We start from the raw sequence: 72,089 nt of genomic DNA on the forward strand, positions 1-72,089 counted from the left end.
TATTACAAAGACATAATATTAAATGAATAATTAAATGAATAATTCGTTGAAGATATTAGCATGTGATATCATTTTTATTAACAATTGGATAAATTCGTGATATAATTTCATTTTTTCAATATCTATTCAAGAATGTACAACCAAATATCGAGGCAAACCGTCCACAAAGTTCCTCTGGTAAAACCTCACCTAGGGTACCAGGAGCTCCTTTGATCGGTATCTTTTTTTTCAATATTTAATCACAATTATATACAATAGAAAAAGAAGAGGAAAGATACATATTACATATTATTATTATTGATATTTCATTTTCATATTTAAATAACATTGAAAAACAATTTAGAACTAATTATATACATTTACTTATCAAAGTACTGGTTTAACATATTATATACAGAAGCATGACCCTTGTTGCAGTGGGAATTTGTGTATAAAACGAAAAGGAATTCATCAATCCCACTGTAACTAGTATCGATAGCCAGGTCACCCTCCAATAAGGGTCTTGTTATAGGGCTTAAGAAGATCAAAATTTAGAGTATTTTGAGTATTTAAAGTATTTGTAATAGCTTGCCGTTCTGTTTTTTTTTAACATGGACAGTTTGTTGGAAAGCAAGTTTCTAGATTTATAGTTTTGTCTTCCTCTGGTTCACTGACACTGGGATTACACGGAACAGTTTCACCCCCGAATTCCAAAAAAAATGCCAAACTTTCGAAATATTCAAATAATTTCATTTTATTTAAGTGAAATATCAGCAAAGTTAACAAGAAGAAGTTTTATGGCAAAGGTGACTTTGCCTAAGATAACAGTGAAGATTACTTACAGGTTTGTGTTTGTTTTCACAGTCCTTAAAATCCAGGTTTTTGTAACAGAGACAAGTACATTGTCCAGTCCCACATTGCACAGCACTGGCCATAAAAAATCACCCGCCACCATCCAACTGGGTAAATGTGGTGCTTTTTTGTCCTTTCAAATTAATCCACTGTTTGTGTGCAGTGATGAAAGCTCAGTAAGATGGTCTACCTGTACAGTGCACTAGAAGTGATTTTTTAAATTCTAGCCTCGCATGGGTCATTATTTTTTTAATGCAAAAATCAATTTTTTTGTCAGTTTCATTATAATTTATGTACTAATTTATAAAATTTTGCATTAGATAAATGGTTCAATTGCATCGAAAGCGAAATCAATCTCAATCTTCTATTAACGCATTCCAAAATCAAAACAGAAAATCTTTTTTTCTGTTTTAAGCATTTTGCCCTTAGGTATTGACAAAACTCAACAGATAACACAGTTTACAAGATATTTATTGGTGTGAATATCAAAAGTTTAATGAACGCAAACATCGTTCACATAGCTAGATTTTACGGAGTAAATTTCCTCCCAAAACTATCACTGAAACAGTTTTCACTACCACATTACAATTTGAAAAAGGCAAAAATCTACAGAGTAAATTTCCTCTCAAAAAATGACACTGATACAGTTAACATACAGTAGTCAATTCAAAAGCGACTATCCTTGATATAACAAGATTTTACGGAGTAAATTTCCTCCCAAAGAATATCACTAATACAGTATTCAATACAACAATTACAATTTAGAAATAGCAAAAATCTACAGAGTAAATTTCCTCTCTAAATTCACATTGGTGCATTGTACATTTAGTATTTCAAAGCCAAAGCAATCATGGTTTACATAGCTAGATTTTACGGAGTAAATTTCCTCCCAAAGACTATCACTGAAACAGTTTTCACTACCACATTACAAATTGAAGAAGGCAAAAATCTACAGAGTAAATTTCCTCTCAAAAATGACATTGATACAGTGTAATAGACAGCTACATTTTAGGGGGTAAATTTCCTCCCAAAGAATATCATTGATACATGTACAGTGTTCACTACTAACATTACAGTTTGAAAAAAGCAAAAATCTACAGGGTAAATTTCCTCTCAAAATGACAATGATACAGTGTAATAGACAGCTACATTTTAGGGGGTAAATTTCCTCCCAAAGAATGTCACTGATGCAGTGTTAACTACTAGCATTGAAGTTTGGTAATAACAAAAAATCTACAGAGTAAACTTCCTCTCTAAATTCACATTGGTTCATAGCACATTCAGTATTTTAAACCAAAGCAACCATCGTTTACATAGCTAGATTTTACGGAGTAAATTTCCTCCCAAAGACTATTACTGATATAGTGTTCACAACTACATTACAATTTGCAAATAGCAAAAATCTAGAGAGTAAATTTCCTCTCAAAATGACATTCATACAGTAACATACAGTATTCAATTCAGAAGCGACTATCCTTTATATAACAAGATTTTACAGAGTAAATTTCCTCCCAAAGAATATCACTGATACAGTATTCACTACAACAATTACAATTCAGAAATAGCAAAAATCTACAGAGTAAATTTCCTCTCTAAATTCACATTGATGCATTGTACATTCAGTATTTCAAAGCCAAAGCAACCATCGTTTACATAGCTAGATTTTACGGAGTAAATTTCCTCCCAAAGACTATCACTGATACAGTGTTCACTACTAACATAACAGTTTGGTAATAACAAAAATCTACAGAGTAAATTTCCTCTCTAAATTTACGTCGGTGCATTGTGCATTCAGTATTTCAAAGCCAAAGAAACCATCGTTTACATAGCTAGATTTTACGGAGTAAATTTCCTCCCAAAGAATATCACTGATACATTGTTCACCACTACATTTCAAAATAGGAAAAAACTCTACAGAGTAAATTTCCTCTCAAAATGCACGTCAGTGCATTGTACATTCAGTATTTCAAAGCCAAAGCAACCATCGTTTACACAGCTAGATTTTACGGAGTAAATTTCCTCCCAAAGAGAATCACTGATATAGTGTTCACAACTACATTACAATTTGAAAATAGCAAAAATCTAGAGAGTAAATTTACTCTCAAAATGACATTCATACAGTAAACATACAGTATTCAATTCAGAAGCGACTATTCTTTATATAACAAGATTTTACGGAGTAAATTTCCTCCCAAAGAATATCACAGATACAGTGTTCACTACTAACATTACAGTTTGATAATAAAAATCTACAGAGTAAATTTCCTCTCTAAATTCACATTGGTGCAATAAACATTCACTATTTGAAAGTCAACCAAACCATCGTTTACATATCTTGTAGATTTTACGGAATAAATTTCCTCCCAAAGAATATCACTCATACAGTGTTTACTACTACAATTACAATTTGAAATTAGCAAAAATCTACAGAGTAAGTGTCCTATCAAACATGACATTGATACACTGTATATTGGGTCCTTTCGACAGCTTAACTTTACGGAGTAAATACCACCCCCCTCCCCCTGCAAAGTATAGCACTGATACTCATGTACAGTTTTCAATAAAACTATAAAACGTTAACATTTTCAAGTTAACAAAATCTACAGAGTAAATTTCCTCTCAAAAATGACATTGATGCATTGTACATTCAGTATTTGAAAGCCAAAGCAACCATCGTTTACATAGCTTTTTGATTTGACCATGTTTACGGAGTAAATGTCCTACCAAAGAATATCAGTGATACAGTGCTACCTACTAACATTTACAGTTTGAAAATAGCAAAAGTCTACAGGGTAATTTTTTTCTCTTAATTCATATTGGTTCATTGAACATTCAGTATTTCAAAGCCAGAGCAACCATCTTTAATATACTAGATTTTACAGTCATTATTTGCAGTAAGAAAATAAACATTATATATAGAAAACAGCAGAACGTTAGAGGATTAATTTCCTCTAAAAATAAATTGATACAATATACACTTTTTACAGGAAAAAAATATACAGGTTACATCTTATTGAAAAAAAGACTTTCGAGGGACATTTTCATCTCAACATACTAATGATGTAACACATTATTTTTTAATCTATAAACAAACAACATATAATCCATACAAACGCATACAGTTTTTTTGACTGATTTCAAGCCGTATTCAACGAGCGGAGGGGGTTCAATGTGCATGCAGTAGCATGTTGACGTCACAAACAATATTCAAAGTACGTTGAAAACTGTATTGTCCAGTCTATATCCGAGAAGGAAAAAGGAGAAGGAGGCAAGTCCCTCTCTTGATTATTGTTGAACAATTTGATTTCAAACACATCTATCACATTTACTTTCTTTGACCGAAGCTCCACTTCTATGCTTTCCTTATGGCTTATGCAATTGAACACTTGCTGAATGCATTTCCAACATGTCCAAAAGAAATCTGGCCGCCATATTCTGAACAAATCCATAGTTGACCTATTGATAAAATTTTTAGACTCGTAAATCATCTCATATAATTGTTTTTAAACTTTCAATTTTTCAAAACCCATGGGCATTTATTTCTTGAGGCATGCCGGATTACATGTTGTGCACCACAGTCGAGCAGTGGTGCTTGCACAATTTTTGTAAAATCGAAAAATAGCCTTTCCGTTGTTTTTTCGTATGGAAATTTCATTCATCTAAAGAACACGTACATATACCCCCAGTCTACACACACATTTAGACAAACTAAGACAAGATAGATTTTATTTGAGGATGATGTCAATTTTCTCATATAAAACCAGATCATATACTATTGCATTAATCACGATTCAGATTAGTTCATACAGGACATATGCAATTAAAACACTAATTACTACGCGTTGAATTTTAAAAGGGGAGTTCAGAGAGATAAATGAAAGCAACTACCTTGACCAAGGATCGGAATCCTCATGAACTGTAGTTAAGGGTAGAATACATTAGAAGACACTACCTTAATTACACTTATCGTAACATATACTTAATTATATAATTTTAAATATACCTTTATTGTTCAATGTTTGGTCTTGGTTTCAATATTTCTCCATTCATCAGAAAACAGTCACTTTTATGTCCAGTCGTCACTTAAACCACTCCTGAAATAATTGCGTTCACAGAATGTGGGGCAGTCTAACTTGGTTTTCTTTCCCTAACTTGCTTCGTGTTCTCTGTGACTTTGAAGTAGATGAACCACTGGGCAGAATGCAAATATCCGATGCCGCCAATTTCAAAACTGCCATACACACAAATCATTATGTAGTATATAAATCGGGAAACGGAAAAATAAACTGTTTTAACACAGAACTTAAAAACAAATCCATCGTTTTCAAGATAAATGAATTAGATTGTTGTGAGAGAAAATTGAGATGGTCTGCTTCTCATCATTTCACCATTTTCTTTTCCGCTGTATGAATCCCCGCTGTTACACTTGTTATATATCAACCCTTTGTATTGGATAGAGCTGCGGCCATGTCATAATAATCTGACCTAAATTAAGCTGTAATTTCAACATTTTCTCACCATCAAAATCTAAGCCTGTCAAAAGCACAAGTTGCCATACTAGCTATTATTTACAATTTGTTGATAATTAACATTATACTCTGCTGCAAGTGCATTAACATTATCTACTAAAGTCGTAGTATTTATTATTTTTTGTAAATATGCGGTTTCAAAGATCATGAAGATGTGAAAAAAATCACGGACAATTATTCCTTTTCGATGATATATCTACACTAACACAATGAGATTAAAAAAGAGAAAAATAAGCTTTATAAAAAAATTTTTTTTTGACAATAGAAGTCCAATATTGTAAATGATTTGCTTTCTTTATGCCAGTGTCTTTCGATTCTATTGTAATTTATTATTTACAGATTATTGGATGTCAGACTGCAAAAATTGTGAAGAATGATAGTAAAAATTTGAAATTTATATTATTTTATGTAGCGTAAAACAGTTACACAATCTGTCTATTTCTTCTTTTTTAATTTAAACGTGCCTTTTTTTTTTTTAACTTTTAACACTAATACTGTATAATTTGTATATTTACAAATTTAAAGAATATACATGTATAAGAAAGAATTTAACTACAGGGGAACTTGGATAAGGCCGAGATTGTCTTTTCTTTTACACTGGCTGATATCGAATTTTTTCATTAAGTTGAATTCCCGAGTGTTTTAGCATTACTCTCTTTGAAATATTTAATAATTCAAAAATGCACAGATAGACTAAATTATTTTTGAGAAATTAAAAGATAAAGCTGTTTTTAGCAAAACTTTTCGACAACAGATCTTACATGTCTTGTCGAAAGGGTTCGGGAGAAGTTGCCAAAATAAAAAAAAGACATTCTATCTTAGTTCAAAATATAGTGTCTACAAAGTTACTTTCTTCATTCCATGTTATGCAAAACAATCCCACACAGTTAAGTACATATGGTTATCAGATCTTCCACACATTAATTCTCGATTAGGAGCAATATGTGCTCAGCATGTATTCTTTAGGTCTATGGAGGTATCACAGTGCCCATCCTGCAGAAGTCGATCGCCATTACTTTCAGTCACTCAATTAAATGAAAAAATACACTTTATTGCCTAGATATCAAGAAAATTATGCTTAAATAAAAGAATGCATTTTTTTTTTAAATTTTAAAAATGATGTACATATAAATTTGAATTTTTAAGTCCAGAACAAAATTTGATTAGTATTGCTTTTTCCTTATTAACTATTTCATTTTTGTTATATATTTTTAAAAGTTGTTTTTAGCAATATAGATAGATATCCTTTCTAAGAAAGGAAACATGCAAAGAAAACCTTAGCATTCTATCCGGAGAGCGAACTCAATAAAAGCCGAATTAACGTTAATCTGTGAAACTTCCCCGAGAAAACTTGGCAATTAATGTCTTAAGTTAATTGGGTTTAAAACAAAGTACAAAACTAATTATTAAGAAGCCTTTGCACCCATTCTTTTTTCAGGGGGGGGGGGTCATATTAATCAAATACTGAAAAACGTAAATTAAAGAAAAGGAAAGTTATAATAATTATTAATTGTAGTAAACTAAATCGTTAGTAGAAATAAGCTGTCTTTCATTTTTTTATTTACGTATTTCCATATAATTTTATTTCCCTTAGTATAAATTAACTTCGGGTACGATGAACTTGGTAATTCTGGAAGAACTGCGCGTCGAATTATGGGGAAAAGGGTACGAAATTCCCGGAAGTCGGCATCATTTCCTGATTAAACAAGAGGGAGGAGGAGTACTAAATGGGTAGAGGTATCACACCGGTAATTGACCAATCAAAATGAACTTAGTCAAATATAGGTCCATACATATCAAATTGATTTTCCTTTCTTTTGAGACGTTTTTCTATTCTCTTCCAAGCCATTTTTACAACTTTGGTACCTGTGTCTAGTAAATTTTATGTACTTTATGAACAAATAAAGGTTTTTGAAAGGACCTTTTTTTCCGGGCATGGGAGGCTACTACCTGTGATGCACTCGGAATGTTTATAAACACATTAAAAAACGCGTGGATTTGAGGTAGCCCTGTTTGCAAATGGAAAAAGAAAATGCCGTGTAGGTACCGTTTTGTGTGTGAGGATGTGTCAGCTAGTGTGACAGGTAATGTTTAACATCTCCTGCTAAATATTTTTTTCAAGTAAACAATTACCTGATTCTTTTTTTTTTACGATCTTTTTTGTGAAAACATTTACCGTTGTGATACCTAGACACAACCTGATTGGCTATGTTAATATTTTCATTTTAATGTAAAAATATCACTGATAGAAATAAATGGAGGAATGTATCAAGTTTATTTTTCTTTAATCAAAAAAGCTGAAAACCTAGGATCCACCCTCCTGAAATCGAAATCTGCTGCCGTAAACTGTCTTGCCAGCGTTTGGGGAATTAAGGTGATTTGCATCAATTACACTTTTATTGACTTCATCGGTGCGCGTCAATCGGACAAGATTTCTTTGCATGTGAATGTTAACTGTTCAGATTTTTGTTACATCCTGAAAAATAAACATTTTCAATAATGCATTAATTAATATACTGTCACATGAAATAATTATACATGCATATGCGATACATGTAGCAGTAGAGTATATGTAAAACATGTAAATAGTAAAATGGAATAAACTTCAATGGATTTACATTATTGACAATTTCTCAGAGGTCAGCTTGCGCTTTCAGGTTTGATAGATAATATATCTAGATGCTTACAAAATTTAAGAATAACAGTCTTAGTAATTAAGATCAGATGTATAACACCCAATACACCATTATCGAATACAAGTCGTAAATAATAAATTACAGTTAGGAATAGAAAATACAGGCATATAAAAAGGAAGGCGATATATATTTTTTCTATTTTAAATGATTTACATTATTTGAGTTTTTAAAATTAAAAGTTCAAAACAAGTTTTATCAGTATTGCTTTTGCGTTAGCTTTTTCTAAAGTCTATTTTTCTCTTTTTTGACCTCATGGTGTTAGTGTCGATAGATCAACTAAAAAGAATAACAGTCCATGATTTTAATCACATCTTTGAAACCTCAATCTCGGGTACTGCTGCATGAGAAGATAATGTTTATGCAATTGCAGCAGAGTACTGAGTATATGTTACATATCAACAAAATGTAAATAGGGCGACCTGTGATTTTGTCGGGCTTAGATTTTGATGGTGAAAAAATGTGAACTTACAGCTTGATTTAGGTCAGAATATTATGACATGGCCGCAGCTCTATCCAATACAAGGGGTTGATTACAAATGTAACAGCGGGGATTCACACACCGGAAAAGAAAATGATGAAATGATAAGAAAAAGACCATCTCAATTTTCTCTCACAACAACCTTTGACGCTAATTCATTCATTTATCTTGAAGTTCTTTGTGAAAACAGTTTATTTTTCCCTTTCCCGTTATTTACCCACATGATGATTTGTGTGAAAGGCAGTTTTGAAATTGGCGGCATCGGATATTTGCATTGTGCCCAGTGGCTTATCCACTTCAAAGTCGCAGAGAACACGAAGCAAGTTAGAGAAAGAAAACCAAGTTAGACTGCCCCTCAATAAGTGATCGCATTTATTTCAGGAGTGGTTTAAGTGACGACTGGATATAAAAGTGACTGTTTTCTGATGAATGGAGAAATAACGAAACAAAGACCAAACATTGAATAATAAAGGTAAATTTACAATTATATATGTATATGTTGCGATGAGTGTAATTAAGGTAGTGTCTGGCATATGAGTTCTATCCTTATCTACATTTACATGAGGATTTCGATCCTTGATCAAGGTGGTTGCTCTCTTTATTGTGTGAAATGCTAAACACTTTAGTGATCATTTTATTTGTAGTAAAACTACCTGCATGTACATGTTATCATTTACCTCTCTGAATTCCCCTTTTGGCGTTAGTAATTAGTGTTTTAATTGTAAATGTACTGTCTGAACTAATCTGAATTCAAAATCGTGTTTAATGCAAAAGTATATGATCTGGATTTATATGAGAAAATTGACATCATCCTCAAATAAAATCTATCTTGTCTTAGTTTGTCTAAATGTGTGTGTAGACTGGGGGTATATATACGTGTTCTTTAGATGAATGAAATTTCCATACGAAAAACCAACGGAAAGACTATTTTTCGATTTTACAAAAATTGTGCAAGCACCACTGCTCGACTGTGGTGCGCAACATATAATCCGGCATGCCTAAAGAAATAAATGCCCATGGGTTTTGAAAAATTGAAAGTTTAAAAATAATTATATGAGATGATTTACGAGTCTAAAAATTTTATCAATAGGTCAACTATGGATTTGTTCAAAATATGGCGGCCAGATTTCCTTTGGACATGTTGGAAATGCATTCAGCTAGTGTTCAATAGTATCAGCCATAAGGAAAGCATAGAAGTGGAGCTTCGGTCAAAGAAAGTAAATGTGATGGATTTGTTTTAAATCAAATTGTTCGACAATAATCAAGAGAGGGACTTGCCTCCTTCTCCATTTTTTCCTTCTCGGATATAGACTGGACAATACAGTTTTCAACGTACTTTGAATATTATTTGTGACGTCAACATGCTACTGCATGCGCATTGAACCCCCTCCGCTCGTTGAATACGGCTTGAAATCAGTCAAAAAACTGTATGCGTTTGTATAGATTATATGTTGTTTATTTATAGGTTAAATAATAATGTATTACATCATTAGTATATTGAGATAAAAATGTCCCTCGAAAGTCCTTTTTTCAATGAGATGTAACATGTATGTTTCTTTTCTGTAAGAAGAGTATATTGTATCAATTTATTTTTAGAGGAAATTACCCCTCTGATGTTCTGCTGTTTTCTATATATAATGTTATTTTCTTACTGCGAATAATGACTGTAAAATCTAGTATGTTAATAATGGTTGCTTCGGCTTCGAAATACTGAATGTGCAATGAACCAATGTGAATTTAGAGAGGAAATTTACCCTGTAGATCTTTTTCTATTTTCAAACTGTAAATGTTAGTAGGTAACACTGTATCACTGATATTCTTTGGGAGGAAATTTATTCCGTAAACATGGTAAAATCAAATACGGTTCGGTTTCAAATACTGAATGTACAATGCACCAATGTCATTTTTGAGAGGAAATTTACTCTGTAGATTTTGTTAACTTGAAATTGTTAACGTTTTATAGATATGTTGAAAACTGTACATGTGTATCAGTGCTATACTTTGGGGTAGGGGGGAGTTACTCCGTAAAGTTAAGCTGTCTAAAAGACCCAATATACACTGTATCAATGTCATTTTTGATCGGACACTTACTCTTTTGCTAATTTCAAATTTTAATTGTAGTAGTAAACACTGTATGAGTGATATTCTTTGGGAGGAAATTTACTCCGTAAAATCTACAAGCTATGTAAACTATGGTTGCCTTGGCTTTCAATGAATGTACATTGCACCAATGTGAATTTAGAGAGAAAATTTACTCTGTAGATTTTTTTTACCAAACTGTAATGTTAGTAGTGAACACTGTATCAGTGAAATTCTTTGGGAGGAAATTTACCCCGTGAAGTTTTGTTATATAAAGACTATTTGCTTTTGAATTGACTACTGTATGTTTACTGTATGAATGTCATTTTGAGAGGAAATTTACCCTCTAGATTTTTGCTATTTTCATATTGTAATGTAGTTGTGAACACTATATCAGGGATTCTCTTTGGGAGGAAATTTACTCCGTAAAATCTAGCTGTGTAAACGATGGTCTTTGGCTTTGAAATACTGAATGTACAATGCACTGACGTGCATTTTGAGAGGAAATTGACTCTGTAGAGTTTTTAGCTCACCTGAGCCAAAGGCTCAAGTGAGCTTTTCTGATCACAATCTGTCCGTTGTCTGTCGTCGTCGTCGTTGTTGTCGTTGTTGTCGTTGTTGTTGTCGTCGTCGTCGTAAACTTTTCACATTTTCATCTTCTTCTCAAGAACCACTGGGCCAATTTCAACCAAACTTGCAATAAAGCATCCTTAGGTGAAGGGGATTCAGGTTTGTTCAAATGAGGGGTCATGCTCCCTTTCAAAGGGAGATAATTAGGAATTTGTGAAAAAGTAATGATGTATTTTAAAAATCTTCTTCTCAAGAACCACTGGGCCAGGAAAGATTAGACTCATAGTGAAGTATCCTCAGGTGGTGTAGATTCAAGTTTGTTCAAATCATGACCCCTGGGGTAAGGGTTGGTCCGTAATGGATGAGTAAATTTTAAATAAGAATACATCAGAAAACCTTTAAAATTTAAAAATCTTCTTCTCTAGATCTCATAAGCAACAGAGCCATGATTAGTTACATTAATATGCAAGCAACCTTATTTAGTGCGCATTCAATTTTGTCTAGTTTGTGCCCGTACGAAATGATAACGGATTAGGTTTACCTTTGTTTATTTTTTTTTTCGATCGGGCGCGGTGTACATAATAAATGAAAACGAGGCTCACTCCTTCAGCCATTTTTGATGTGGACGGTGAAGAAGTAACCGAATTTTGATCTGAAACAAAAGTGTTCATTGCTGATTGTTGTTTTCATTCTGTAAGGTTTGAAGAGTAAAGGATTTAGCTGAATAATTACTACCTTGCGTATATTTGTTCATGCAGCATATATGCAGTGTTTAGGCACAGCGATCGTATTGCGCAGTTGAAGTCTCCTTCGGAGAAAGTCACATGGAGAAAAACAAGTCCATTTAGGCACTGCTACATTTTACTAGTGTTAAAAAAGATTGAGAAGATTTTTTTTTTTTAGATTTACTTAGTAGAAGGAAGCGTAATAGACTAATAGTTTGTCATTGCATAATTAATATAAATAGACGATTTTTTTTACATTTCTAAGAATTATGTCCCGTTGTCGGCGTAACGCTCGTTTTCCCACTGTCTTTGTCCTTTTTAAGTTACTTGTTAATATTTTTAATTTTCAAACGTTATCGAACAATTTGGATCTGTACCTGTATTGCCAGAGTATGGGGTAAGGTAAATTATGATCATATTCATGCAGATTTAATTACTAAGAGTAGAAGTAAGATACTGATCTATAAAGTTGGTAAGGTTATAGAGGGAAAACAGTGCCTTACGCTGGTTGACCCCGGATAGTTCCCACAAAGGGGAAAAACTTTTGTAAATGTGAGTCGTCTACAGTGACAACTCTCGCATATAGGTACACCTGTCATCAGGACATATTTATAAAGGATAACTTATTATTAATGAAAGTACTTTAGCAGCAGTACGAAGTGTTTGTCGAAGTTTGCAGAAAGGAAACTCCTACATAAATTGTGATTTTGTGTCAATCGCAGAGATGAAGAATATCGCCTACACAGGTTCCTGACAATTGGCTAAAAAAAAGCATAGACATTATTAGTAGTGTGCGTAAAATGCTTAAAAAAGACAACAGTACAATAAAAAGGCTATAGATCTACTTGCAGTTCATTATTGTTTTTGGGTATTTTTTATTTAAAAAAAAATTAATAGGAGAAAGGTGTCATTTTCATGATTTTACAATTCTGCCTTTTATATTGCACTTGTTCTTTGTTTTATATTGTACTCACTGGCGGATTTAAGGGGGGCGTGGGGGGCGCACGCCCCCCCTAAAATTTTCAAAGTATGATGTGACTAATACTTATAATGCCACATTTTGATACAAAACTAATCAAATAAGTGTTATTCTGCCTGGTTTTATTCTTAAAATACACAAAAATCCAGGAGCTTCCGGGGGCTGCGCCCCTACTACTCAAAGTATGACATGACAAGTATTAAACACGTCGTACTTTGATACATCACTAACCAATACCATTATGAGTAAGTAAATCGTTTATTATATAGTGACATGTGTTACAATACAATGAGAAATGTGAAATATTCAAAACATTTATTTTTCAAACATCTGGACCTACATGCTATTTACTTATACCAAAAATAATTGAAAAATATGCACTATTATTGTGCGGCACAGGTTTTACTCTAAAATACACGAAAACCGAGGAGCTTCAGGGGGCTTCGCCCCCTGGACCCCCACCTATATGCTATATACTTTTAACAAAAATAAATTGAAAAATATGCACTGGTTAATATGTGCCTGGTTTTACTCTAAAATACAATAAAACCCAGGAGCTTCCGGGAGCTGGGCCCCCACCTATATGCTATATACTTTTAACAAAAATAATTGAAAAATATGCACTATTAATGTGCCTGATTTTACTTTAAAATACATGAAAACCCAAGAGCTTCCGGGGGCTTTGCCCCCTGGGCCTCCACCAGGGCTTCGCCCTGGACCTACTAAGGGCCTTAAGGCGGCCCCCAGACCTCTTGCCTCAACAGAATTATCCACGCCCCCCCCCTAACCACAAATCCTGTATCCGCCCCTGGTACTTGTTTTATACATGTAAGGTGCTTCAGGGTAATAACATATTTACATAAGGTGCTATATAAAAGTAGAATAATAATAATGTGGTTTATTTAATTAGCAGTCTGATTCAAGTTCTAGTGATGGGAAATCGGAAATAATTAGAATCAATTATCGGTAATAATTAGCTGGGCATAATTGATAAATAATGAATTATAATTGAAATTTTTAATTCAAATAACATAAACACTGGAAAGTTAAACTTATTCATAATGATAAATGTTTATTAATTTTTCTTTTAATAATTGAAAGTTGGAAAGTCTTATCACAAGAAATACACCTGTGAAATGTGAAAGCCATAGTGGATGAGGAGCCAATCAAAGGTTATAAGCAAGGTTAAAGTTTTTGTGGACAAGAAAACTATATATACTTCCAAAACTTGCAGACTTTATGATGATAAAAATGATGTAATTCAAAGGAATTGATTTTAATCAATCTTTTTCAAAAGAAATTTCAAGGTATTAAATGCTAGCAAATTATAAAACATGTTATAGGAATATTTAGAGGAAATGGCAGAATAAAAGGTTTTGACCAAAATAGGAAATTTTAAGAATCCAGACTGTAATTTTAGATACGAGTTATGAAAAAATAAAGATACATGTAGTGGCATAAGGGAGAAAAAAATGAAATGGCTTAAAGGGTTGCTTTTATAATTTTGACTGCAGGTTAAATACAATACCAATGTACACACAGTTCTCGATAAACACGATAAAAGAAAATTTTTATGGAATACCACAATGGTTAGGTACCATATAGCAAGTTTTTTTGGCGGGTGTAAAATTTGGTGTTATGCATGCTCAAAGGTATGCCAATAAATTGGTGTAATTTATTTTAGCTGACAGAGTTTCAGCGGTTTGCAGATTAACACTAAGATGAGTATTGACTATTTTTAGCGATTAAAATTTTAGCGGACTACCATCAAAATGCCAAAATAAGCTAAAATTAGCACCCCACTAAAATAACCCGCTACACGGTATGTAATTTGGACTTATTGCACAAAAGCTATGCCAGTATATTTTGTTTTTAGCGATTAAAATTTTAGTGGACTACCATCAAAATGCCAAAATAAGCTAAAATTAGCACCCCACTAAAATAACCCGCTACACGGTATGTAATTTGGACTTATTGCACAAAAGCTATGCCAGTATATTTTGTATACATTTATATGGTACATATAATTTCTTAAATGTGTGTCACATGTTCAAGGTAAGTCTTGTGTGAAAATGGTTTACAAATTGCATATAACTTGCGTTTCTCATAAAATGATTGATTGTATGTTATTTAACAACCCTCTGAATTTTTCATTCGTATGAGATGCCACCACTTGCAAGTGGAGATCTACAAATTTTTGTACAATACTTGGCACTCAGGGCAATTTAGCAGTGAGGGATCTTTTTCATTCCAGCACCTACAGAGACACAGGAGCTCTGTTTAAAGGGTCTCGTCCAAGCGATCAGTCTCCACATCCCACAGTGGGATTCGAACCAGCGAACTAAGGATAAACTCCTTAGTGTGTGCCTTTAACCACTGTGCAACACAAGTGACCTCTTTAAATGAATGTTGTCATATGTTTTGCATGTGATTTTGAATTTAACTTTCAGGTTTTAAATTTTTTCAACTTTCTGCTTTCTTTAATTTGATTTGTGCTACAAACTTAAAGTACCCCCGGTAAGTATATATTTTTAAAAGTATCTGCAATGTAGTTTCGAACAACTGCTCTCAAATCTGAAAGTGTCAGTGATGGCAGCATTATGAATTCGAGAATGTGTGTTAGTATCATGTGTAGGCTATGCTGATCCTTATTATATACTATAGATTATAACATTGTTATGTTTTTTGTAGATCACAGAATGCCTAGGAAGAAGAGCTGGAAGAAAGCTGCTGTGAAGAAGACGAAATCTTGTAAGGCAGATGTGGGTGACAAGTACCCCACAGATGTTGGCCACGTCCAACCATCTGTGCCTCTGGGTGTAGGCCACGTCCTAACACCTATGACATCTGTACCGGCAGGGGTGATCTCTACCACCCCTGTGACAGTGGTCTCTGCGGCTCTCCCTGAGACCACTTTGACTGAAACTATGCCTCAAGTGTTGCCTCTGGCTCAAACTATACCTCAAATGTTGCCTCTGGCTCAAACTATGCCTCAAATGTTGCCTCTGGCTCAAATGTTGCCTCAAAAGTTGCCTCAAATGATTACTCTGAATTCCTCTCAGTTGCTTACTCAGAATATATCTCAGATTACAACTCAGAATATTACTCCGTTTACAATGAACAATATACCAAATGAAACAACACATGCACTGCAAGGTAATTGTATGCATCAGAATTCAGATAATCTCGTGTTTGGATCCTTCCATCAGGGAAGCATGAGGTTTTCATCATTTTCAAGAGGTAATCAGTGTACATGCAATTCACTTATGATGTTGTCAAATTCATATGAAAATTTTTCATTTACTAGTTCCTTTTTAGATCAGACTCTGCTCAAGGGAGATAATTTGTACAACACAGCTGTGAAGAATCTCCAGAGTGCTGGAAATTTTAAAAGTAGGTTACTGATGTTTGATGAACTACCACTTCATATTGATTCTGGTGAAAATCATCACATTGTTGACAAGTTTGATACATTGTTTGGTTTATTAGTTACAGATGATAAGAGAAATCAAATTCAAACTCTACATGAATGTCTGCAACAAGCATTGGGGTTATCTAGATATGTATTAATAATGATTGGCTCGATATGTTCAGCACTGTACAAAGCTTCAGACAATGATTTTTATTTTTTTGACTCGCATTCTCATGGGGAAAATGGTTTGTCTGAATGTGATGGAAAGTCTCTGATGAGACACAGTTGCTGCTTAGATGATTTGTTAGGATTTCTGTATGCAATGTATGAAAGTATGCACATTGAATTTGCAACTGAGTTTGAAGTGATGCCTGTTGCCTTTCGCACACTTATTCATAGCTTCCCTAGTAATAATCAAAGTACACATCAATATTGTAGATTAGATCAGTTAACAACAACTGCTCTCACAAACAAACAATCTGCTGGTACCAATACTGGTCACTTAAAAACAACAGCGATAAAGAAAGATAAAAAGGATTACATGAGAGAATATATGAGAAACAAGAGACAGGAATCAGAGTTCAAACAAAAGGAAAGGGACAGTAAAAGAAACAAAAGACAAGATCAAGAGTTTAAAGAAAGGGAAAGGGACAGAAAGAGAAACAAGAGACAGGATCCAGAGTTTAAAGACAATGAAAGAGACCGTAAAAGAAACAAACGACAAGATGCAGAGTTTAAAGGAAAAGAGAGGGACAGTAAGAGAAACAAGAGACAAGATCCAGAGTTTAAAGAGAAGGAAAGGGACAGTATGAGAAACAAAAGACAGGATCCAGAGTTCATAGAAAAGGAAAGGGACAGTATGAGAAACAAGAGACAAGATCCAGAGTTCATAGAAAAGGAAAGGGACAGTATGAGAAACAAGAGACAAGATCCAGAGTTTAAAGACAGGGAAAGGAACAGTAAGAGAAACAAGAGACAGGATCCAGAGTTTAAAGAGAAGGAAAGGGACAGTATGAGAAACAAGAGACAGGAACCAGAGTTCATAGAAAAGGAAAGGGACAGTATGAGAAACAAGAGACAAGATCCAGAGTTTAAAGACAGGGAAAGGAACAGTAAGAGAAACAAGAGACAGGATCCAGAGTTTAAAGAGAAGGAAAGGGACAGTATGAGGAACAAGAGACAGGAACCAGAGTTCAAAGAAAAGGAAAGGGACAGTATGAGGAACAAAAGACAAGATCCAGAGTTTAAAGACTGGGAAAGGGACAGTAAGAAAAACAAGAGAAAAGATCCAGAGTTTAAAGACAGGGAAAGGGACAGTAAGAGAAACAAGAGACAGGATCCAGAGTTTAAAGACAGGGAAAGGGACAGTAAGAAAAACAAGAGAAAAGATCCAGAGTTTAAAGACAGGGAAAGGGACAGTAAAAGAAACAAGAGACAAGATGCAGAGTATAGGCATGATGAGCAAACAAGAGATTTAAAGAAGAAAAAAGAAATGAGACAAAATTCTAACCAGTTAGAAAAAGAAAGATTGAAGATGAAAGAAAAGAGAAAAAATGAAGAGTATAGATCATCAGAAAATATTGCTGCAAAACAATCAAAAGCACACTCACGGGGGAATTCGGACTATATTGAAACTGAAAAACAAAGATACAGAAAAAGTAAATTTGGAGTTGATGCAATTGAGTGTGTTGACAATTTTCACAACAATGTAAGATTGGGTCCTGTGTTTGTATGCACATGTTGCCAACAGACATGGTTTCACGAAAGTGTTTCAAATGTAGATAATGTTTTGTTGCATGCTGAAATCAAAAGGAAGTATTTTACTAATACAAAGTCTGTAAATGGGCAGGAATGGATATGCAACACATGCAATTCAAGTTTAAAAGAAAGTCGAACGCCAAAACTCTCTATTGCAAATGGAATGACATGGCTTCAAAAACCAAGTGAATTAAATCTGTTACCATTGGAAGAAAGACTCGTATCCTTAAGAATTCCCTTCATGCAGATAAGAGAATTACCAAGAGGAGGGCAGTATTCAGTAAAAGGAAATGTTGTAAACGTGCCAGTTGACATTCAACCAACAATCAACAGTCTTCCCAGGAGACTTGATGAAAATATTACAATACCTGTGAAGTTAAAAAGGAAACTATCTTTTCAGCACTCTTATTGTCATGAAAATATCCGACCTACAAAGGTTCTGATTGCTTTACATTGGTTAATGAAAAACAGTGAATATTATCAGAATTCAAACATAAACATAGATGACAACTGGTTCCTTGAGGTCACCAATTCCGCAAGCGAATTAATGAGAGAGTTTATAGAGGGTCACACCAATCAAGATTCAGCAATGCATGACCAATCAGATGAATCAGACTCTGATGAATTCTGTGAAGTTGATAGTGGTAAGGATGGAAATCGTGATACTTTACTAGACAGTGACTCGTATGACATGAATCAGATCTTCACATTTGCTCCAGGAGAGGGACAGCGACCAATTAGTTTGTATCAAGATCAAATGGCTGAGTATTTGTCATTTCCTACAATATTTTGTGGCAAAGGAAGGGTAGAAAACGATCAGCGTCAAATACCTGTTTCATATGCTGATATTGCCAAGTGGGAATTACGAAGTGTTGATAGACGTGCTGCACAGTCGGTACCAAATTTGTTTTTCAAATTGAAAAAGATTCAACTAAAACAGGTAACAGACAAATGCAATTTAGCCCTTAGAAAGTGCAAAACAAAGGGGAAAACCTTTACTGCAAATGAAATAAGAAATCCTGATCAAATCAATGACATTGTTAGACACAATGAGGGATTTTATGTTTTCAAACAGTTGAGAAATTCTCCTCCTTATCTTGAAACAAGAAAGAAAGACGTTTTTGCAATGATACGACAGCTTGGTCTACCAACTTGGTTTATGTCCTTTTCTGCTGCAGATACACGTTGGAATGATCTGATCAGAGCATTAGGAGTTTTAAACGATGACAAACAGTACACAGATTCTGAAATTGAGAGCATGACATGGACTGAAAAGTCAAAGTTAATTCAGAAAGATCCGATTACATGCACAAGGTATTTTGATCATCGTTTTCGGACTTTTTTGAATACTGTGCTTAAGAGTGATCATCATCCTATTGGTAAGATACAGGACTTTTTCTATAGAGTTGAATTTCAACAGAGGGGATCACCACATGTTCACATGATTGTTTGGATTGAAAATGCTCCAAAATACTTAGAAAATGATAACAAGGAAATTGCTGCATTTGTTGACAGCTACTTGAAGTGTGAAAGGAATACAGAAGACAATTTGACAGAATTGCAGGTTCATAAACACTCACAAACATGCAAGAAAAAAGGAAAGGCTGTTTGTAGATTTGGATTTCCACTTCCACCACTCCAAGCTACTATGATATTAGAACCTTTGGACAGTGACATTGATAAATACAAGAAAATGCACAAGACTATGCAAGACAAAGTGAATGACTTTAAAAATGGATGTGACATAAGCTGCACTTTCCAAGACTTTTTGCAGAATGTACTACAACTTTCTGAAGATGATTATATAAAATGCATCAGAAGTTCTTTGAGAACACCCAAGGTATTTTTAAAACGTAAACCCTGTGACTTGAGAGTGAATGCTTACAACAGTACTCTTCTTCATGCTTGGGCAGCAAACATTGATATTCAGTATGTTTTGGATCCATATGCTTGTGCAATGTACATTGTCTCATACATAAGTAAATCCCAAAGAGGAATGAGTGAGCTGCTGAGTAGAGCTGCTAAGGAAGCAAGAGAGGGCAATCTTGACATTAAGAGACAAGTTAGACACATTGGAAATCAATTTCTTAACAGTGTTGAAGTTGGAGCACAAGAAGCTGCATATCTAGTTTTGCAAATGCCCCTTACAAAAGCATCAAGAGATGTAATGTTCATAAACACATCTCCAGTTGATGACCGTGTAATACTTGTCAAACCTGATTCAGAACTTGAAAAGTTGAATGCTAATTCCACAGACATAGAATGCAGTAACATAGTCAAAAGATATGCAAAACATCCAAAACAACTTGAAAACTGGTGTTTAGCTGACTATGTGTCACAGTTAGATGTAGTTTTCCCAAAGGAAAGTATAAGTGAGCTGTCTGAAATGGAAACAAATGATGATGAGAAGCACCAGTCAGAAAATGAAGATAGTGGAAGTGATACTGAGGGTGAATTTAAAGAAGACAGCACATTAGTTGTGTTGAGAAATGGAATTAAAATCAAGCGCAGAAAAACACCAAGAGTTATAAGATATGTGCGTTATAGCTTAAAGACAAACCCAGAAAATTACTATAGAGAAAAACTAATGCTGTTCACTCCATGGCGAAATGAATGTTCTGATCTTCTGTGTGGACAGCAGAGCTTTGAGCAGTCATTTAACCAGAAAAAATTTTTCTTGGCTCAGAAAATCAAACAGTATGAACACAATGCTGATGTGCTTGAGCAGGCAGAACAGATGGCGCAGGATGATTTGACAGAAGCATATGATGAATTAGCTCCTGGTACTCAACAAACTGACGCAGATGATGAATATGAAGGAAATGTTGATTCTGAAACATTCGTTCACTTTAATCCAGAAAGGCCAATTGAACAGAGAGAGTATGATATAGGAAATGAAGTTGGAATTCCATCAACAAGACAATTAAATGAACAGAGTTCTGTTAGATTACCTGATGATGAGTATTTAAAGCTTGTAGCCAGTTTAAATTTGAAGCAACGCGAATTCTTCAATCATGTTATGCAATGGATCAAGTCTAAACAGGAACCTATTCATGCATATCTTTCAGGAGGTGCAGGAGTTGGGAAGTCAGTGTTAATTAAAGCGCTTTATCAAGCTTTACATCGGTATTTATGTGCTAAGGAGGGTGAAAATCCAGACGATATACGAATTCTTCTTTGTGCATACACTGGTAAAGCTGCGTTTAACATTGGTGGTCAGACAATTGCTTCTGCATTTCACCAGAAAATTAACCAAAGGCAGCAAAATATGCATTGTGATGAACTCAACACATTTAGAACTAAATACAGAAATTTGTCAGTTGTCATCATAGATGAAATTTCAATGGTTGGCAATGCAAAGTTGGAATTTATCAATGGCAGACTTCAGCTTCTTACTGGTTTGAAGAGGCCGTTTGGAGGCATCAGTATTATTGCTGTTGGAGATTTCTTTCAACTGAAACCAATTATGGATGGCTGGATTTTTCAAGATTTAAAACAAAATGCCCAAGCACTTGCATGTAATCTTTGGAAAGAAAACTTCACCTTATTCGAGTTAGATGAACTAATGCGACAAAAGGATGATTTAGAATTTGCACAGCTTTTGAACCGTCTTCGTCACAATGAGATGACTTCTGAGGACTTGGATATAATTCACAGGTGCATCATTGCTGAAAATAGTCCAAATTATCCACACAATGCTCCCCATCTTTTCACAATGAATGCAAAAGTAGATGAATATAACAATAAACTTATAGAGCAACTTCCTGGTGAAAAAGTTATTGTAAAAGCTGTTGACAGTGTCCTCCAAGACCACAGTAAGTCTGTGAAAGACCGACTACTCAGATCATTGCAAAATCAAGATGATGTTAGCAAAACTGCAAATCTCATGACAAAACTAACTCTAGCCATTGGAATGATATATGACATTACAGTTAATATTGATGTTACTGATGGCTTGACAAATGGTTCATCATGTACTGTATTTCTTGTTGAAAACAGATTACCTGGTGTATCAAGGCCAAGTATAGTATGGGTGAAGTTTTTGGATTCTGCATTAGGGAGAATTGCTCGACAGAAATACAGACATCTTTTCCATGATGGTGTTATGGATGATTGGACACCGATATTTGACTGTCAGCGATCTTTTGTTTTCAATTCAACTACATATCAAAGAATACAGTTTCCTTTAAGACCAGCTGCAGGTAAGACAATTCATAAGGCTCAGGGCTGCACTGTTGATGAAATTGTAGTAGATTTATCTCAGTCAAGGATAAGGAAAACACCCCACATTCATTATGTAGCTCTTAGTAGAGTTAGATCTGTTGACAAATTGCATATTCTGAATTTCAATGAGCAAGCATTAACTGTTGATGATAAAGTTGTAGAAGAAATGGAAAGAATGAGGAAGGAAGCACCTCTAAAGCTGTGTTATCTTCCATTGTACAAAACAGAGCAGAACAAACTAAAAATTATGTTTAATAATGCAAGATCTCTTCACAAACATTTTGATGAAATTAAAAATGAACCCAATGTTGTAGCATCAGATGTTATTGGTTTTTCAGAAACAAGACTAACCATCAATGATGAACAGAATTTTATGATGGAAGGTTACTTGACTTTGTTTAATCATGAAAAGAGAAGTGACAGCAATCGGCCTCATCATGGAACAGCATTATATGTTAAACAAGACCATTTGATGACATGTATCTCAAAATTCAGTAACACTTTGCTTGAATTCATCATAGCTTTAATAAATTTCAGAGACCTTGGAGAAGTGCAGATAGTTGTTTTATACAAGTTCCCAGCATGTTCTTTTAAAGAATTTGAACGTGAAGTTATGTTGCACTTGAAACCTTTTGTAGACACAGAGAAAAAATTGATAATTCTTGGAGATTTCAATTTTGATTTGTTTACAGGTCACAAAGAATTTCTGAACTTTATGAAGTTGAATTTAAAATGCACACAATTGATCAAAAAGGTAACTCATGATTCAGGTTCACAACTTGATTTGATTTTCACAAACTTCCCTCATTGTGAAACTGATGTGATTGAGGCATATTGGTCGGACCATAAAATGATTTACTGTACATATTCTTTATAAATCTGATATAAGGGACGCAAGAGTATTTATTTGGGGGAGATACGTCATCTTGTCCCCTCTCCCACCTATCGATGTGCCAGTGTCACTTAGTGACATTTGGTACATTGATTGCTGTATACAGGGTTATATTCGCCCTGGCTGTGTTATTTTCAGCCTTTCACACAATTTTTTCAGCGTTTAAATTATCCCCACTCACAGTATTATTGAAGAAATCATACTACGTGTTCTTTTAATTTACCCTGTTTTAAATTTGTCTTACCTCAGATGGATGACAGTGGGAAAAATGAAATGGGGCGAATATTTCCCTGTATACAGTATCTTATAGACACCAATTACTTGATGTAAAATCTTGTTTGTTTTTAGTAACTTTAAACTATTTTTTATATGTATGCATTGAATAGCCTTAAAAATTTGCAAATAACTGTACTAAAATGATTGTACTAAACAGGAATCCTTCATTATGAATTTTTATTGTGGGTTAATTTTTAACAGACAATAAATGTACAAATAATTGAATGTTGCATGTTAAGGGAAATTTATGTACCATCAATAACAATCATTCATGTAAAAAAAAAATGATGATCATTGTATATATTATGTGTTAATTAATATTTAGAAATTATGAATATACTGTATTGATGTTTGTGAGATAATAGTTTTACCCTTACTGTTTAGATTCTTTTCTTTAATGATTATACATATGAATATCATGAACTTGTATTTTGAATACCGGTATACATGAAATATTTTGAGATTACATGAATTGTTTACAAAGTTTACTTTAAAGAAAATAATGAGTTCTGCTTAATAATGATTAGAGTTGCACTTGCATCAAGTAATTGGTATCTTTGATATATGTTCAACACTGTATTCTATAATTTTATGAAGTAAATTCATCGAATATTACCGGCATCTGTTCATATAAAATTTTGCTGTATAGAAATATTGTAAGTTTAAAAATGTTACTATGTCTTGTGTCATTTAGTCCCTGCTGAACAATACTGGAGTACATGAGAGTATAAATTTTTACAGTGTATATGAATTAATATTTTTCCCAGAGCAAATATTTTCTTTTAACATCATTTACATGTATGTTCATTGTATATATGAAACTTTGTGTTGAAATAATTTGTCTTGAATTTTTATCTTTTTGGATTTTTTTTGTCTTAAAATGTTAAGTTTATTGTATTTTTGTATTTCAAGTCATTCAGCTTTAAACATTTACTTTTACTAGCTTTAGCTTATACCTGTGTAGAATAGGAAAGCAACCTGCATAATCAGACAGAAACTGACAACTCATTCTAAGCTACTAGTATATTGCTGATTTCAGTTAACTCCATACTAATTGATATTTAATTTTCTCCAGCATTGAGATATTTAATATGTGACCACCATTATATTATAATTTCATGAGAATCGACTTATACCCAGGTAAGTATGAAAAGAGGGGGTCAATGGCCAGCCCGTAAAGGGAGGTAAACCTACCTCTTTATAACATTACAATTTTTCCTTTAAAAGACAGGGAAAAAAAGGTGGATCACTATAATTTCTCATGACTGGGCTTTAAAATCAAAATTATTGATTGCAAAAATCTTAATCACTCCATTTTGGAATATTACCATCAAGTTTAGGTTATCTGATTCCTGCAGGTACTCCAATTACCGGTAAATGTTACTTATTAAAAATTCTTTAAAAATAATAGTTGATGTTCAAAGTCAGTGTCATATAATTATTCATATAATTATTCACTTTCAGTTGGAATCTTTCCAATTTTCGCTTTCGTTATGTATAGGAAAGATTTACTATTAAGTGAACTTAAAAATAAATACAGTATATTTTGTATCTTTCAAACGATTACCTTGATGTATTTAACTTTCCTCTAAACAAATTTTGAACTGTTTAAAAAGCATCTATGTTTACATGTAATGTTATTGTCAGGAAGTTTTGCATTTCTGTCACAAAATTGTTGCAATATTGCATATTTGATACTGTGATTATATATGTCTGTTGAAATCATATGAAATTTAGATAGTTGATTGTTATTAACGCTTCTTAGTTTTCATTATATTCTCTACTAATTGTCTGATAAATTTTCACCAAATCTGTTGAATTTTGTAAAGAAATAAAAGTAAAATCTTATTCGCATTTTCTGTTTTTATTATACTGTAAAATCACATATTTTCGTGGGGTCAAATTTTCGTGGTTTGAGGAAAATTTCTTGGTTCGTGGGGATTTGATTTCGTGGATCAAGAATCAATAAGTACTTATGTGTGTGAAATTTTACATTTCGTTGTAGACATGAATTCGTGGGTCTTGTCATACCACGAAAACAACGAAAATTAACCCCCCACGAAAATTTGTGATTCCACAGTAACTATCATAGCTAATGTTACACCCCCCAAAAAGGAGAGAAATGTTATTGTTCAATAAAAGCATAGTACACTTCAGAGTTGACAGTACAAGTGCTATATTCCGCAGAAATACTGAGATTGACCTCTTTATGACTAAATTGATAATGAGGTACACTGTAAGCATTAATTAAGCACTGGTTGAAAAGAAAGCCATTCTAAACAATTTTATGCTCAGATCAAGCCCAATTACAGAAAATGAATAAAAAGAAATTCATACTCAACATCTACATGCATAATTCTTGCAAGTAAAGGTCTTACACTCAGGTGAGCGATATGGCCCCTGGGCCTCTTGTTTCTATTTTGAAATGTAGTGGTGAACACCGTATCAGTGATATTCTTTGGAAGGAAATTTACTCCGTAAAATCTAGCTGTGTAAACGATGGTTTCTTTTGCTTTGAAATACTGAATGTGCAATTAACCAATGTGAATTTAGAGAGGAAATTTACCCTGTAGATTTTTGCTATTTTCAAATTGTATTTGTAGTGGTGAACACTTTATCAGTGATATTCTTTGGGAGGAAATTTACTCCGTAAAATCTAGCTATGTAAACGATGGTTACTTTGGCTTTGAAATACTGAATGTACAATGCACTAATGTGAATTTAGGGAGGAAATTTACTCTGTAGAGTTTTTTTCTATTTTGGAATGTAGTGGTGAACACTTTATCAGTGATATTCTTTGGGAGGAAATTTACTCCGTAAAATCTAGCTATGTAAACGATGGTTTCTTTGGCTTTGAAATACTGAATATGCAATGAACCAATGTTAATTTAGAGAGGAAATTTACCCTGTAGATTTTTGCTATTTTCAAAGTGTAATTGTAGTGGTGAACACTGTATCAGTGATATTTTTTGGGAGGAAATTTACTCCGTAAAATCTAGCTATGTAAACGATGGTTACTTTGGCTTTGAAATACTGAATGTACAATGCACCAATGTGAATTTAGAGAGGAAATTTACTCTGTAGATTTTGTGCTATTTTCAAATTGTAATTGTTGTATTGAATACTGTATCAGTGATATTCTTTGGGAGGAAATTTACTCCGTAAAATCTTGTTATATCAAGGATAGTCGCTTTTGAATTGACTACTGTATGTTAACTGTATCAGTGTCATTTTTGAGAGGAAATTTACCCCGTAGATTTTTGCCTTTTTTAAATTGTAATGTGGTATTGAAAACTGTTTCAGTGTTAGTTTTTGGGAGGAAATTTACTCCGTAAAATCTAGCTATGTAAACGATGGTTTGCGTTCTTTAAACTTTTGATATTCACCAATAAATATCTTGTAAACTGTGTTATTTGTTGAGTTTTGTCAATACCTAAGGGCAAAATGCTTAAAACAGAAAAAAAGATTTTCTGTTTTGATTTTGGAATGCGTTCATTCTACTTAAACTTTGGTGTACATGTACACGTATCATCTATGCCTTTCATCTTATAGGTATTTATTTTTTATGTAACATTACTATGTTGTAGTACCTCCTAAAACGGTCATTACCGTTACAATCTGACACGGTATTTCAAAGTACATGAAAAAGTTCTATGGATTTTTTTTAAATCTGACCAGCAATATGTATGGTCAGCCATGCAACCAAAACACGCCAAATACGAGGGCTGTTCAATAAATGTCATTATATAGTATTCGGAAAGAAATAATAAACCCCGCTTTTTAATGTTGATGATTTCACTTAAATACTCTCTTTTAATTAAGATACATGTCCGTAGCATTTTTATTCAATTCCTAATTGTTTTAGAACACATTTTTGAGTATGACCCTTCGTATACTAGAATATGGCAGATCCTATGACTTCCTATACTTGTTTTTTCTTCTGTCTGAAAGGTGTTGTTTTACAAGTTTGGTAAATAAAACAAATCAAATGTTGAAAGGTCTGGTGAGTATTGTTGGTATGACAAAACATTAACTTTCTGTTTATCCCCCCCACCCCTAAACAACTTTGCTCTTCATGGCCTGTCATGAAGAAATTTAATGTAGTGGATTACTGATTCTGGTTCCTTTCTCTCATAGACCTTTCAATTTCCTGCAAAAAAAATGCTTTCCAGAAATTTAACTGCCTCCCGAATAAGAATTTGAACAACAACACCACTAATATTTAAGAAAATTGCATAGAAACCTGTTTTTGTGCACTTGCAATTCTTTGCTCTTCTCAGCCCTTTGCTATTTTGTCAAGTGAATCTTATTAATGTTAATTTAATTTGAGGGTTTTAAGTAATGGATTCAAGTTTCATTATCTGTTTGAATTTCAGACAAACGTGGACAGTTTCTGATTTTTTTTTAAAAATAATTGTTTAGATATTTCTACACGCTGTCGTTTTCACTCATTTTTCAAAACATTGGGTGATCTTTGAGTACAAAGCTTTTTTACTATTAAATGTTTCTTCAAAACACTGTAAACTACCTCCAAATTGATGCCTATCAAATTTGCTACGTGTCTTAAAGTCAATCAAATAATAGGCAAACATAATCAGTGATAATTTGATGAATTTTCGCAAATAATACATTGTTTGTTGCAAGTCCTTGTCGTCAAGGATAATACCGGGTATCCATTTTTGATGCCCATTTTATCATTTCTGTTCTTTGAAATCAACCTGCTTGTGTGTCTATAAAACAGACATTGGTTGATCTAAATTTCAGTAAATATTTCTTTGGGATTCTAAACAAGTTTTACAACAACTTTATAGAAGCATTTAACTTCACTCTAGTTTACTGATTCTTTACCATTCATTTAATGCAGTGTCTCGAATAGCCCTTGTTTTCTAGCTTCCAACAACAAAACTATGTGATGAAAATTGGTCACATGAAGTGTTATCAATTCATTAAAGATTCAATAATGAGAGAAAGTCAAGCTTAATGTCATATGATTTCTATGTTGTATGACATCCAGCTGATGACATTATTTATTGAATAGCCCTCGTACGCCGATCTTCTTTGTGCAATACAAAATTCTATTTTTTTTCATGTAGAATAAGTTATACACATGTAGTTCACAATAAAAATATATATCCAAGGATTTTTTTTCTTACTGTGTACTAGTATTCTATATATTACCCAAAGACTTTAACTTTGAAATGCATGAAACAGAATCGTACAAGAAATTAAACAATAAACAATTGACAAATGAATACTAATTACATTTTCTGTTTCAAACTTAAATAAATTGGTTTTCTTTAGACAATACTGAAATTCTCTTTTCTAAACTTAAAGAAAGTACATGTAAAGAGTTTAATCTGAAACTTGTTATGAAGAGCAAAAGAATGGACAAAGCAAAACTTGTGTCTTAGCTATTCAATGGTATGACAGTTTCAATTTTCATCAAACACACTCCTAACATTAAAAAAAAATTAAATTACTGATTTAAAACAGTATCTCCATGAAAAATACAAGCAAACATAAAAAAAAATTATCTCTTAAAAGAGGTACAAAATATCACACTTGTTCATAAACTCTAGAAAATATGTTTCAATACATAATAACTATAGTCTGCTCTACAATCATAAGAATTATTATTATCAAATTGATGACGAGGTAATGACCCAGAATGATATTAGCTATGATATGTTAAATTTATTTCATTCATTTTTTTATGAATTGTTATCGTACATTGTCTTTAATTTTTCTTCTGCTTTAGCACTAAGTTCCGGAAGCTCAGGTACTGTGACGTAATCAGTGACGTTGCTGTCACACTCGCCAAAGGACAAGTCGACACCGCTGTGGACAGCGTCAAAATATGTGTCATTAGTTTCAGGTCGTCGTTTTCGTACAAAAATGACGATGATGGCGACGACAATGACGATGATAATAACGCCTACTACGGATACAACGGGGGCAACTATTTCCACTGATGACTCACTTTCTTCTGAACCACACTCTGCACCGCAACATTTCGAACTGCAATCTAAAAAAGAAAAGTATATTTATCAAAGGGCACATTTTAAAAAAAATATTTAAAACCCTTTCTTTTTTTAATTTTCTTATCCATTTTAAACTTTAGTAACAGCATTATCTGTATTTGTTAAGCTACATGTGATTATTCACTCTGTTGTTTTTACTGACTTGTTTTTCGATATTTTGAAAATTTCAAAAACGCTTCTTGATATTATTTTCATGACAAAATATAAGTAATGTATTATACTTTTTATATTATAAAAAAGTGTCAAAACAAAATTCTGTATATTTTACCTTCTACTACACATATTTGGTTAGGACATGATTCCTTCAAATTGCAATATCCACCAGTTAAATCGAACACGTTTCCCTCCATGGTACTTGTACACCAAGAACAACCAGAAGTACGGAAACACTCGCTATAATGTATGAAATATTTTAAAAATACACAAACGGTAGACGTTACACGTTATTTGTTTTCATAAGGAATTTACAAATTATTACAAAGACATATCGTTAAATAAATAATTCATTGAAGATATTAGCATGAGTCGCTTTGGTATGCTCATCAAATTATTACTAGTGATTGAATTGACAAAACATTTAAGGAACATTTAATCATAGTTCAGGACTATTTCAAAATAAGGTGATGCTTGAAAGTCCTATTTCAATGGAAAATATCGTCTATCCTTTTTTTCAAGAGCTAGAGTTTGGAATAATTTGCTATTAAGCGCTGGTATTAGAATTATTAATGAATTACTAATATTTACATTTGCAAAAATCTCTTTAGATGAACCTATTGAAGAGAAAATATGTTCAATTCTTTATGAATTTTATTTGGGTGTCAGAGGTCATAGCGCGACCGAATCAAAGAGCGAGGTGATATTTTGTCTATATGGATATTTTTCAATCACGAGATGTACTTTAAATTTTCTTTTGATGTGAATAAGGTTTTAATACTATACATGTATTTAACCTAAAACTGCACTTATCTTTTTAACCCGAAATTCCTTTGGAGTTATGTAAACTAAAACAGGCGATACCACCGCTTTTGACTTCAAATATTTTAAGAACTTATGAAATAGTTAGATTATTCTCAGCAGCGATCATTGTTCTTTCACTATATACTAGGGATGACAACAGTACCCGGTTAACCGAATACACGATCGAACGTCCGAGTATCGAATACTAAAAAAGGTACTCGGTTACTCGGATGTATATTTTTTTTATTTCAGAGTATATACAGATATTTCCTGAACTGGAATGTAAACAATCAAATGTTGGAGCGAGGTGAACTTTCAAGATCAAACAACTTCTATGTCATGGCGCGTCACAGCATAGCAATACGGCGGCCCGTTCGTGTAATAAATGCAGTTTTACTCGAAATGTATTCCTGTCAATCGTAAATATAAGTAATAAACAACAATGTTAAAAAGTTCACTGGGAAATGAACTTTAAGTTGTACGTGATCAAATCTACTGAGAAGCCCTTCAGGCTTCAAAGGATTTGATCACATGACCTACTAAAAGTTCATTTTCCAGAGATCTTTTAAATTTTGTTGATTATTTCTTAACTGAGCAGTGTTTTGTATAAAACAAAGATTTTATGGCCAAATTGCTATTAATATTGATTCAAAATGTAGACAGGAATCTCGAGTTAGCGTGCGTAGCTCGTAATTTAAGAGAATTTTGAGAAAAAAAGAAGATAAAACGAAAACAACAGAAAATTTTCTAAATACAAGAATACTTTTTTCTTCACATACATAGTTTATTTTAATATTATTCAATATCAAAGATATCATTAATCTAATTATTTTAAGAGATCTTTCACAGATTTACTGCGCGCATAAAAAGACGAGATAATTCCTGACATTTTCAAATAATCAATGATATCTTTACTTATTTGAATTTATCTAAATCTGGCCGTTTTGAGCCTTGCACTTCTTTATAATAACTTGCCTTTCTGTTTTTCGACAAGGACAGTTTGTTGGAAAGCACGTATCTAGATTTCTAGTTTTGTCTTCCTCTGGTACACTGACAGAACTAAGAATGGGCAATTTAGGATTACACGGAATATTTTCATCCCTGAATAAAAAAAAAAACCAAACTTTCAAAATGTTCGAACAATTTCATTTTATGTACCGGTAAGTGAAATAAATAATTCTTTCTTTTTATATCTGCTAAGTTAACAAGAAGAAGTTTTATGGCAAAGATTATTTTGATAACTATTTCCTTATACAGTGAAGGTTACTTACAGGTTTGTATATTTGTTTTCACAGTCGTTAAAATCCAGGTTTTTGTAACAGAGACAAGTACATTGTCCAGTCCCGCACTGCACAGCACTGGGAGATTCGGAACTCTGAAAAATCACATACTAATATGATTTTTATCGTATTTATTAAATGTGAAGGTCCATAGACCAATTGTTTGCAACTTCATCTCAAATATACAAAATCCAAGCACTAATTATCATTAACAACAAAAGAGCATAAACATGACGTGGGCTTATTTTTATGAAACAAAAACAGTTTAATGTTTAACCAGACATCAAGAAATTCGACACAATTGTTGAAAAACACATATAAAAAAAAACAAGAAAATAAATAATTCGTGCAATACGTAAAAAGAATTCTTACTTGTATCAAAACAAACTGTAGCAGTGCTATAGATTTGAGTTATTATTTTACATTGATATCCATACTTTGAAAAGAAAAAGAGTGTCCATCAGCAAGAGTTAAGTGTCTTAAAAATTAAACGTTAATCATTAAATGCTTTTAATGATAACTGATAAATTTTGCTTGTTTTTAATTCCATAGGAAAAGATAGAGATATTCTAATTTTTAACATGTTAAATTGAAATATATGGGGATAACGAACAATATTCGATCTCGGAAGTCCATTAAACATTATAAAATAATGACAATGACAATAAATATATTCTCATATACTGACATTAAATACAGTGTAGAGACAGATTTCAAGTATAGTTAAACATATGTGCATGCGTGAAAAAGAAAAAAAGTACAAAGTTACAAAACAATGAGCTGACCAGGAGATACAACTCTCTCAGTTTTGTCAATTTAATTGTATTTTTGTATTAAAAAGTTGATCAAACTTATACTCATTTTGGTATATATAGTGTAATGTTTTGAGATAATTGATAATCTTGATTTTAAAATAAATGAATCATTACAATTCAATAAATAATGAAATTCATCACCATTTTCATTATTGGAACATAATTAATTTTACAATTTTTATTTTCTCTTGGTACAACATGCCATCTTCCTACTTCAATAGGTAATTTAATTTATTATTGCAGGTTCTAAATCTACAAAACATTTTCCAGTACTAAATAGGCAAAAATGCTAAAATACTTTTATAAATAAAAGGAAGTTTAATATATTTTATAATTCAGGCTTTAGACGAAGGTAACATTTCACCGTCCCATGACTGTTTAAACCGATCATACAGAGTGTTAAAAATTACTTCATTCAGCCAAGATACATTTACTGGTTGGCAACTTTGCCAGATAAAAGAAAGTCCGCATTCATTCAGTATAGATTTGAGAAAGTTACAGTTACACCATGGATAAAATATAAATATAGCCCTTTGATGAGGTCGATTCATAGATATATCAACTTCACAGAAAAGAATATCGACCGAGCACGAAGCAATCTCTGGATTGACCGAATTAAAGGGCTATATTTGTTATATTATTTTTTACATAGATTGACAAAATAAATTAAGCTGTTTAATATTAATGTGTTTTCTTTGTATTGATGGAGTAATTTAGAGGATTTACTTATTCAAAATACTTAATTTATTTGATTATGTTTTGTATCAATTTTTAAAGAACATATCCAATATGTTTAATTATAAAGTAGATCCTAATTCAAGGCTTCAAGGCATTGTTACATCTAATCAATTAAGGAACATAAAAAAATTATAATAGAAGTTGTAGTAAATATATTTTTTTCAAGATACAGTTTAATTTATTATTACAGGTTCTAAACCTACAAAACATTTTTGTTTTATAGACAAAAATCTAAATATTTTTTAAGAAACATCAAGTTTTATATATTTATAATTCTATTAATAGTAACATTTCGTACCAGTCTTTATGATCATACAGAGTGTTATAAAATACTTATTCAGTGATACATTTACCAATCAGAAATTTGCCAGATAAAAGAAAGCCCACATTCATTCAGTATAGATTTGAGAAAGTTACAGTTACACCATGGATTAATGTAGTTATTTAAAATACTTAACAGATTCGATGATAATTTATCATCTTGTAAAAAAAAATTAATTGAAATAGGGTCTCTATCTAATTCTTCATAAACCATATACATGTACCATAAAATTTGGTGTTGATGATTTTATATGCTAACACAATTTTAAATGCAATTTTTCAATCAATTAAAACTGACATTTCTCATCCATCTAAAAATACAGGTTTTACAATTTAGTCAAACATATCCAATGTACATTCTGCAGGTTTTTTTCCTACTTTTCTACATTTTCAAATAACACCATACAAAGTCTTTGTTGCTTTTTGAGATAATTCTTTAATATTTGTGTGAAATGAACCATTTTTACAAAACTCACACCTAAATATTTAAAATTATCTGCATTTTCTAATGTGTTTGTAAATGTTTTTTCATTTCTTGGACTGTCTTTTCCAAAGATTGCATCCTTAGTTTTATAAGGGTGTTAACTTTCAGATGCCATTGTTTACAATGATTGTTAAATTCATTCAATTTATGTATAAGGTCTTCTGGTGTTTCTGACTTAAAGAATTGTGTCATCTGCATATAACAAAACAAACAAAATAGGAGCGGAGCAAACACGGATCTCCAAATGAGTGCAAAAATATGAATGATAACATTATTATACATAATATTGACAAAGGATGCTTAATTAGGTCAAGTAATTTTTCTTTCGTATGAAAACAACAAAGAAATATTAATTTTAAGTGAATACTTACCTAAATAAGTGACCTCCTGATGAAGGGCTTTTGCATATTTTTTGAAAAATTATCTCGTTTACCGGAGAGAAAAGACCTATTTTTAAAGATTATTTTCAGCACAAAATTATGAGCAAGTTTGATTAAGAACAAAATGACTAATAATAATAAGATAAATAACCTTTTTGAAACAGCAAGGTGATTCCTCCCCCGGCATCCTTTGTTTTAAAATGAGGAACACATTAGAACCTTGAACAGGGCGCATTTCATACCCCTCCTTGGGGTCCTCTATTCCATTCAGGTGACTCTGGGGCAATCTGACCTGTGCAAAAATATTGCGTAATTTACATCTTTTGAAATTAGGAAGCAGATGAACATATTTCAATTTCAGTCTTTAAGACTTAAAATAACATATATTTTAAAAAAAGTTTCGTATTTAGATCAGTGTTCATACTCATTCTGTAATTTCTTGTTTTGGAGTGTAAATAATACATATACATGAATGTAAATTGTTCTCATTTTTGAAGTGTTCGATTTGTTCTCTATTCATAATTTATATTGGTGGTCACTGGAGAAATAAAATATGTTTAAGTTGATAACAGGTGCTATTTAAGAATTCACTAGTTAGTAGAATGCTGGTACTCCAGGACAGTCTTACGAATGGAGATACAGCAAAGAAATATTTGGAAACATGGAAGCCAGAGTAATATGGTAATCTGTAGGTTAATTATTTTCTTTCCTAAGAGTTCACTGACTCTGTATGTGAATTGCTCTTTTTTCGTCTCTGTATCTCTGCATGGCTCCCTGAACATAACACTGGCTGCAATCAAGGACTTCGATATTCTTCCCTCCTGTAGGCAAAAACAAATCACTGGGGTTGGTATTCAAAATAAAAAATTAAATATATTCTAGCAACGAAAAAGTTAAGGTAACGAACAGATATCATCTAATGAAGCATGTGGAATAACGAACAGCATTGAAGATTAAAAGTCCATAAAACAAAACAAAATGGGAGCAGAGCAAACACGGACCTCGAAAACATCCGCGGTGACATCAGGTGCCATGGAGGAGCTGACCGGTCACACCCGCCGTGTGCTCCATGTCATGATCGGGAAAAAACGGGAAAAATTCGTCGTCAATTCAGTGTATAAATAATGGACTAACAATTAGTATGAGAAACGTCCTAAATATACGTGAATGATAATTGTATTTGCTGAATTTAACGACCATAGAACTTACAAAATGAACTTTAAAATTACTGCCTTTATTTTATGTTTCATCAACTTGTTTGTTAATAAAACCCGTTGATTAAATTGTCCATTTGCTTATTCTTATGCTCTCGCGATTTGCTGATATATAAACTCCGTATGCAGGCGATGAAGGTATATTGCTGCATAAGTAAAGGAAGCTGACGATTGTAAAGTTAAAGTCATCACGTTTCTCATAGAGCTTCGTTGTTAGATTAACATTAACATCTTTTTTGAAAGTAAATATTCCAAATATGAAACAGATATGTCGGACTCTGTGGTATGAAATGAAATGAAAACAACGCAAATCCCTGAACAAGACACACAATTTATCCCGTTTTAAATTTTTAAAGAGCATGCTCTTGCGTATTGAAAGAGCTTACGATATATAAACCAAAAACTTTAGTTACTTCTAAAATTTTATAAAATGAATGATTCTGTTTACAATTGTTGGAATAAAAATATCTTACTGCATTCCGTTTGAAAAGATAAAAACCATTTTCAATATAATTTTGATTAGAAAGGTATATGCAGATTGAAATTTTGGTATTGAAATGAAAACAAGTTCTTTTGAACAAGGCACACAACGGAGTCAGCAGCCAGACAGTTAAGAGGTAGAATCAGGTTCCTTTTAGGAGTAAGCATCCCTGACTGTGGATTTCATCATTAGCCCTATTGAGATCATATTGATCAGGCATATTCCATAGATAAATTTAGAAGAAAACAGGTCAAAGGATTAGTACTAAACAAGTCAGTCAAGTACGATCTGATGATTTTTGTGATATATTGCTAACAATTTCATTATTAGTTACAGCCATGACGCTGATTTCAGTTGAAAACAAGAAACAGTGATCAATCTAAAAAGACACAGCCAATAAAAATCTGTTATCAGGAAATAAACACAGAGATCATGAAATTACAGAGGTGGGATCAGGTGCCCATGTGGAGTAAGCAGTAATTTTAAGGTAATGAAAAGTGAAGACATGTTTTATTTGTAGCCGACCCTTATCAAGCCTTGCTGAACATAGATGGATCAATCACTTCAAAGACCATTAATTTTTATAATACAAAGCTTTTGTTTTGTTAGCATAGAAAGTCAATAAATTATCTGCAGTTTATAACATTCGTACGTTACCTTGTAGGTGATGTGGATAGGGTCCTCTATAGGAGATGTTGTTTCAATGTAATACGGGTGCATGACTAGAAATCCGCTGTTGTCTATTACAATGCAGCTAAAATACGTCAAAAATGTCAAACATAATATGAAAAGCAAAACAAAATTGAGATTATCTATTTTATATTATATCAATCAATACATTTTTTTCTGATTTAAATTACATTACATTTTGCAAATCATGAAGAATAGAAATAAATTTAGAGATACAATGAAAAAAATGCTATGAACTACAAACAAGAATGAATGATGAAGAGATTCCACATGCGATATAACAACAAAAAAGCTAAGAGAGCATAAAGAATCGAAGATTTATAACCTGTAATAAGTAGTGTTTGCACATGCAGGATATTTATCTTTAAGCAGCTGATTGAAGTAGTAAATGGAAAAGTCAGTCCCGAGAACAGCCTCTATCTTGGCATTATTTGTTTTGCTGAAACAAAGAACAATCGAATAAGATAATGTCTTTAGGCTCTCAAAGTTATAAAACTTTCAAAAAAATGCAAAAGTCACCGTTTCACATTTAAAGCAAGAATCCTTGCCATATAAGGTAACTTACTTCAACCAACATCCAACAACATCCAACTCATTTGACAGCTGACTTTTACATTTTAGTGATTGGAGTTTGTCTCTGTCTAAATTGTAATAGTCAGTCGTCGATTGTAAAAGTAAGTCTCTTCATAAAACTCCTTTATGAATCTTCAACTCAAACTAAAGCTTTCAACATGTCAGATCTGTGTATAACGAGGTATGTACCTGTTCAGAATGGCTCTGGTTATTGAGATGACTTTTCCGGATCCCCAGGCGTCTTCATACGGAGCAGACACCACATTCAGAGACTTCTGAGAAACTGTTCGGCGGTACCTGAAGGTCAAAAAAAGTTTTGTCTGAATTTACTCTAATTTGAAAATGATTCATCTCTATTCTTGGTTTTATTATTTTATTTCTTACGCCTAACTTTAAAGGTTCATGATTAGAACATCTATGCATGCATAATTGTATTAAAAATGAATGTCAAGAAATCTTACACTTACCAAGGTCTAAGTTTATGGTCATAATCATTGGTTAACCGAATTCCTGGGTAGATTCTGTTGACGCCATCTTCCGTCATTAGATATCGCCAGACCAGATAAGGAGCATCTAGACTAGAATTTTTTATCCAAAAATCCTCAATGGGATAAGTGGCTCGAATGGAATTAATTGCGGACGTCTTAAATGTTCAAAATATATGATTTCAAAATTTTAAGATAACTAACATAAAAATGTTATATTCAAATATATATTCAAATATATTTAAGGCTCAATATTCCATCAAAGATGAATTAACATAACATCAGAGGTTAGATAAGGTGCCATAGAGGAGTGAGCATCTCCTGCAGAGTGTCTAAGAACAATTCTGAATGCAGGAAAGCAGCTAGGGTTTGGATTTATAATTATGTAATGTCCTTTCCAACAAAGATCAACCTTATTTACTAGATATCATTATCATTTATGGTTTCATACAGATGAGTTATAAGATAGAATTATACAGCTGCATAAAGCTTTTACTGTGTTTTAGAAGATTCAATGCTTAACCATTCTCGATTAGCACCTTACAAGTGTATTAAGGTCTTTCCACCCGCACATTCTGATGGTTCAAATACTAAAACATCATTTATTTTCATTCAATATACCTTAAATTTTTCAATTATTGCAATAAATCTATAGGTCGTCATATAATTTAAGATGGGAGACATAAATAAACAGAAGTATATGTCAACAACAAAAAATTGCAAATTTTTTGTAAACAGTATTATGAAAACATATGTAAAACTGGTTAAAATGCATTATTCTGATGCTAAATGTCCCTAAATACTTCCTACTTATAATATACTTTTGAATTGTGAATATCAGGGAAACTTTTTTACATTAGAAGTACAATAAAGCAAATGCCCGAATGAAGAGACCTGAGAAGAAGTTATTTCCCTTGTCAACATTTTTTAAAGATTATATAATTGATTAAATAAAGAAAAATGCATTTTTAAATTCTTTTACTTTACAATATTTATCAGTATACCTATTGAAAAGCATTCCTCAACATATTGTTCTATCAGGTACTATTTCAGACTAAAAACAGTTTTTGCAAAAACCTATGACATCATAGGAGAGTGGAATTACCTTAATATCACGCTAAATCTTTTTTCCATCACTAGGTAATTTTATGTAAATTATTCAATGCATTTTCATACATGTAACACTTCAGGGAAAAAAAATCATTTAATGTTTATTTCATAAAATCAAAGAAACAAGAAATTAAGTGTATTTGTTTATTCTTTTTGGTTCAAAATACTTGGAAAGATGGGCTACCATTTTCGTTGTTTTGGGAGTGAACTTATATATGATATTTAATTTTATATTTGGAGGGGGTTATGTTAAATTAAATAAAGGGACAGAGAATACTCCACTCACTTTAAGTCCCGGGTTTGTTGTAATTGTTCCAGTGAGGTATTTCACATACTGTTGCACTCTTTGCTCGGTTTCTTCAACCCCCTTGTATTCTAGCGGATCTGTGAACGCGTCTGGTGTTAATTTAACCGTCGTTGATGCTTTAGAAAAATAATCATATATAGTACAATTTCAGAGCAGACATCGACCTTAAGAAAAATTAGAGGCAGGATCAGTTGTCATGCTGAAGTAAACATCCTCTATCGAGCAGTGACTGTACCTTGACTCAAACACTTTGATTTGATGGGGGTAAACATACTCTCCAGCCACGATCCGGAGTCCGCATATAGCTCTCTCCTACCCGTGGTTGCTTGATCACAAAAAGTGTCGTAATGTTAATATTAACCGTTACTCTGACGTTATATTCAGGCAAAAAATCGCAATTGAAATCAATAAATGATGTCAACAGTACACGAGAAATATTTCCTATACTGCGATTGGATATATTGAAAGGTCGCAATAAAGTTCTTCATCCGACTATGCTTTACTCGCATTGGTCAAAAGTATTTTAATGAAATTCGAAGAAAACAAACTTCAACCACGGCCAGAAGGAGATGTGTATTTGACGTGGTTTGCGATGGAATAAACGGACTATTAAATATGAAAATATTGGAATGAAAAAAACCCTTACGTACCTTTTGTAGCATATCTGTTGAAATGTCTACAGTAAGGTTGAGGCCATCTTGTTAAATCCCATCTATGGTAAACAAAATCCCTGGTGCTGATTGGCGGACGCGGAAGGTCATTAAGTGTAGTAATGTTGCTATTTTTCTCCAGTACAAGACACAGAGACAAATTGCTTCCGGATGCTGTAATCTGTCCAAAATATAACATTGTAAGATTTTACTTGGGAATTCTTTTTTTGGTCACACTCGTGTACCTTCACACGACCGAGCAAACGGAGCAATCTGCAGAAATTTCAGTGTGTAAATAATGGTCTAAGAGCATGTTCTTGTGATCGAATGAACTGAGAGACATAAAGCCGATACTGATTTACACCTACCGGAGTCCAGTAGTACACGGCATCTAATTGCCTCTGTGAGTCTCCGTCGTGTAGTCTCTCTCCTCTTGACTCTATCACAGTGGTCAGTAACATTCTCTGTCCCGTCTGACCCCTGTCAAAGTAAAATGTGGAATTTTATTGAAACATTATTGAGATTTTATTATCAAAAGTCCATAAAAAATTGCAATAATTGAACACAGCAAACATTTCCAAAACATCAAATGTGGGATATTTGACCGGTCACACAGACTGTGTGCTTCTTGTCATGATCGGAAAAAATCCGTCATCAGTCAGCATTTGATACAATGATAAATTGTATTTGCTGACAAGGTCATTGTATCGACCATAAAACTTACGAAATTATGACTTTAAACGAGACTGCTGAAATTCTTGTTTCATCAACTTGTTTGTCAATAATTTAGCTTGTTTTATAACTTGTTCATACGTTCAGCATGCTCTTGCGTATCGAATCAACTGAGATATATAAACTCCGTATGCTGGTGATGAAGGTACATGTATATTGCTGCATAAGTAAGGGAAGTTGATGATAGAAAAGGTAAAGTCATTACATTTATAATACAGCTTGGTTGTTAGATGAGCATTAGTGTCTTTTTCAAGTAAAATATCCAAGTATGAAACAGATGTGACAGAATCTGTGGCATCTTTTACTTCAAGCTCACCGGGATATATCATGTCGACAAAAGAATGGAAATCACCATTGTTAATTGACAACACGCCGTCGATATATCTAAATGTCGAACTGAAGGCCACAGCAAGTGTTTTTTATTTTATGTTAAGATTTTGCACAAATTCTGCTTCATATGAATACAAAAATTGGTCTGCTAATAACGGTGAACAATTTCCACCCTTGGGAATTCCAACAGATTGTTGGAAGACCTGGTCTCCAAAAACCACATAGATATTGTCAATCAGAAACTCAAGCATCTTTCTGATGTCAACTTCAGAGTACTTGTGTGTACAATAAGAATTTTTTAACAGAATAATTCTGCCAATGACTAATGACAATGGTAAGTAAATTTACGAGTTTCATTTTTATTGAAAGAGCAGGTGATATCAAAATGCCTGGACTTTAATATATTGTGGGGAATGGTTGTGTATAAAGTTGAAAAGTTGTACGTTTTTAAGCTGTTGATTTTGGTAGAGTTTTGTGATTTCAATCTGTCCAAAAGTTCCTTTAAATTTTCAAACATTTTTTAATAACATTACGATTACAATTTCGGAGAAGTGCCTAAAAGCGTACGTTATTTTATTGTACGTTAAACTTCATGTGTTTAGAATTAAGTAAAATATATTTTCGGAAGACAACAAAACAACTATTTGCGTTTTTTAGACAACGGAATGTTCCATCTCTTGATCAAAACATAGGACACAAGGTGGGTGTGACCGGTAAACAGGGGGTACTTGCACATCCTTAGACACCTGATCAAAAATCTTCATTCAAGGGGGCCCTGTTTTTTTTTTTGGGGGGGGTTGCCCCCTTTTAAGTTTTGTATGTTTTTATAGTTTGTTTGCGATCGATCATTGTTCGTTATTTTCAACTTTTTTTCACATTTATTGACGTATCCAGTTGAAAAAGGAAGCTACCTCTTAAGCTGTTTTATTTAGATGATTATTTAAAATTAATCGAAAGTTTGGGAAATATCATGTTATAAACGCAAATATATGTTTTTATTTATATGCCAACTCACTAAGCTTAAAATAAAGAGAACGAGGTCGTCTTGAACAATTTCTCCAACGTTGCGCAAAAGTTTTGACTTTCTTCTGCGAAGAAAATGAGGATACTTACTCCTCCCAGGTACTTGATCCCATGTTATAAACAAATTCTATTCTAATTTGTGATTAGATCGCAAGTCTTTTCACTCCTATGTATTTTATATGCTCTTGCCAAAGACTCGGGGGTATAAAGCAATACAAGTGTCGGTTCTGACTATGCCAATGGTCACGGCAAAAATCTGAACAATCTGGATAAAAAATATATATATCTAAAAATTCATAATATATGTGCACATTTATCAACTTTATACTTTCTTTTTCATGGAATTTATAACTTCATGAACATCTCCTGCTGTCTCAAAGTTATAAATGTCGTTTACGTCATAATCCTCTGCGGTGACGTCACGCGGATCTGGAAGGAGCGGATGAATCATTGTTCGTTCTTCACCATCGATTATAAAAGCGTAAGAATATTCTCCTTCTTGCAGGTACAAGATTTCCGATACCAGCTCACTTAACAAGACATCGGCACACACCACCCCAACAAAGGCTCCACGATGCCCTATGGGCAGGCATCCCGTCATCACAAATTCTACACGTCAGATAAAATGAAATTTATTTCAGGAAATTTAACACAAAAATATTTTTAAATAATGAAGTGTATGTTCACTGTTATTGTTTTTAAACAAACAACAAACAAAAAAGACCCAGAACGTCCCACCTTTGCTGAACAAGTCTTTGTATGGCCTTGTATACGTAGGAGCTTGGGATATGGGTACACTTGAATAGTCGTAATAAGTACCCAGCACCTCAGACAGTGAAGTCGCCTGGATATCCGCTGTTATGACAGATTTTCCCGACTGCAAATGAACAAATATTTTGTAAAATTTTGTTCCGTTTATTAAAATTACAAAACATTTTGTCTTTTAATCTAAAGGACAATAACAAACGAATTGAAAAAAAAACCTGTTTTTGTCGGAAAATGTTAATCAATTAGAAAAAAGAGATTTTTTAACTGTCTTTTAAATATCTTTAAACTATTTTCGTGCATTTTTTATTGAATGAAATACCGGTAATTGTAAAGCATAGAAAAATACGCAAAATTATCTTAAAGATTTAAAGACATTTAAAATCCACGAATAAATATATATATACATGTATTCTTGATACTACATGGTGTGTTTCGAAGTTGAAATGTGTTTCATGGAACAATTTTAGGACATCAAGGCTTTAGATATAGAAGCGTGCATGTACAACCATCAAAGGTTTTGAATTTAGCAAGTTCTATTCGAGGAAGCTAAATGTCGAACCTAGAGAAGTTGACTAGGCTTTGGAATACAATTTCTGAATGATTGCCCGTAAGAAATGTAACGAATGTTTGAATTAAGATTCATTCAATGTAGTGAATTAATTGTCATGACCTTGTAATAAATACTTGAACACTGCTTTTCTTGCAGCAAGTGATCAATACATTATCATAAAATATTTATATTACATTTGTTTTTGTACATAAAGTAAATGAAAATCTATTGCATTCAAAACACCATAACACGGACAGGGTGCCAAAAGATTAAAACATGCGTTTTAAAGGAATGATCACAATCTTCATTGAAACCATGGCAACAACGTCATAAGCGAAAATCAAAAATCATGCTCACATTTTTGTTATTTTGTTGTTACCATGTAAGTGTATATTTGAAAAGATAAACATAAAGTAGTAGGTTTTTTATAAGGAATTTGCAGTCAAGGCGTAAAATTCCTATTTTTTGTTCCATGGCACACACCGTTGAAGTCAAAAATGATGATTTGCATCTTGTATCTTGTGTGCCAACATATATTGAAATCAGATAAGAACTGTAAATAATTAAAGGAATATCATTGAAATTTCTATTTTTAGTAATTATAGCAACACCGTTCATCGAAATCAAGATCCGATACACAGAATTAAGTATCTTAGTAGTCTACTTGTGTGCCAAGGTATATTGAAATCATACAAAATCTGTAGGAGGAGTAGTGTTTTAAAGGAATAGCACAGAAATTTTGATTTTTGTAACCACGGCAACACCGTTCTTCGAAATCAAAAACCGACGCACTAAATTATGTATTGTAGTGAAGTCTACTTATGTGCCAATTGTATAGAAATTGTATCAGATTCAAATTGTAGGAGGAGTAGCATTTTGAAAAAAATGTTTACTGACAGACAGAGAAGATAGACGGATAAATGTACGATGACACCATTCAGTTAGCATAAGCTCTTCTGGTTTTTGACCAAAAGAGCTAAAAATAAGTATAATAAGTATAATGAGTATAATTATAAATCCTTGAGAAATATGCCAAAATATTTTAAAAAGTATCTAATAAAGTCTGACTTATAATCCATAATAGAATACTGCAGTTTCTTCTTTAAACTACATGGAGATAATGTCTTTCCAAATTAGTCACTTTGTACGAAACAAGCTTTGAAATGAATGCAGAGAGTTTTAGAAATGTGTTTCATGGAAAAGTTGTGAAGGCCATGGAAATGCAATATCTGAATGATCGATTATCAGTAATGCCTTAGTCACATTTCCCGGCCGGTGGCCGTAGACCGGTGGTAATCCTTGGTGTGAGCGATGCCCAAATATCGGTCCCACATCGGCCTAGTAGTCCTTAAAGTATCGATCACATTATCCTGCGATGGGGTGTGAGATGGGCAACCAATGCGTTTTTTGATCAAAAAATGGTTGTATTTGCCTTACAAAGGCCCATTGCATTGCTTATCATAAAACTTAGGTAATCGACCGATGCATAATTATATCGCTCATACATTGGTGAAATCGTTGTAGGTCGGTCATATAACCAATGATTGGTCGATGTAATTTACCTCTTTTATGACCTTGATTCAACGGATACTTGACGATGCTCGGCCATACATCGAATCAATCCTTGAAAGATGTGTTAATATGGGTTCCCAATGAGAAGCGATATGGGGCATCGGTGGAGACATCGCTGATTTTTAACTACAACTAATTTTCTACCAATGACCTCCACCCGATTAGCCAAATGGCCTCAGTCACCGTCCGATTACTATAGGGATCCGGCCGGCAACCACGCCATTTTTATCAAAAAAAAACGTGTCGGTTTCTCATCGTAATTCCCATCGCTGGATAATGTGACTGATGTATATAAGAATTTGAAATTCATTTAAAAAATTGTTAATACGTCGTTGATATATAATGAATGTCGAGTTCCGGGCAAATTATATATTTTAGTAAATAATTAACATGGTATCATTGAATTTGCTTTGCTGCATAAATACATACATGTAATAAAAGACTATTTTTTCCATTAAAAAGGTTCTTAACTTACTATAACATAACCATATGAATTGCTGTTCAACGTTTGTTCAGACATATTTTTCAGCAGCTCTTTGTCTTGGCTGCTCAGACCTATGGAAATCCAAAGATAACTCAGTATATTATAATTTTTTAAAACTTTAACTATCGCAACAAAGCAATGAATCTTTGTAAAATACAGTGATTTGATTATGACTTTTATTTTTTTAAATGGTCCATGGCAAAAAGATTTGAATATACTCTTTAAAATGGATTGTAACAACACTGCAGTAATTGCCGATTCCTTCTTAACCCTTTAATACATGCATATGTGTGAACAATCCAGTAAGTTGTAGCATTTATCATCATTGTGGTATCTGCCCCTAACCTGTTTTGTTGACAATTCTTTGATTCCCTTCGTGTGATGCTTGTTTCTGTTAGCACACTTACTTACTTGCTCCTATACCGTAGGTATTAATGATAACTCTATTTCCTAGCTGTTGATTCTCGTCTCTGATGACTTCTAATGGATTGCCTCCTGTGTTTTCCCCGTCAGTCAAAAACAAAATAATCTGCTCTACAAGATATCCATTTCATATAGATCATAACTGTACAAAAATGTATTTTGCATATTTCAATAATTTTTTTCCGTAAGTAGTGCAACTTATACATATTACAGTACTTAATAATCAACTGGTGTATACTAATACAGCGTGATTTGATTTCTTTCTTTACAAATGTAGTACATACGAGATACATTTAGAATTAAAACTTTTAAAATTTATTGAGCAAAATATGACATGTTTATTGGTAGCTTCCTTGCTCATGAGTCTATAAGCGCTATCATAATTGTTTTAAGTTCCCAAGAGTTTAGCAACATCGAGTTATTTGCATGGAGATATGGATCTTACCTCTTTGCAATGACCCTTTGCTTGAGTTCGTCTTAAGGTAGCTGAATGCTTTACGGAGGCCTTTAGCATAGTCAGATCCGCCACTCGCCCCTTTTGAGCTCAGGAAACCTTTCAGGTGTTCTTGAGTCTTGTTTGTGACTGGAACTAACATATCACTGTAACAACCACCGGGACTTTCCGCCTCGTCGTTATATACGACAATGGCAATCTATTGTGGATTTTAAACATCAACAATGTTTGCTTGTAGAATGATATACTTTTACCGAATATTTTTAGTTGTTTATCTGTAAAATAATACTCGTGAATCAGACCGAAATGTTGATTGTAAAAAATATTGGTTTGGTTATTCCAGTGATGAATTTTTCTAGGATTTTAATTGTAATATATGGAAATAACAAACTGTATTCAAAGTCCCTTATACAAAGCAAACCAGGAGCATAGCAAACACGACCTCCAAAACAGGTGGGAAGATGTAGGGTGGGGACCGGTTTCCCATGGAGGAGTGATCAAAATAACAAAAAACTGTCCACAATTCAATGCGTAAATAATGACCTAACAATTTGTATGAAAAACAGTCAGTATATGGCAATGGTGAATTTCATTTAACTGATAAGGTCATTGTATCGACCACAGAATAGAAATATCATTCTACTATTTTTATATTCCAATCAATCCTAAAAAATCTAGCGGTTGAATGTTGCTCTGCAGAAATATAGCATTAATTATTTTAATATATACCTTGTCCTTGCCACTAAGTGTTTTTATGACGGTGTTAAAAGCATGCCTGGTTTCAATCAACTTAAACCCTCTCATGGAGGCTGATATATCTATAACCATCACTATGTCCCTCGGAGTTGTAGTTGTACTGGCCACAAAGAAAGGTCTACAAAGAAAACGATAGGATATAAACGTGAATTTATATAGGAGAACTATAGAAAGCAAACATGTGAGAGAAATTATTAAAAAGAATTCCATCATAATGCCTTGCTGATAGAACATTTACTAGACCTTCTTTTGTAAAACAATTATCACAACACATTTAAAAATTTAATCCGGCAAATTTGTAAAAGTGTTTTTAGGATTTCTTCTTATTCTAACACGACAGAATTTCATATATATCATACTATGGTGTCATATTTCTTACCTATATGGAAGATAAATTATGTCAACATTTGAGAAAAGTATGTTGACATTCAGGATAATGTCATACATACGCATAATAGTTATTTTAACACTCAAACAAACTTTTTTCGCAAAAAGTACTTCTTGCTATGAAAATGTTAAGAATTAGATTACAAGATCAATGCTACTGGTCTCGGCTGACAAACCAAATAACAACATTGTCTTCGTTTGTAAGCCTCATTATACAAAATGAATTTAAGAGGAACTTGGATTTTAATTCTACAAGTACTTTTTCTCCAACTTATATTCATTGCTCTCTTTCAATGGAAGAAATGTTTCATTATCATATGTCAGTTTTGAATATTTGTAATATTCCAATTTATCAAAATGAATTTGCATTACTATATCTATACCAAGACTTAATAAAAATCCTTACAAAGATACGTAACTAGTCTACCAAGCCTCTTTTTATACTCCTCACTAAGAAATTAACAGTACTGAAGGGGAAACTTCAAGAGCAATATTCAACAATATATTCGAGAAGTGGTGTGTAAATCAGATGTGGATACTAAAAATTCCAAGGAACTTTTGGAACACATGAAATCATAAAACTTTACCACAATTAACAATATACAAATTAACGGCTTTTCAACTTTATAGACAACCATTCCCCACGAAAAACTAAAGTAAAGGCTCTCCGACTTCATTGACAGCTGTTTGGTTTTTTTTTTAATAATAATAAAAAAAAACTCGTAAATTTAATTACATCTTCGTTGACCATTTGCAAAATTACGTTGTTAAAAATTGTGATTGTACACACAAGTACCCTGAATGAAAAACTGTATATGGAGAATTAAAGCAACATTCAAGCTCCAAAGTCCAGTATGCAATACAAAGTAGAAGCAGAACCAAATGGAGACTCCAAAACATCATCAGGTGGGATCAGGTGACATGGATAAGAGATTTCCCGGTAAACCCGCCGTGATATCCTTGTAATGATTGGGGGAAAAGGGAAAATCGCACAATTCAGTGTATAAATAATGGACTAACAATGAATATGAAAAACTTCAGTCAGTATTTGACTTAATAATAATTTGTATTCGCTGACAAGGTAATTGTATCAACGATTGACTAAAAAAATGATGAATTCAAACGAGACTGCTGATAATCTTGTTTCAGCAACTTGTTTGTCAATAATTTACCTCGTTTTAAAACTGTAATAATAACAATAAGAACGTTTTTAAACAAAATAATTTAAAAAATGACTAACGACAAGGTAAGTAAGTTAATGAGTTCAATTTTCATTGAAAAAGCAGCTGTCAAAGATATCAAAAAGCCGGCCTTGACTTTAACTTATCATGCCAAATGGTTGTCTATAGAATTAAAAAGTTTTGAATACTGTTGATTTTGGTAAAATTTTGTTACTTGAAATTTTCCAAGAGTTCCGTGGAATTTTAAAATACACACATCTGATTTACACCACTTCTCAAATATGTTGTTGCACAGTACTCTTACTGAGGAGAAAAGAAAGTAGAATATTTGCATTGATGTTGATATTAAAAAGAGTCAAGTTTCTGATTGGCAGTATATACGTGTTTTTTGAGACCAGGTCCTCCAACAATCTATTTGAATTCCCATGGGTACCAATTGTGCCTCGTTACGTGTATAAGCAGACACTTTTTTTCGTATTCATATGAAGCAGAATTTATTTAAAATCTTTTATGTTAAAAAAATAAAACACTTGCTGTGGCCTTCAACTCAATGAACTAATATTATGATATCATAATAACCTAGGATTACCAACAATGAATTCTATCTAAAATATTATGTTTAAGTTTGAATGAAGTATTAATTACCTGAACCTGGGGTCATAAGTATCACAACCAGTTAATTTTGTTGCTGGATAATTAATGAAGAGTCCAGAATTCAGAGCAATGTATTGAAATTGGAGATTTCTGTTGTTAACGTGGTTCGTTTTCATGGTAGCCAGTAAATTTGACGTTGGATATCTTACGTTTTCTTCTTTAACATAATGTGGTTTACTGTAACAAAATTCGTCTAATGATACCTAAAGAAGAAACATTGAAATGGAAAAGAGATTAAAGTTTGAAATAAGAGAACATTTAGTCTCCACTGTGGGATATTTTTTTTATTATTCATGAAGAGAATTCATAATGCTTCGGTCCTATAACCACTGTGCCGGAATATAACGCGCGGTAACATTGCCAGGTGTGTTGTAAATTTTAAATTTACATTCTCTAACAATTCTTCATAATTGCTTATTTTTAATCTCAAACGTGAATTTTTATATATGCATATGATATACCAAAGTTAAATACTCAAACAAACATTGCGAGGGAAAAAGTGAGAAATTAATTCTTAACGCACATTACGTTTATTTTTACGTTAATTTTTCAGGGTTAAAGTTTTTCATTAAATTGAAATAAAACATTTTACCGAAGAGTATTGAAAATATAAGTTTTTTTGACAAGGTTTCGCGTGTGTTAAGACTGAATTTTTTTAAATATGACTGAATGTAAATATCTGTGTATATCCCAAAATATAAATTTATGACAAGCTGAATTTTTTTAAAATGATTGTCATAGAAAAGTTGAACTATAATTTATGCAAGTTTTCCAACATTATTGATGATAAAATGTTACAATAAAAATGTATCGATTTTTGGATTTTATGAGTTATCTTTCTTGTCACATAAAGGACATTTACCTCGGTTCTAAAATGTAGATTGTTTTCGTAATTTCCGTCCATGCAGCAGTCCTGGTATACGCTGCTGGGAGTCATCTCGTCAAAGGAATTCTCCATTGTTTGTTTAAGATTGGTCAATGAAGTTTTCATATTCTCCATTCGTTGACTAATTTTCCGCGCAATCTTTATGGGCAAGGAAAAACATAAACATTAGAATTCCATGACATCTCTCAATTATCTTTCATATTATTACAAAATTGCCTCTCAAAAAGTTCCATAAAAATATTGTGAAAAAATAAATATCGATATTTTCATAAGCTTAATTGTCTGAAGGTTATACTTACGTCTCTTGAATGAACCCCTCCATCTCTTGCCGTATGTGAATATTTTAGCTTGTCATATATATTCTAAAAAGTAAAGCGAAACACATAACCTTCTTATAGCTTGGAAAAAAAGACTGAGCGAAAAATAACATGACATGACAACATAATCAATTTACCCGCAAGTAGGACTTGTTTCTATATGTACGAGGGCTGTTCCATAAATAATGTTCTGAACTGTATGACATACAATACAGATATCATAATCATATGACATTAAACTTGACTTTCTCTCATTATTGAATCTTTAAATAAACAGTTAGGTGGTTTTCATTGCTATGCTGGCATTTCCAAGATGCGCGAAGCATAAAACTAATGCTATTATAATCTCCATGTTCACTGAATAATCGTTGCATTATTTAAACCCTTTATATTGAACAGTAAACTGAGTTAAAATTCTTGTAACACTAAAGTTGCTTTAAAACAGTAAACCTATTAATGTATGAACACATAAATCAGAAAGAATTTATATTTCCCCTCAAACACAGTTATCTGGTACAGCAATTCACATTGTTACTTTTACACTGTCTAAGCGATCAACGTTATGAAAACACTGGACAAAAATCAATAATTTAACACTATGATGAAAAAGAATTTTTTTTATCTTTATTACACAAAATGCTTATATATACAATTTTTATTTTCATGTTAACTTAATAGCTTGAAATCATTCTTGAAATACAAAAATATTTGACCCAAGTGTGAAGATATGTTCTTTAAAAATATGCATGAGAAAAACATCATATGGAAGTTCTCTATGATTTGTGTTTATTGTACCTTAAATGCATTGAAACTGAATTTTTTAAGATATAAATTCAAAAATTTTTTCAAAAAAATTATTACCGGACCTTACGAAAGCATTTATATATATTTTCAAAAATATGCAAGTCATTTGATTGTTATACAGGCTGTTTTGCACACATATTAGGCAATATTATAAACGTTGATATCTATATTGTAGAGAAATGTATGCAAAACAAAATTATGTGACCATAATAGTTTCATTGTTTGAATAAAAAAGGCTATTGAATTGTTTAATAAATGAATGGTAAAGAATCAGTAGGTACTAGAGTGAAAAGAAAGATATGAATAGCTGCTGTAAAAATTTTGCCTTAAGTATTATCTGAAATATCTGATGTTTCTAATGGACTGATTTTCAATGATTCAAATTATTTATTGAACTTGAATTGTTGGATCAAAAATTATCAACTTATTTGTTTGCAAATTTCAACAAATATTGGGAGATTATTTTTAATTGACTTTAACAGATAGTAAAATAACATCATAGAATTATTTTACACTTTTTTATTTTTCAAATATTGGTTTATCACTAGAAAAAATGATTAAACGACAGCGTGTACGTACTTTTATTTTAAAATATCAGAGTTGTAGATATAAATTCTTATTTTTTATTCAAACAGATATTGGAATCTTTGAATCTATTGCTAAAAACCATCAATGACAAAATTTGCGATAATGTACTTGATAAAAATTTTTCATAAGGTAAATACAAAGACATTTATATATTTTCCAAATTTTATTATACCCAAAAATCTTTCTGGAAACTCAGAAAGCAATAAAAAAAATCGAAGGTCATTTGACATTTTGTTTGAATTCTTACAGCGTCCAAAATGTCTGAAGAGTAAAAATCATTGTAAACTAAAGGTATTTTTTTTCACATTAACAATATTTGCCAGATTTTGACCACTGGCTATCCAAACTTGAAAAAAACACCTTTGAAGGGAAAACAAGTCCATCACTGGTAAGTGTATTTTCCAGTACTTTATATATTTCTAAAATTTCAATTGCGATAAAAAATTACGGACATGTGTTTGCTTTAAAAGAGATTAATAAGTAAAATCATGAAGACTAAATCATTGAAAAGCGTCGTTTGTTTCTTTATGAGCACCGAGAACATTATTTATTGAACAATCCTCGTATTCCCTTTACATATTTGGATGAAAAGTATGAAAAGGGTGAAGATAATGAAAACTGATCGATATCAATTATCTACAGGCAAGTGTACTATGTGAAGGGTATTTAAAGTATTTCTTCGGAAATTCCAGGGGTGGGATCAGCTGCCTTAGAAAAATAAATAATCCCTAATGCTCGGTCAGACCCACCGTGAGCCCTTTATATTGAACAGGTTAAAAAACATTCCGTAGTCAACTTGAGTTGCTGGAAAACAAAGGACTACTAATTGTTGTAAACACATATCAGCCAGAATATGACCCAATAATGGTTATATTTGTTATTTTTTTTACTTTATTTTTTACTTTACTTTATACAACTGGAACAATCAATCTTTGTGGTTCATTAATGAATAGACTTTTTCATATTTTTCTTTCAAAAATTGAATTCAGGAATTTCTTGGAAAAAAACTCAGTATTTCTTGTTATCTCTGTGTCAAACAATTTTCATTTTCATTCTCATCTCAATTCAATATGCATCGGTTAACTCGAAATAAATGAAACAAAGAGTGTGATAAACGCGATGACCTTTCCTATGTCTGCAGAAACATCACCTGTACATTGTGTTTTATGTCCTTCAACTGATTTAATTTTCAAAAACTTTTGGCACATAACTTGATAATACAGGACTTTAACATCGTATTAAGCATTTTGCAAGTTCTATCGTTGATATTAGTATACGAGGCTGTTTGCAAATAAAAATCATTGTTGGGTCATATTTTGAATGAATACCGCGGTAACTTTGAGGCCATTATTTTAATACTACTTTTTACTACGGATAACTCGTTAATCTAACGAATACAGAGTGCTTAAGGTTGATATGACCAGCCAGGGATGTTTGCCCCTCTTATGTATCTGAACCGCCTTCTGATGTTTCTAATGGACTTGTTTCCTTGTTCAAATTTTATATGGTTTACTTGATTTATGGATCAATCAATGTTCATTACTTTTGCCTATCATATATTTGGAGATTATCTTCAGAATGATAACAAAGAAAAAACTAGAATTATTTTAAGTAACTATATTTTAAAAATATTTTTATTACTAGAATATTAGACTAATGGTCTTTTATTTTTATTCTCAGACGAAAATATCAATTCTTATCTTTTTATGCAAATTCGGAATTTCAAATATTTATACATATATGGTAAATAAGTACTCAAATTTTCCATCATTGTCTGTACTAAAGTAAAACAGTCATTTGATATTTTGTTTGAAACCTATATAAACCTAACTGTATAAATGTAAACCTATATACCTACCTGTATAAATGTTCTCCCCACTGCATCAGCCACTCTGTTAAGTTCAGTGGCAAGTGTAACTCCGTTTATTTTTTGACATTTCATTTGCTCCACTGCTCCAAGGCTCACAAAAATCAAAACGAGGAAGAAGTTTGTCGTGTTCATTGTACGATCAGTAAATCATAAAACCTGTATATAACAAAATAGTATTTAAAAGATTGGTAGTTTTTAGTATCTGGCCACTCAACAACAAAGCTATAGTAATGAATTTATATTTAAAAATTAGCAAAGCAAAAATGTATTTACTAATATCAGCATGTATTGAAATGGTTGAAATTACGTATAGGTCATCTTCTTTCTTTATTGAGGTGCATTTTTCAGAGATGATATACATTCTTGCATGATTTTTTAAGTGTATAAACACATATGCAATATGAACGCTAAATTCTAGAGTTTGCGTGAATATTAATTTAAATAAGAATTACTTCGGGAATTCCAATCCTCATGTTTATAAAATCAGCAGTTAAGTAATTGAAATCATGACAATAATATCTGAGAATTCGCCAGCTAATTAATATTCATCCGCAGTAATTATATTCAAAAGTTTATCGTTATAGCTTATCTTATTATATAGGGTATATTATTGTCATTAGATCTTCAATATATATTCAGGAAAGGCGTATAGAAACATCAACTACCGGTGTTATGCATTTCGTATTGAAACTTGAGTTTTGAAAAAAAAACTACTTAGTATACATATCCAGATATACAGTGAAGTTTGCATGTTTTAACATTTACTCGGTATTCTAGGTATTCTATTCCCTTTATTCATTATATATATGATACATTGTGTAAAGGGATTGTGCTATCATTGCAAAATAGCACAGATCACTTCTAAGTTTATGCTCAAAAGCACCAGTCTGGTATGTAGGGGTAACATCTTATTCCTATAAAAATTGTATTTATTTTTTCTAATTTCTTAGGGTACAAACGCCAACTTTTTGCAAGACCCTAATTTAAAAGACTTCAAAGAACTTTGGATCATATTGAAATGCATAAAATGAATATCGATAAAAAAAAATTGCATGAAATGTTTTCAATTTCAACTTCATAATGAGATAATATATTTAAAATTAGCGTATAGTAGAGGAGCGAAAATACAAGTCTAATTTTAATTAGATTGATAATCAAACTTTTAAATTGAATAATGATTTTAAGATTTATTCTTCCTGGATGAGGATTGGATATCCTTAAGAGAGTAACTACTTTTGCAATTTTGAATTAAAGCTGAAAATTCCGATCGACTTTAAATGGCTTTTTATCACACATAGAACAATATTTAAGAATTATTTTGTTCTATCAGCATATCTATATAGTTTTTTTTCTCCAAGAACACATGCTATTTGTTTTATCTAGAGAGGGTGATTTTTATGACTTGTTTATTTGTTGTGTATCAAACATTTAGATGTGTTTATAGTAGCAATTTAAGTCGGAGTGTTACATGTTATTGGCAAAAGTTGATTGTTCACCTTTGATTTTCAAGGACACACATATTACGCAATGTATATTTTTAAAAAGTTGTCCATTTTTTATTTTTTATGTTATGTCTTTAGTTGAATCATTTGAAAATCAAAATGAGCGCAATTATTTAGAGGAAAACAGCTGACAAAGAAACTGTTTACGGAAAATAAAAATTGTACGAGAATTATTTATTTCAAAGTTTGATTTTCTAATGATGCACTGGGATTTTAAACTCATCTAAGAAATATATATATATTTACGAGCATTGAACCCAATGCAACGTAAAATAAATTAAAAGTACATGTACGATATTTTACGGATTTTTTGTTTAATAATTACATTCAAAAAAGTAAGTAAGACTTACCTACATTAAATGTTAATAGATAAATTATGGTGTACATCTGTTTCTTTTTAAAAGCAGAACATGAACGCATGAATATCTTTCCTTAACCCAAATATTTTTGTATATATACTTGATATGTTGTCTGTAAAAGGGAAATCCCATTCTACATACCTGGGTGATTTTATGCCCAATAAGTTTAAAAGCACACTTGTGTGCCCCTTAATGGTTATCCTGACTCGTGACGATGGATGCAAAATATTTGAAAAAACTTGTCATAATGAATACTAATTAAATAGGAAAATAAATAAAATTCAACCAAATATTTAGTTGATGGAAAGAAATCATTTTGTGAATTCTCCTTAAAAAGTAAAATAAATTTACTAGGGATGTTTGTTGGAAGAAATTTATCATCAATCATATTTGAGAAGATTGTTCAAAATTTTAGTTTTTAATTCACTTAAACAATGCAAAAGAGGGGTGTAATTAAATGAACTTTCATTTCAATTAACAACTGATGCGAGGATGCTTACTCCTCCAAGGCACCTGATCCAACCTTTGGAATTCCCAGGGGTCCTATAGAATTGTATTGTTTGCAGATTTTATGAGATTGACGCGGTTCTTTAGTTTCATTTTATTTTTTGTTAATAATACTGATTATTACATATTTTAATAAACATTTAAATGTATTAATTACTTTTCCTGACGTTGTAAAGACAATTTTTTACGTTTACAGTGACATGCCAGATAAATAAATCTTTACAAATGCATGGTTCTGCATAACTAGTATTATGTAGAAAAAGGTTAATTAAAAGCAATACAGTTCCATGTTTTAGATGACTCTTGAAAATACTCTTTGACTATTTTAAGATAGAATTACATTATAGACACCGTTGATCAATTTAAGAAAGAATTCAACTAGATAAAAATAACCATTTTAAGATAGAATTCAGATGAAATGATGAAATTTAGACACAGTTGACCGTTGTAAAACAGGAGTAAATTTAATACACTTGACCATTTAAAATTGGAGTTAATTAGATTTAGTCGAAAATAATAAAAGAGTCAGATTTTGAAAAAATAGTCTACAGTTATAATGACGATTAAAGAGAAAAAGTACTGACTTATAAGAAAAAATATATTCCATATGAAGTTATTGGCATAAAGCAAATCTTACATATAAACTATATTGGACAAATTTATTAACTCATACTCATTTCGCACTGTTTGAAATTCTTGAATTTCCATATTTTTTATATGTATTAAGTTCTTCTGAGTTTTCTTTTCGCAAGTTGGTATTTCATAAACATAAAAAAGTTATTCATGCAATAATTGCTCTATTAAATTTCAATTTTGAATTTATCATTGTAAATATCTTAAATGAATGTGACATATAAAAATTTATTCAACCGTCCCTTTTTAGAAAAATTATCCGGGTATTTAAAAAGGAAATCCCCTAAATATATAACACATTTAACGTTCTGCCCTCTTTGTGTTAAACAATCAATTTTATAGTACATAATATAGGTTAGTAGACTTCTCAGTCCTAGTACAAAGTAACTATTAACGTTATTAGAGAGAGAGATCATTATTTTACTTTTAGAAAGTAATCATTAAAGGAAAAGACTTTTTTTATTTTGCATCAGAAAGAATCCATAAAGTTAGATAGTTTTTGGTTAAATCAGACAAGATAATTACAATCATGCACCAGATATCGTACAGTATATAGTTTTTTTAGATTACAGGCATAGTAAAAACATAAGACCCCAATTGAATTCCCCCACCCTCTACACATATTAGAATATTACATCTCTTTCTGATAAACTTTAGCATAATATCATAAGTTTTAAATAATGATAAAAACATACCAACCATAAACATTTTAGATTTGAAATAAAAAAAAAGTGAAGGAAATGAAGAATCTTGAAAATCTGTAAACAATACAAATATGTAAATAAGGATTCATGGAAATTCCAAGAGTGGGATCGGGAGCCTAGTAGAAAAAAAGAATATAATTGGTCTAAAACAAATTACAATATATAAATATTGCATGTAGTTGAGTGTAACTTTGAAAATTTTCACCTCAAGAAAACCATTGTCAACCGAGGCGCAAGAACAAGAATAAATTTGAAAATGTAAGATTTTGAACAAATTCTGCTTCATATGAATACAAAAAAAGGTTTGCTTATAACAGGGCACAATTGGTAACCGTCCATGGGAATTCCAATTAATTGTGACCTTGGGTCTCGAAAAAAAAAAGATATTGTCAATCAGAAACCCAAGCATCTTTCGGATGTCAACTTCAGAGTATATGGTGTATACAATCAGGATGTTTTCAACAAAATAATTTTTCAAATGACCAATGACAAGTAAATTTTTTTAGCTCCATTTTTATTGAAAAAGCAGCTATCAATGATATCTTGTGATTTAAAATTTTCCAAAACTTAAAATCTTGTGATTTAAAATTTTTTTTAAGTATCCACATCTAATTTACACCACTTACGACTTTTCAACTTAATACACATTTATGGTCCATATAAATTTTTGTCAATGCAGATTCCATTCTGTGAAACTTTAAATGACAAATTTATGCGGTTAAACTGGAATGTTCATTTTACTTATATAAAAATGACTCAAGAATTTGATAAAAGTTTGTTTGTATCATTAAAAATCATGGAAAATCCCGCCATACTATGATTTTAACCCCCCAAAAGTAAAAGAAAAAATGTATGGCTCACCTGTTAGATCGTGGAATTTACTTACAATTAAATTATCAATTCAATTTTTTCGACAATTAAAAGGAAAATACCAAAAAAGCTGGGCTACAATAATTTCTTTGATTTTACGCTAGGCATGAAATGTTTTCAATTCTCTATCCTTTCTAAGCAATGAATTGTAAGGACAGTCCATTATATTTTCACAACAACAACTGAATATGGATCTTATTTTAACATACTTTAATTCGTTTCACCTCATTGATATGTATCCTTTACTGTGTATAAGTTTAGTTCAAATGCAGCTTTAGACCTGAACAAGAATAAATTGTATAAGATTAACAAAGATGAACAAAAGACAACCTTGAACATAGAAGTAGATCTGAACTTGTGTTTGATTTGATCGAGCCATGCTTGTTTTTTTACACACCAGTAACGTACTACTAAAATCTCAAGGTTAACATGTCAATGCTACATGGTACAGTTCCATAGCTTTGTCTTATTGAATTTATTTTAGACAGATTTAGCATTTTGTAATCTTTTACTGGATTGTTCCCATCGCAGGGTTATTGTGCGAGTTGACTTTTTAAACAAGATTATCGCCAGAACAATCCATGTGAGAATGCAGTGGTTCAAAAACAGTCCGTTGTACCCATAGAAGTTCTTTTCTTGGAGTAAATTTTAAATAAGTTAAAAACTCAAGTTTGATAAAGTAGGACAAGAAATTCTTTTTTATAACTTATTTATATATCAAAAGTTTTTTTTTTAAATTCAACAGAATAGTAAATTATGTCCGATTCCGCAATGACCGCAAGGTTTGCGGTGAGAGGAGAGAAGGATTAAGTTCGGCGTATCTCAAGTTTTCATTTTCCCACGAAAACAAGGAATAAAAACCTTTCATTAGCATTGAAAACTCAATGAGATTAGTAACTTTTGGTTCTAATCGTTTTGTGTATTAGAAATAATCCTCACTCTAAAGTGCTAAGCCAGTTATGTCGTCGATGGTAAATCTACTTCGGCTGATCCCATGGCAGGGTCCTAAGAGGGCGCAATCTGTAGTAGATCCACGCTTTTATCCTATAAAATATCCTTATGTGTTACCCCGAGTCTAGTAACGAATTTGGAGAGGCTCTTTAGCCGAGCAGGAATAATCATATTTTCCTTAGTCCGCGCTCTGCGTGACCCTATAATCTTACAATGGTCTATAAACTACCCGCTGGTTTATAAATCACACGGTATATTTTTAATCTTATGATATATTTAATATAATCGTACTTCTGGATAATAGTTAAATATATCTGTCTATAATTTATTGTCTCTTATTCGTTATCTCTATGGTGTCATTAATTCTAGATCCCTACTCCAAATTTAAGATTGTATGTTGCTTTTGAGTATTCGTATAGGATTAGGCCTTATTATAAATCGGTATTTGAAGAAAACATAAATGCCCAATATTTATTTCATTAAGGATATTGAGCAATATCACATTAATATAGACTAAAGATACTCAAAATTTCTACAAATTCAACGCAAAAGTTTTCCTTGTTAAAATTTTGAACTGTTTTATCTGCTAAATGTCAAGAAACGGGGAATTTTTCAAAATATTAATACATGTGTACCATTAATTCAGTATAGAACCCCAGGAGGTCTGACTAAATGAAATATATATTTGTTTATAATCTTACTTGTATTTATTAGGATGTATTGAATTTATAAGATCATATTTACTTCCCTTTTCATTAGTATACAATTTAAAACAGAAATTGTAAACTGTTTGAAAACAAGCAGGGACTATATTTTGGCGGAATTTCGGCGTATGAAAATATCTTTTATCTGTTTTTCAAACATACTACTGAACAATGTTATTAGTTTCAAATTTTAAACAATCAAAGACTTTTTTTCAAAAAAAGTTCTTATATAATTCAAATTATTTGCTTTGGATTAAAGTCTAAAAATATACGAGATAAATATTTTTTCCAAACAAAATACAAACGTATTAACTTTTGAAAACATGGAATCTAAGAACAGATATGAACAAAAAATCAGTGAAAAAAAACTTTTCTTTTTCTCTCATAGTAAACTAACAAGACATTTTTTCATATCATTTTGTATGTTGTTGGTCGTCGTGCGTTGTGCGTTAACATTTGAACTCAACACCACTAAAATTAATGCAATCTTTAAAAATCTTCTTCTTTACTCCTGGACATCAAGCATCAAACTGTTTGCATGATTGTAATCAGCAATGAGTCCTCTACCAAAATTGTAAAATTACCATTTGTAAAATGAAAAAAATCAAATATTGTCATGACGACGACATAACTGGCTTAGCACTTTAGAGTAAGCATATTAAAAAGCTTTACATTTCCTAAAATTTTAAGGAAAAATAAACTAACTAAGTACATAGTTATGATGAACAAGAGTGCCTCTACCAAAATTGTGAATTTTTTTGGCACCAGGGTCATGGGTTCTGGTGTTAGGGCGGGGCTCTATTGATTATATAGTGAAAATACATTAAATCTTTGAAAATTTTCTTCTCTGCTCCAGGATATTAAGCAGATCCGCCTATATAGTTATGCTGGACAAGGGCATATCTTCCAGAATTGTGAATTTCAACCGGGATAGAAGGGGGGGCTGTACTTATATACTGGAAAAATCTGTCATCAATATCAAGGCCTAAGGGGAGGGGTTCATGTGTGGTAGGGGCACTGCTGATTATTGCTGAATATTACTGATTAGTTGAAATGCATTTTTTGTACACTTACCCTGCATATGGGTATTAAGTAAACAAACTAAGCAACTGCTAAGTGTATTGTTATGAAAAGTGCCTCTTTCAAAATTGTGAATGCCATAGCATCTGACTTAAAACATGGATCAAATTCAATCACTGGAAAGTTGTTGCATAACTCAGGTGACCTATAAGGCCCATGTTTTTAAAAAAAATAAAAAAAAAATTGAACACGTATTAAAAAGCTTTATATTTCCTAAAATTTTAAGGAAAAATAGAAGAAATTCTTATTAACAATTTTTTTTAAAATCAGAAATTGTATCTTGGGGAAAGTTCACACTATTTTAAAGAAACATTTACAAAAAATGTAACAGTAGAAAGCTAAATACTCTATGGTCACCCTATGTTTTGAAAAAAAATAAGTGAAATTCAATCTAAACAGTTATTTTTTTTAAAGATAATGAAATTCTAATGAAAATCCATTGCTTTTTACCCTCAAAACAAAATTTACAATAAGATGCACTTGACAAAAACAGCAAAGTTCTGAAAAGAGCAAAGAATTGCAAGAGGACAAAACATTTTATTTGTATGCCATTTTCTTAAATATTAGTGGTCTTTTGTTCAAATTCTTATTCGGAGAGGCAGTTCAATTTCTGAAGGAATCTAGAAAGCAAAAATTTTGCAAAAAAGTCGAAAGTTTATGAAAGGAAGGAATCCGAATCAGGAATCCACTACATTAAATTTCTTCACGATAGCGTCCAAACCCACACTCTCTGAAGTATGAAGGTGCTTTGGGGACAAACAGAAAGTTAATGTTTTGTCCTAACGACAATATTCGCCAGATCTGTCACCCTTTGACTTGGTTCATTTTCCAACCTTGACAAAGCACCTTAGGTTTGAAGAAAGACGAAGCAAGTCCATGATATCTTATAGGGTCTGTCATATGCCAGTATATGAAGGGCCATACTCAAAAATAAGTTCTAAAAACAATCAGAAATTGGATAAAAATGTTATGGACATGTATTTTAATTAAAGGGGAATATTCAAGTTAAAGTAATCAGACTAAATCATTGAAAAGCGTTTTTTTTTTTTTTTGGTTTTGTTTTTTTTTTTTTTTTTTTTTTTTTTTTTCTGTGTGTGTGTGTGGCACCGAGGACATTATTTATTGAACAGCCCTCGTAGAATAATCAGTGCCCATCGGGATTCCGACAGTTTCTTGGAAGACCTTGTCTCGAAAGACTACATAAAAAAAATGTTGTCAATGAGCCCTATGATCCTTTATTATCAACTTCAAAGAATTATTGTGTGGAATCAGAGTGATTTTGTTGATGACCAATCACAAGATAGGAACTGGGGTCCGCTTTAAAATATAAATAACAACTAAGATCTAAATATACTTCTGCTTATTACTTTCTAATTAACTTTTAATTGAAAATGGTTTTAATATTTATTAAAGGAATAAAGAAAGAGATCACTGTTGCATCAATTATAATTTTTGGGATATCAATTCTTTATCCCTACTTGTACCTTAATATTTCCTATTCAAAATTTCTATCTAAACTGAAGAAATGTTTACTTCTGGACATTGGTAAGGCGTTAGCCCCCCCCCCTCCGGGCATAAATGGAAAGAACAAAAATATCTTCAATACAGGACAGGGAGTACACTGTGCTGACAACAGATAGAGGACTGATATTTCCTGAGATATTTAAAACCTTGTATTTCCAATTTCAAAGTAAGAAAAGGGAAATATTTAAAAGAGCAGATGAGGAACTTTACATCTAGTAGGATAGAAAAGGGTCATTAATTGCCAAGTAGTAGATATGCTCCCAGAGACGCATATGTTTGAGAAAAAGGAAACATTCATTATCAAAAAAGCACACATTCAATATTACATGTTAATAGAAACATGCATTCAACGGAACTTTGATATAGCTTATGGAGTATATATATTGAGTAGCTTAAATTAGCTATGTGACATAGACTGTTTAAGCAAACATGATCAATCGTTAATGCGGTGTATCACAGAGATCAGAGAGATGTGGTTAAGATTTAGAAATAAAATTTATATGAGTAAACAAGTCTATAGTTGGCTGTATGTTCGTGATATGTATTTGATGAGAAAGGTCAGTTCTAGTTTATTCAAAACGAAAATGGTTTTACTATATATACTAAGTAAACAAAGCCCCTTTTAAAATTCAAATTCGGTTAATGCATATGAAGTATTCGAAGCTTCAAATAATTAAAATAACGCACATTTCTAAATATATATCCTAATGCTACTTTATGATTTTTAGCATTGAGTTGTGCTGTACAGCATATACAGTTCCGTGGTAAATTTGTATAATATGCATTTTAAAAAATGTTTAAGAGAATTGAGAAAAAAGATAAAAATTATTTGCTGGTAGCTCAAAGCAACATATATAGTGAAGAGAAGCTACCATGAATGCAGACTGTGATATTAAGGCCCGTGGAACATTGTTACTGTGTGTTTCTGTGCGTTGGGGGGGGGGTACAACTTAACATTTCCCACCTTTTTTGAAACAACCATGGAAAAAACATATTCAAATCATTCTTTTTTACTGAACCAGTTGAGTATTTACATGACAAACTTTCTAAAGTCACTGATCAACATTACCCATTCTCTAGCTCTTGCGAAAAAAAGTTACTTTATCATATAAATACGTATTACCTTCCCTAGCGAGTCAACACAAATTAGTTTTATACGAGGACTGTACAATAAATAATGTCCTCGGTGCTCGATAAGAAACTTTGCTTTACAAGGATTTAGTCTTAATGATTTCACTCAAATGTTCTCTTTTAATTCAAACACATGTTCGTAACATTTTTATCCAATATATAGTGACTTTTAAACTGAAATAAATCTTATGATTTCCTGGACTTGTTTCTTCTCTCCTCTCTAAAAGGTGCTTTCCAAGTTGGAAAATGAAACAAGTCAAAGTGTGAAAGATCTGGCGCATATTGTGGTGTGAAAAAACATTAACTTTTTCTTTATCCCCAAAACTCCTTTACTCTTCATGGCGTGTGGATTTGGACGCTGTCATGAGGATATTTAATGTAGTGGATTTCGATTCTGGTTCTTCCCTCTCATAAACATTTCGCATTTTTGCAAAAATTTTGCTTTCTAGACTCCTCCAGAAATTGAACTGCCTCCCTGAATAAGAATTTGAACAACAAGATCACCAATATTTAAGAAAATTCGATATAAAACTGTATTTGTGCTCTTGCAATTCTTTGTCCTTCTAAGACCTTTGTTGTTTTTGTCAAGTGCATCTTATTGTTAATTTTTTTTTTTTAGGGTTTAAAGCAATAAATTCAAGTTCCATTATCTGTTTGAATTTCAGCCAAACGTTGTTAACTACAATTTCTGATTTTAAAAAAAATAATAATTTTTTAGATATTATTACACGCGGTCGTTTTCACTCATTTTTTCAAAACATAGGGTGACCATTGAGTACTAAGTTTTTTTTCTGTCAAATGTTTCTTTAAAACAGTGTGAACTACCCCTAAAATGCCTTTAAAATTTGCTATGTGATTTAAAGTCAATCAAACATTTTCAGTGATAATTCGTTGAATTTTGGCAAACAGTACATTGGATGTTGTAAGTCCTTGTCGCCAACGACAGTATCCATTTTTGATGCCTATTATATCATTTTTGTTCATTGAAATCCACCTGCTCATGTGTCTATAATAACAGACATGAGTTGTTGTAAATTTCACATATTTCAGTGAATATTTCTTTGGTATTTTAAAAAGTTTTACAGCAGCTTTAATGAAGCGTTTAATTTCACTCTAGTTTACTGATTCTTTCACATTTAATTCAATGCAGTGTCTCGAATAGCCCTTATTTTCCAGCTTCTCACAATGAAACTATGTAATGAAAAGTGGTCACATAAACTGTAATCAATTCATTAAAGATTCAATCATAAGTCAAGCTTAATGTCATATGATTTCTATGTTGTAGGTCACAGAGACATAATTTATTGAACAGCCCTCATATAATTATTATTATTAAAGTGTTTTTAAATAATTGTTATTTTTCCTCTCTGTTACTTACCAATTTTGTCATTTAATTTTTAAAAAGATATGTTTTGCAGAATTCTTTTTTAGTCAGTTCTAGGGCTTTAACTTATTCTATTATTCTCAAGTTTCAACAAAAGGATCTGGCACAAACTTAAAATGTCCTTTTTGAAAATTATTTTGTTCAGTAAATTACAATAAATGCAATTTCAAATTGCACAAAATAATTTTCTGAAAGTGTTCATATATTAAATGTTATTTAAGCAGTCTGTTGAAAAGAAAACAAACAACAGGAAAAATTAAATAAAACAATACAAAAATATTAGGAGAAATTTTCCTTAATTTTCATAACAAAGATTTTTAATGACAAATGAAAAATAATGCAATATATTTTTGTTTTATACCAATTTTAATTCTGCATTTAACAGTGTCAAATGGCCGTCTTACCGACTTAGGAAAAATTAAATATCGATGGTGAGAATGTTCAAGTTCCCATTTACCCAAAGTTTGCGGAACCAAATCGGACAGAAATCTACACGCGGATTTTGGTGATTCATTGTCCGAATTAACTCCTCTGCGGCTCCTTTGTAAGTTTACTACAATCATGAATCCCCATTGTCCATTGCAGGGGTTACAAATAGCGGCTGACTTTTAACTCTTAATCTTCACACTCATTTACTTTTAAATCTTTTGTTTTTGTTTTTTTCCTGCGGGAGAGGAAAATGACTTTAAGTCATCAAATCACTTAAAACGATTAAATAGAGAGATATTAAATAACGGAATTGAGATATGGTATCCACACTCTTTGTTGAAAGGTTTGACGGGACAGTTTGAGAAAGGAAAACATGGAACTCTACAGAAGTTTAGCACTGGAGGTAAGAAAAAAAATATATGATGAAGTTTTCTTTATTGTAATCACAAAACACTTGTGTGAAGGGAAGATCAAGACATCGCAACCTTCCAAATCTCTCATTTTAACATTGCTTCAGCATGCAGTCTTTTTTTTTTAATTTTATTCTTATCTTTAATTTAACTTACTATTTATTTCAAGCTAATATACAAAGAAATTGCAAGAGAAAATTTTGAAAATTTTAGATAATTTATAACGATATTTTCGTGTTCCTCCACTGCAAGCAATAAACCATTTAAAGCGGCAGATTTTTCCTGTGGAAATATTGAGCGGTCTGTCCGTGCTTTCTAGATGCGCCTGTAATTGCTGTGGTGTTAAATGGTACTAAAACCCGGCATCAGTCATATATGATCTCCCAAAGCCAAAGCTATCATCTCAAACCTTCGTTAGGAGCCCGACGGGAATTGTTAGTCTTCATAAGGCAAAACACGGGTTTGTCAAAATCGCAAATTAGCAAATCCCTAACAATCGGCAACAATGGATTATCAAGATACCCCGTTTTCACAACAAACGGTAATTATTTATCTCTTTAGAAGATGGTGGTACCCAGGGATCGCTGTTTTTGATTGTTTACCTGCTCCGGCGTGACACCTCTGTCCTTGATTATGCTTTATTTAGCGTAAATGACCACGCATTGTGCTCTGTCCATACGGACACTAATGCATTTTACAAACCGACAGTCTGTTCTCGTCTAGGTGATAAAACCCGCAGGTTCTCCTTCGATCTCCGGCAGGCGAGGCGAGGGATCGATCGCGATTCAATCAGGACAAATTGATTTGTTGTGGTGGACGGCAGGTGATCCGCGCCTCGGTCATCTGCCTACATTGGACAGATTAGGAGCACCCCCCTGTCACCATTCAAGATTTCTTTAGAAATTATCCCTGGTTTAAATTTGTTTTCAACATCTAAAATAAACAATTTACAAATATTATATGTTCTATCAAAAAAAAATTAATCTTTAGAAACATCGAAAAAATTAAGTATTATAATCAAATTAAAAGTTACTCTTGAAATATGCGGTTTTTATTGAACATCTAAATAATTATTAAGGAATTGACAAAAAAGATAAGATTTTTTAAAATACTCAAACTCTGAGCTTTCAAAAGAGTTATATTTGTGTAAAAATTAATGGGAAGAAATTTCTCCTTTAAAAACTGTCCATATCTTGTTTACTTCTAATACGGAAAAATATTTATTTATTTATTTATTTATTTATTTATTTGGATAAATCGCTTCATATCCTATGAAAATGTTTAAAAGTAAGTAGGTACTACATAAAAATTAATTTACAATTGAAAAAAAAAACAAGAAATGACATATTTATTTATGATTATGAAATTGATACATGTTGATTAGTAAACAAAAATAAAATAAAGTAAGTTCTATAAAACTTCCATTAAAACTAAAAAATGCAAGAAATGACATACTTTTTTATCTATATATGTTCACTTCATTATCTACGGTTTTTGGGTTAATTATTCTGTATAATTATTAAATAAGCCTTGGTCCACGGTAAGAAATGCTTACAACTGTATTGGATTCATTTTCCCTTGTTCTGTAATTACATTATTTGTCAACGGGTGTCATATACGAAACATAGCGTTAGTGTGGAAACATAAGGACAGAAGATGATAAATAAATGAAAAAGTGACAAAGACGTTATTTTCTATTAATTAAACAATAGAATTAGCGCCGGGAACATGATCAAACTTATTAATATATAATGACTGGAAAACTCCAAAATCTGTGACTTCAATAACGAGATTAATCAAATTTCGATTGTCAGGTGGATAGGATTAATTTATTAAGCTACACGACAATAATCCTACCTAAGCTTTTACAAACCTATGGATCGCGCATTGATATTTATTAGGGGGTGTTACAACTCTCGAGTTTCGACCAATCAAATTGCTCGATTGACATTTTTTCTAAAAAAAGAACATAATGTGATTACAGAAATGTTGTAATAAAATATGTGAAACCGATGAAATGGAATAAAAGACCAGGATACATGTCATAAATCGCAGAACATAGAATTTTTCTGAATTATATAAGAATCGGGATTAGTTTTTGTGGAGTTTTGATAATCAAGTACTGTTCCTAGGTTGTTACGGAAAGATTTACAAAACAAGTTTGACTTTTTTAAGATTCTGAGAGAAGAAAAAGACATGTACAGGCCGTATTTGACGGAGGGGAAAGTAGAACCCATCACCTCCCCCACGACAAACTCTGGTGAGTGTAGTTCTGCGTTTCTTTTTTTTTTTTCTTCTTTTTTTTCCCCCTTTTTTATTTATATTTGTTTTGTTTTTATTTTGTCTTAATTTTTAAATGTAATGTTATTTGAAAAGTGAAAAAGTTTATAAAATTAATTTAAGCGTTAAAAAAAGAAAAGAATTTACATATCTCAAAAGTTTTATTCAATTTATTATTTAAAAAAAGGGGGAGCATAAAACAGAAACATATCTATTTTTCATATTTTAAAAAGGGGGAAACAAAACGACAATATTATTCATGTAGAAAATTGAAACAGAGACTTGAGAAAAAATTCGATATATTACACTGTCGAATTAATTTAGAATAATGCAAATAGTTATTTAAAGAAGATTTCTGTTTGTAAATTGAGCAGTGAACCTATAGGATGGTATCAATTATTATTTATTATTTTTGACAAAACCTTCTACTTAAAAAAAAATTTAAAATATTAATATTCAGAACCTACTTCACCTAATCCAAAAATTTGAATGATAATCACATAAATTTTGTCATTATTGTGAAACTTCAAATGAAAAGAAATTGAAATCAATGCGGTAAAACTTTTTTTTTTTTTTTTTTGCTTATATACAGATGACTTGTGTTTTAATTTTCAAGATTTTAATAAAAGTTCGTGTGTATCATATGTTCATAAAATATATTATTACAACAAAACAAAACTTTTCAAGTACATAAATAATTCTGTGTAAAGTATTTGTAGTAAATCTAAGTATAAAAATCAATTCAATGTACCTGTATGTATGTTTTATATTAAAAAGTACAATAAGTTAAATTCATTTGGTAGGTGAAATTGTAACCTCACTTTATATGGATTTTACTTTAACGTGATATAATGATTTGAAAAAAATTATATGAGCTATTTGTCAGTAAAGATTATAATGGGTATACATATATCAATAAAATATTACTGATAATTATGGTTATACTTTTTTGTCTTAGATTCCGGAGTGGAAGATCCGTCTATCAGTCCGTCATGTAGCTCACCGGATTATAAGTCCGATGCCGACCAGTCCAGTACGACAGGATCTCTATCTCAATCGGAATCATCAGCCTTCAGCAAAATTCGGAAACCCTCGGCAAATTTGGACCCTCGATACCCCTTTCCATCTGCAGCGGTCCCTATGATGTATCCCACTCCAGGACTAGGCTACTTCCCTTCTTTCCCCGTGTCACCGTGGTTTCCAGCCGACGCCTTATCAAAAGGATTTCCAGCAGTTCCTACGTCAACTTCTCGAGCGGAAGTCATTCCGCGCGAGACCCCGTCAGATGATGTATTCTACCGCGTGGACCCCCGAGTTCCCTTCACCAATTACTTTATGAACCTAACAAAGCTTCTGAAAAAAGAAGAAAAAAGTTCTAATAGCAGCACAAAAGAATATGAAAACTATGAGACTGTAACCAAAGAAGAACCGGAGTCAGATTCCGAAGAGGAATCCAACAGAGAAGAGGACGGAGAGACACCGAAATCTCCCACCAATCCAGCAGAAAATTACAACTCACATCCGCTCCGTGACCGAGAGTACAGAAACCTCTCTGCCATGATGGCTAACCCAGCCCTGTTGTGTCTTTCTCAGATGCATCCCTACCCATCCAAAGTTCCCACAATGGACGCCCTCCCTCATCTCTCCGGCTCCATACCCCAGGCGTCCATGATTCAGTTCATGAGCGGGATGTCCAGTCAGTCCGCCATGATTCACCCAGCGTTCCTTCACATGACAGCCCTGGGACAGAAGCGACTAAATCAGGAAAAACCTCCGCCGGTGAAGAAATACAAATGTGACGTTTGCGGCAAGGCGTTCTCCAGGAGCAACACCCTGGTCACCCACAAGGTACAAAACATAGCAATCAAGAGCTCTCACTGGCGAATCAAAAAAAATATTTTTTAGAAATTGTTAAAAAATATTTATTGAATTGAATTCCATTAGTAACTATAAGCGCTGAGGGATATATTTTTAAAGAATAAATAAAGAAATGTGTATATTTTACTCCCACTATTTTCTAATGAGGAATTTTAAAAAAACGGTTTAAATTTGAAGACATCTGTTCAAATATGGACGATGGAAAATATTCTGCCTATGTAATATTGATTGAAATAATCCTTTTCGGCATTTAAACGAACATAACGCCAAAAGCCACTCGGTAACGAAATGTTTTGATGTGCCAAATAGAGAGAAAATATCCCCGCGCATCGCATTTGTTTACAAAATACTAAACAAACAACGGTTCAACTAGACAATTTCCGGCAATTGTCAAGAACATTGATTATAATGAGAAAATAATGGAATTTCCTAGGGATATTTTACTATCTGAGAGTACTACAAATTTGGCATTTGCTTTGTAAGAATTGAAAGTTCAGATTGAAAAGGATTGATATGAAAATTAATGGAGTATTCAATTAACACTTTCCCGGTGTTTGGAAATAGATTTTACCAAAAATCAACAATCACTTGATCAATGGTTTGCGGGCGTGAAGAACACGCGACTATCTCACTTTTATCAATAATATCGATAGTGATTCGGTCACGAATCTGTTTGTTTGTCTTTTAGGAAAAGTTATTGCACAAGTAATTTTAATTTATCCAAACAACTATATATAAAATGGCTAATGTCTGATTAAGCAGAAAAAAATATATGATTCTTAAATGTTTAAATTTTTAAATGTTAAACTTATTGTCAGAAAATGAATATACTTTCACAGATTATCCATATTAGGAATGGAAAAAAAATGATTAATTTTGTTTTCTATATTTTCCCCCTTTTTTGTTTTTCATCCTTAAAAAGAACAACTTACAAATGTAATTAAGTGCATTTTTTAAATAGGACATTGATAATACAAAAATGAAAATGTGTATATTTATAAAAATTATTGGTTTTTAATATAATGCAATTTTGATATTTTTTTTATAGCGTATCCACACTGGAGATAAACCCTTTAAATGTGAGATTTGCGGGCGAGCTTTCCGGCAGCCGGGCAATCTGACACGACATCGGCTCACTCACACCACAGTCAAGCCCTATGTCTGCCCGACCTGTAACAAAGCCTTCAACCGGGCCTCCAACTTACACACGCACATGCGCACTCACACCAACTACCGGCCCTTCATCTGCCCGTACTGTGGGAAGGGGTTCCACCAGAAGATTGACATGAAAATTCACTGCTATACACATACCGGTAGGTAGGTCTCATGTACATGATTAATGAAATGACACAGTTGAATTAAATATACTTGTTATGAGTAAAAAATTTGATTAATTTTAATTCATTATAAATGTCACTTTACAGGTGAGCGCCCCCATCGCTGTGACATCTGCGGAAAAGGCTTTACCCTGGCCAGCACCCTCAACACACACCGCCGTATTCACTCGGAACAGCGGGGATTCCCTCTGATGGAGACTGAGGTTTCTCCATCGGCAACCACCTCAACCTCACCGAGCGACGCCTAGCGGCTGGCGCAGCATCCTAATGTACAATTCACTCATAAAAAGTTCACACATACTCTTAGTGGTACTCTTCCTGGTATATATATGATGTTCTTGTTCACCATCTTTTTACATTGTTACAGTAGCATAGAATTCATCAAATCGTAATGAACAGTAAATTATCGTTTATGTTATTTATTGTTAGTAATGTACTTTAATTTCATTTTAGCTGTGTATATGGTGCAATTTTGTTATATTTTTTGTTATTTATGAAATAAACAAATGATTGAAATTTGTGAGAGATTTCTTTTAGGAATCAATGTCTAGTTAGTATAGTATGCCAGGGCATCAACGATAGTGAGAAACATAGGATAATTTGCATAACGGGCGAAGTCCGTTATGCATAAATTATCCCATGTTTCCGACTA

The 72,089-nt window shown here is 32.2% G+C and overlaps 3 protein-coding genes across 3 annotated transcripts; 2 read left to right on the forward strand and 1 right to left on the reverse strand.

Moving 5' to 3' along the window:
- The first annotated feature begins 15,586 nt into the window (after positions 1-15,586).
- LOC134235810 (uncharacterized) lies at positions 15,587-23,503 on the forward strand. Its single transcript, XM_062717980.1, has 5 exons — positions 15,587-17,258; positions 17,346-17,513; positions 18,081-22,664; positions 22,974-23,035; positions 23,423-23,503. Exons 1-5 carry the CDS (start codon positions 15,587-15,589, stop codon positions 23,501-23,503), a joined length of 6,567 nt encoding a protein of 2,188 aa, XP_062573964.1.
- Positions 23,504-28,742: 5,239 nt separating this feature from the next.
- On the reverse strand, positions 28,743-55,729 carry LOC134235785 (VWFA and cache domain-containing protein 1-like). Its single transcript, XM_062717928.1, is given in 24 exon segments — positions 28,743-29,474; positions 29,759-29,883; positions 31,423-31,548; positions 31,719-31,822; positions 34,617-34,757; positions 35,191-35,286; positions 36,818-36,914; positions 37,176-37,289; positions 37,613-37,720; positions 37,891-38,066; positions 39,305-39,441; positions 39,976-40,156; positions 40,344-40,455; positions 42,372-42,669; positions 42,799-42,937; positions 45,426-45,505; positions 45,846-45,968; positions 46,303-46,510; positions 47,041-47,185; positions 49,281-49,492; positions 50,152-50,313; positions 50,475-50,537; positions 53,743-53,910; positions 55,607-55,729. Coding segments are annotated over 23 exon segments (3,405 nt in total). The 5' UTR covers positions 53,887-53,910; positions 55,607-55,729; the 3' UTR covers positions 28,743-29,160.
- A 10,161-nt stretch (positions 55,730-65,890) lies between these two features.
- LOC134235815 (zinc finger protein 768-like) lies at positions 65,891-71,743 on the forward strand. The gene is made up of 5 exons (XM_062717984.1): positions 65,891-65,935; positions 68,118-68,202; positions 69,181-70,070; positions 71,149-71,413; positions 71,525-71,743. Exons 1-5 carry the CDS (start codon positions 65,906-65,908, stop codon positions 71,683-71,685), a joined length of 1,431 nt encoding a protein of 476 aa, XP_062573968.1. The 5' UTR covers positions 65,891-65,905; the 3' UTR covers positions 71,686-71,743.
- The last annotated feature ends 346 nt before the right edge of the window (positions 71,744-72,089 follow it).

Source organism: Saccostrea cucullata, unplaced genomic scaffold (genome assembly GCF_032062105.1).
Source record: "Saccostrea cucullata isolate Sc308-1 unplaced genomic scaffold, CSIRO_AGI_Scuc_v1 ctg115, whole genome shotgun sequence".
In the NCBI taxonomy this organism is placed as follows: domain Eukaryota; kingdom Metazoa; phylum Mollusca; class Bivalvia; order Ostreida; family Ostreidae; genus Saccostrea; species Saccostrea cuccullata.

Coding starts and splice junctions, on each gene's coding strand:
- LOC134235810 (XM_062717980.1), top strand. CDS start 15,587: ATGCCTAGGAAGAAGAGCTGGAAGAAAGCTGCTGTGAAGAAGACGAAA. Junction 17,514..18,080: donor CAAAGAAAAGGAAAGGGACA/GTATGAGGAACA, acceptor TTTCAAATGTAG/ATAATGTTTTGTTGCATGCT. Junction 23,036..23,422: donor GCACACAATTGATCAAAAAG/GTAACTCATGAT, acceptor GTCTTACCTCAG/ATGGATGACAGTGGGAAAAA.
- LOC134235815 (XM_062717984.1), top strand. CDS start 65,906: ATGGAACTCTACAGAAGTTTAGCACTGGAG. Junction 65,936..68,117: donor ACAGAAGTTTAGCACTGGAG/GTAAGAAAAAAA, acceptor GACTTTTTTAAG/ATTCTGAGAGAAGAAAAAGA. Junction 70,071..71,148: donor ACACCCTGGTCACCCACAAG/GTACAAAACATA, acceptor TTTTTTTTATAG/CGTATCCACACTGGAGATAA.